Consider the following 71,870-nt stretch of genomic DNA (forward strand, 5'->3'; position numbering starts at 1 on the left):
TCTCCCCTGCTTTTGGTCCCCCTCTTTTTTGCTCCCCCTTTTTCTCTCACCCAGGGGACACTCTCCATTCCCAACAGGAGAAACACTACTGGTGATGTGCGGTTGTCCCATTCCCCTTTCTCCATGAATCACCAGCAGATCAAGGGAGGTGATTCTCCCCCTCTCCTCAGTCCTGGTGAGGCCACATCTAGAGTACTGTGTCCAGTTGTGGGCTCCCCAGTACAAGAGGGATGTGGCACTACTGGAGCAAGTCCAGCGAAGGGCTACAAAGGTGATAGGGGACTGGAGCATCTCTCTTATTAGGAAAGACTAAGAGAGCTGGGCCTCTTTAGCCTGGAGAAGAGAAGGCTGAGAGGGGATCTTATTAATGTGCACAAGCATCTTAAGGGAGGGTGTCAAGAGGATGGGACCAGACTCTTTTCAGTGGTGTCCAGCGACAGGACGCGAGGCAACGGGCCCAAACTGAAACACAGGCAGTTCCATCTGAACGTGAGAAAAAACTTCTTCACCGTGAGGGTGACAGAGCACTGAAACAGGTTTCCCAGAGAGGTTGTGGAGTCTCCTTCTCTGGAGGTGTTCAAAACCTGCCTGGACGCGATCCTGTGCAATGTGCTCTAGGTGACGCTGCTTGAGCAGGGGGCTTGGACTAGATGATCTCCAGAGGTCCCTTCCAACCTCAACCATTCTGTGATCTGTGGTTACAGTTAATGCTGTTTTGCCGGGGGGAGGGGAAATGGGATGAAGTACCATATGTGGGTTGCTTCTTCACTTTACAAAATGATCATGAAGCCAGAAAAAAATGTAAACTGATGGATAATGATTCTAACGGTATATATGTCTTGGCTGATAAGGTGCAGAAGAAACGGAGACCGGAATGTTGTTCTGCATGTGATATTGGGAGAGGTTGTATTAAACAGTTTGAGGAAGCAGAGGAAGTGCAAATGTTAGTAGAAGTTGTATGAAATAAGGCAAGGGGGGGATGAAAACCCCTCACCATTCTATGAAAGATTTTCTGAAAGTGCTAGGAAATGGCCTGATTTGGATCCGGAGGATGAAGCCAACAGGAAAATGTTTAATATGTTGTTTACCGGGCAGTCAGCACCAGACATTAGGCGAAAGCTACAGAAAGTGGATGGCGTAGGAGGTATGTCCATTTCACAATTAATAGAAATAGCTTAACAATAGGGAGGAAGTAGAGAAGAGAGAAAAACTGAAAGAGAAACAGAAGGATCGAAGGTGACAAGCTTCTCTGCTAGCAGCTGCTATTGCAGGAAATATGTTGTTTTGTAGAGGGCTGGGAAAATGGGGTGAAGTAATGTATGTAGATTTGTTTTTTGCATTAAGGGACCACCGTGAGTGGCAGAAAGATTGTGGGATGATTCCAAGGGATCCAATGGTACTAGCACTAGAGAAAGAGGGAACGGGTCAAAATTTGAAAAGGCGTTGTTGCGCTTGGAGTATTGGGAAAAGGTGTTTGAAGTGTGGACGGGAGGAGGAAGAAGATTTGGAATTGATGGTCGCTCCCCGACAGAGGTCTTTCAAAAAATATATGAAACTTCTCTGAGCTGCAGCTTTCTGCTTTTTACTGTCATCTTTACAATAATAGTTGTTTCATCTGCCAGGTTATGTTTTTTATATGACATTTGACAGCTATATATGCTGTTACATGTTAATGTATAACACTGGATAGTCACTAAATACAGAACTTTCCATATAACTTGTATCTAGTTCTTCTTCAATGATAAGTTTTGACCAAGGTAGATATTAAAAGGGTCCTTTACAACTTTTTTTCATGTAGTGACAATACAGAATTATACATGAATTATATCTGTGTTTGTCCTCATGTAGTGCATATTTGTTCTATCAAACATTTAGTTAAAAATCTTTCAAGGAGCCACTCAGGGAAACAAAGTCAAATACTGCTGAGTTGGCTAACACATTTAGAAGTACTTCTAGTGTTTTCATGCCTTTGGAAATACTCTGCAGGGAATAGAGACTTCAGGAAAATAAAAGGCTGTTGACTTTGGGAAGTCTGTTAGCAAAACTTGGCATGCATGCCCACGTATGAAAAATGTGGGACTAAAACATTACTGTTTGAGATTTGCATGTTTGTGTATACCTGTTATACAGAAATATATCTTGTGTGCGTTACTAGGTGTTATGTGAAATGCGTAACTAAGAGTGTGAGAAATGAGAAACAATCATAAAGCACCCTGAAGAAATCTTAATTTCTTGCGTGCAGCTAGGATATATAATGTGTTCCCCTTTTATATGCCTCATGTTTCTATGAAATGTAAAAGGCTGATGCCAGGCCAAAGAGCTTCCCTCCTTTTCCGTTTATTTTGACAGCAAATTTGCCTTTCCACGTCTGGTAGTGATGCAAGACGGCATGTGAGGACATCTTTGGTATCATCGTCTGAGGAAAACGGTCCTTCCTTGCCCGCTTTCACTTTCAAAAATGTCTCCAAGGGTTAATTGTCACATGTGCCTCTTGTGGATGGTAGGACTCAACTGCAGTGTTGATTGTACCCTGCCGTTAATCCTGCAGTTTGATGAATGGACCTTGAATAGGTGAAGAGAGTATATAGTGGGGATGTAACACAGGGTTAACTGTTCTTGCTGCTGTGACTTGCTGGAATAAATCACTGTATCTGTCTGCCGAGAAGTCCTGAGGGCTGACCCACCCTGTCTTTAGCTGGGCTCCTGCTCCTTCTGTCACCGAAATCGGGAGTAAAAGGCTTAAAAATGTAAACTTGCTGTACTTTTTTATGACTATTTAAATTAGCATACAGCGCACTTTTAAATGTGATTTTTTTTTTTTTCTGTGTTTGGCATAGCTGGTGTGTAATGCATTTAGAAAAGGAAGGTTTTTTGGTTTGTTTTTTTTTTTAATACTGCTTGTATTCTAAATATTACAGGATGTGTTGCTATACAGAATCACTTAGCTTTGGTAATTGTTTTTAGTTAGCAGCTGGATTTTGATTTGCCACACCATGTTAAAAACCAAAAATCCCCTCTACTACACCATCAGAGTGAAAGCCTGTATTTATTTTAACAGCATACCTGAGAGAAAATAGGGTGTTTTTTTGTTCCAAAGGTCAGATTTTTTTCAACAGTCCTTTTTCCCAAAAAAGGTTCTGTATATGCACTGACTGGACCCAAATCAGTTAAGTAACTGAGTAATTAATATTTATGTCAGTTGTTCACTACTGCTATTCTTTTCAAAGCTTGGTAATCTCTGAGCAACCATTAACCTTTTTCCATTATTCTTATCTTTTATTCCAAAATTAGAGTTTTTTCAAGTGCTCTCGAAGGCTGTTACTCCAGTTGTTACTTATTTTAGAACAGGTTATTAGGAATAAAACTGAGGATTTTGATCGTATCTGCTGTTTGATGTGAATGCACAGTTTCAGTAGAATCCTGAATTTATCATTGGTCAGATGTCACTAAAAATTACTGAATGTTAATTCTCAAGCAATGCAAAGATTTTATACCTGCAGGATCCGAGAGATTTCTGAACATCTGTAGCTAAATAGGTTATTTATGGGCAATAAGTAAGTTTATCTATTATTACAGCTTCACAGCAGATTTTATAGTGCAGTAATGCAAGTTTGGAAGGTCAAAGAAGTCAGAAAGCCTGTTCCTTCTTCAAAGTGAAATCATAACTGAGTTATTAATGATTTGAGGACTGATCGAGCGTGCCTTGGCAGGAGAGGAAGCTGTTTGCTGTAGTGAGAAGCTTGGGTTCAGATGCTTTTTTCCTGAAAACACTCATCCCAATTTCTCAAAGCATGTGATTGCACTGTTCTCGGTGGGACCTGTTCTGTATGGAAGGGCGTTTTAAAATTTTCTTTGTAGCCCAATCCTATACCTCTAGAAGCTGGCTGAAAAAATTTCTGTGGAGTTCAGTGGAAAAAGGTAGGAAGATTAGTCTCCTAATTAAATGTGCACAAAAAATGCTGGGACATATTAATTCTTTCTGCCCTAGCCAAATACTGTCTCTTTTATGTTATACATACTATTTGAATGTTTTTTGCTAGGAAAAATAAATGTTATTTGGACTTCTTTAATAAGTACATTCTGTAGAAACCTTAACAACAATTTTGTGATAGGAAATTGCTATGCAGGAGAATACTGAAATTTTCTAAGCTTTTAGTTGAATAGCTGCAACAAATTCCACAACGCATTTTTCAATTGTAATGGCTTGTAGCAGTGATCTAGCTCTCATTCTGTTCTCTGATTTATCCGATTATTGTTACTTTTTCCAAGAATGGCTTAATCTGAGAATTGAGTTGAGAGAGTTTTCTCCCCCCCCCCTTTTTTTCCCCAATACAGACCTGCAGGTAGCACAGCCCTTCCTTTTCCCTAACGTGTCCATATAGTAAGTCCATGGGCACTCTCTTGTTGCTGTGCATCCACAGCTGAGGGCCTTACAGTCCTTGTTTTGCAGTGTCAAGGGTGCTGCTCTGGCCTGCTCTTTGGTCGGCAAGCTTCTCATTAGTCCTGCAAAGCAAAGGAGCCCAAGCATGACAAGCTTCTTGGAAGTACCACTGCATGGAAATCCTTTCAGAGAACCATTTGGATATTGCGAGTGTTCCCGGGCGGTGGCGACGGGAGGTGTCGGATAGCTCTACAGGAGTCGTGCGTGCCAGATAGGCAGGGGCTGCATTCAGAGCTGGCGTGATGGGTGCTGGGTCAGCGTTTCTTCTCTGTACAGGCACAGAGGTACCTGCCGTGGCTGTAGCCACCAACTGCAGTGACGCCTGCAGAAAGTATGGTAGTATGTGAGAAAGTTAACTTTGGGATTGCCTCTATCAAAGGGCAATGGATTTACACTTCTAGGACTGGGATATGTATGTCACTAGTTTCTCCTAGAGCCACCAAAATGTCTACATCTCAGCCTCCAAGAGGAGTTTCTGAAACAATGGTACGACAGAAGCTGTCTTGGCATTGTCTATGGCCATGATCTCTGAAGAAGCAGGAAGAAGCAGTGAGTTCATTGGCTTTAACCCTTCACTCTCCCTCATACGCTCTCAAGTTAGTGCTCTGGGCAAAAACTAGGTCTGGAACGTGTGTATACGCTCCAGCTGGAGACCACCCTTGGTTGTGCCTCCTCGCAGCCATGTGCACTTCCCAGGGGCTTCTGCTGGTATGACTTCACATCCATGGTGCTCTGAGACAGAGGAGGGGAGAACATCTCTTCATACTTAACTTCAGAAAAAGTCACCAAGGCCAAAAGTAATGGAAAAATTTAGCCAAGTCTGAACCTACCTAGCAAACCCTCAAGAGACTTGTGTTTAAAGTCAAACACAACTGTACAAACCTTTACCCTAATAAATATCTAAGCTATAAGCAACGCCTAGATAACAGCACAGATGGAGAACGTGGCTGTGCCAGCTGTTTGACTTGGGCTGCAGACTTAGCTCGCGTTTTTGTACCCGCTCTTGTGAGTTCAGGCAACAGCAAATGTGAACTTTGAAAAAATATCTGCCTGGGGTTTCTTGGCACAGAGGTGACGTCCCATCTAGGCTCTGAAAGATGAACATAGTTGGGCATCAGGCATCTGAGGGTGATAATTGAAAAGGAAGGTTCATCTGTATTTCTCTTGTTCAGACTTAGACCTTCTATTTGACTCAGCTCTCTACCTCTCCTGAAATCTTTCTGGCTTGGCTGGGAAAAGTAATAATTGCAGTTGACTCTGGTCAAAAATAACAATTTCACAGGCCGCTGTTCAAGCTTGCAAGCTTCGTTCAGTTATAAGTATGTGGTGGTGTATCGTTGTTCATTTTTTGTTGTTTTTTTTTTAATTGATGTGAACCTACCTATAGACTATAGAAATACATAGCATAGGAATACCTTGACTCATAAAGACTTCCAGCATTTTATTGTTTTCAGAGCGTTTTACTTTATTGTTTTATACACACTGAAACAAATAATTCTAAAAAGATTTTTGTACGCAGTTTTTACAAAATTGGGCTCTTTTTGTGGTATTGGAAAGCAAACTTGAGAAGCTTTTATGGAGCAAATTTAAGTAGCCTGTTCTCAAAAGTTTTACTAGGATTTTTAATCTCTTTAGGGGAGGAAGGCTTATGTGATTTGTGTTATCCTTTCCATCTCTCTACCCATCTCTTCTAGTGAAGATGGCAATCAGACAGAAGAGACACTCCCAAACTAGTGCTGCTGTTGTGCAAGGGTGGCCCACTCGGTTATTAAAAATTGGTGAGCCAGCTGCTGCCAAACAACTGTGCTCTTAGAGCACCTGGGTTAAACACAGGGTGTGATCTTTCCTGCCTGGTGGCAAAGGTCCTGATCAGTGTACTGTGATCGTGTATCAGGTTGTCTATCAGAAAAATGTCTCAGGCTCTCAGAAGAGGTGTCTCCTTTCTGAAGTCTCTAGCTTCCTAGCTGAGACCGGAGAAATCTCACGCTTCGGTCTCTCTGGCTCTTCATTTGTGTAGCGCTCCAACAGAAAGCCCAAAAGGCTTCTGGTTGTCCTGTCCTCCTTTTCTCCCACTCTGCACGTGGGCATGCACATGTTATTTGAAAACTGTCGTCTTCAATCTCTAGGCACTGAGGTGCTGTAGAGTCAAAGAGCAAAGAACAGGCTCCTCACTCTGGAGAGATGAGAACTTTGTGCCAAATTCAGATGAGCAGCAGCTAGGGCTGAACAGGGAGGTTGTGATGTGTCCTGAGTCGCCTGCCCAGCTGCGTCATGGACGGCAGAATCGCTGCTCCTGCCTATACTGAAAGTAGCTCTAAGGATATATGATACTGCAAGAAAGGAGGGGAAAACCCCCTCCAAAACCTCAAACCTACCAACATTAAAGAATATTCAAATTTGTGATTTCTTGTGTACTCATCTGCTGCAAAAAGGCTGATGCTTCTTTCAGTATTAAGCAGTGGAGATGTGCTACCATCCCATTTAATGCAGTGGGTTTTTTTCAGTGTATGGGTGTAACCCAGAGGCTGTTGAAGACAGAAATAAATAAAACTGTGATCAGCTCCCATTTGTATGTTTGAAAGGCTTTTCTGATTCCTAAGCTTTATTTAAATGAAGGCTCTCTCGATTTCTGTGTGTTTAAAATAATAATTTTTTTGTTTTACTGTGCTCAGTAAGACATGCTTGTTTATGGCAACTTCAGTTATCTGTTTTTCCCCCCCAAATTGCACCAGGATGGAAGCTGTCATGAAATGGGGACTCTGCTAGCCAGAATGAAATGGAGTAGCCAAGATTGTTGGAAGCTTGCAGCTAAAACAAGACGTGATCAGGAGCTCTGCATCCCCCCATGGGCTATCAGGAGTATTTTAACTCAGGCCTACAAAATCTGAAGTACCTAAGAACCTGAAGTATTTCAGTGGTCCTCTAAATGCTGAAGCTATTTGTATTGTGGAGCTGTTTCATGTTTTGTCAGCCAAAGTGCCAGCATCTTAGGGGATGAAGCCTGTTAGTTTTAGTGGTACAGGAGGAAACATAAATGGCGTGTTAAACACGATAGTGCAAGGTTGACGATGAGACATGGGCTCACAGAGCAGCTGCAACAGTTTCTAAACACCTGTGGGCACTGCAGCGGAAAAGACCTCTAGGGCAGGATTTGAGAGAATAATATTACAGCTTTCTGGATACTTACAGGGAACTCATTCCTGCCGTTTTCCTGCTAAAGAAGAGAGTTTAATAGTGCTCACACTGAAACAATCAATGTTGATGTGTTTGTGGAATGAAGTTTGGGTAGGTATCCCATTACTGCATAAAAGGTGGTGATAGAGCTGGGCTTGTCGTGAGGAACCCTGAAAGTCAAGTGTTGCAGTTTTGTGTGAAGTGAAACAGATGGAGCAGGAGACACCAAAATTGCTGTAGAGAGTTGTAGAGAAAGTGTGTATGGATGTGAGCATGCATCTATAGCTAGGTTTGAAGTGATGGTCTTAAAGACTCTTTGAATATGTACGAAAGGCAGGATGGGATTTGTTAAGGACCAGTGGGGAGAGGCTGTAGTATGCAAGGTGCATGATGATGAGGGTAAGGACGAGAGATTATCACTGTGAAACCTGCAATTTAGCTAAAGCTAAAAGCTGAGGAAGTTCTGTAATTTGGTTTCAAGTGCCCCTAGGAGTCTCAGGAGTAGTAGGTGTGAATGTAATGTTTCAACTCTGTGCCCCTTGCAGTTCCAGACTGCAGGTGACATAGTCCTTGGGAAATTTTACTCTTTGTCTTGTGCGTCGTGCTTATATGCGTGATGAAGATCTGCTTTAGTCTGTGCTGTCTAGCTAGTGGGAGATCTAGGCAGCTTCGTATTGTTCAGAAATGCGTTTTGTGCATTTTGGCACTACGTTTCCTCTCCTTGTTTATGGAGAATCCTCTTAATTTCTCAAATCGGTATCTTTTCTAGACTGGGTTGAGCAGTGAAATGGAAATTGTCTCTCAGGAATGAAGAGGCATTTTCAGGTCACAAACTTGAGTGGTCATAAACATTTTACATTGCTGATAGGAAATTTAGGATAATTACAGGCTCTCAACACCCATGCATGGGGTGTTTTATTATTGAAACAGCAAGTGAAATGGTGACAAAGATATGACGTATTATTCTTTCTCATGTAACTTTTAAAAGCATAGTATTAATTAGCCTAATGATTGTTAAGTAGGCATTTTGCTTTTTCAGTAAGTGCTGCTCAACTCCTTCTTTGAAAAGTAAGCCATAAAGACTGCAAATAGTTTGCTTGCTGAAGGATTTGTTCAGTTGAGGATATAGCAATTTTAAATATTTTTAATTACTGAATAACAATCTTTGACTTAGCATAGGTGTTAACATCACAAATATACTGTCTGTATATTTTATTGACATTTATTCCCTTTCTCAGTATCTGATACTCCTTTCTGAGTTACAAGTTTGTAAATGTTTGATATGCACATTTAATTTGCATTTTAATCGTATGTGCCAGTGGCTATGGGTTTACAAAACCTGTTTTTCGAAGTGACCATTTCACTGTGCAAGTCATGCACTTATCCTGTCCCAAACTCCTCTCGGGTTGATCAGTGATGACGCTTGGGGGTTTTATCTATAGATCCATGGCTCGACCAACTGTTTGGACTGTAGAGGTGACTAGTGGTGCTTTTGTGGCTGAAATGCTGGAGGAGGACTTGATGTCTCCCATCCCAGCGGGTTATACAGCTGTTGAGCAGTCAGCTGTATTACTTGTTTCAGTATCCCTGCATATTGTATTTCATTCTTGGATGCAAGGTTTTTTTGTTTTCTTTGGTTGTTTTCTTTTTTTAATGTTAGCAAAGTTTTTTTTTTTTTTTCCCCCCTGTAAAATGGTTCAATATATTTGGCATTTAGATCTGGACTCTGGATTTGCTGTGCTCTGCATGACGTGTCTACTAAGATAATAAGTATGAGTGGAATGTCTGGTTACTTCTGGCAATCTTTGACTTAAGAACAACTTGAATGCAAAGTTCTACATTTTTTTTAACTAGCTAAAGCTCAGTACTGTTTTAATGTTAATGTAAAATGGAACTGAAGCTAAATTTTCTCACAGGAAGTGGGAAAAGAACTGGAAAAAAATTCATTGTTATGAAGCAGCCATTTGGTTATATTAAACCACTTTTTTTTTATTTTTACATCATCCTTACCAAGTGACCATACTGATTTATATGGATCCCTCCTCTCAGTAAGTGTTGAATCTGTTGTCTGATTTCCACTAATGTTGACATTGAAGGGAGTATGAATTGCTAAATATTTAATTAAAGTTGACAGCTAGATGGAAGAGAGAGATATAGATGTGTGTCCCCAGTGAGGGAGAGGCTGTAATAAGAGCAAAACAACGTAATCGAGTGAATACTTCAATATAAATTGGGTATTGAACAATACATAAACAGAAAACCCCTGGGGCTGCAGTGAGTGCAGCTGTGCTGTTTGACATCATAGTGCTCACGTTGGAAAGAGGTGTTGTGAAAGTCCTGCTGCAGGGAGAACTTCAGCTGAAGCTGATGCGGCACGAGGCAGTCCTGCCAAGGTGAAGCTGCTGAGATGCGAGGCAATCATGCCAGGAGGGTTGGAGCTGGAGGCAGCCAGGTTTCCTGAGTTCAGCTGCTCGCAGAGCTACTCGTTTGATCAGTGTCTTACCATAACATGCTTTGCTAGGGTCTCCACCTAAGCCGCCTCTTTCTTCTGATGATCTTTGTAATGGGCGCAGTTATCAGTTGTGCCAACCCATACAATGGCATAAAACCAAGCTGTGTCTTTTATGCCACGTGCCTTCCAGTATTCCTCCTTTTTTGGAGGCACAGGCAACCTCTGCTTCCTGACTGTTTCTCGCTGTCCCTTCCAGTTGCAGCCTCAGTCCACGGTTTCACCATGTGTTGTCTTTCCTGGCGGTATGATCTTAAGATATCGCCAGTGTCTCTCCTCTTCCTTGCCCAGGAACCATTTGTTGTAGTGCTGCAGAACTCTCTGGTAGTTTTGCTAGTGCCACCAGTTGTGTATCCATGCTGAGAATCGGCTCCCTGGTCTGATCTGGCACAAGCATTTCTTCGTCCCCTGCACAGCCTGGCTGTGCAATAGCTGTCAACAGAGATGAAGAGAGAACATGCCCTGGTGAAGGAGTGATAAGACCGGTGTCTTAATCCCCACTGAAGACAGCATATGTGACTGCAGCCTTGGTCTGAATTGGTTGTCGCTTGTTCTGCTGAGTCCTGAATATCCTGAACACCTATCCTGAAAGTGTGTCCGTGTAATCATTAATTTTTAGGAAGATATGTACTTTGTAGGTAAAATTTCCATGGGTAATTAGAAATGATGCCCCAGAACTTCAGCATCTGGGTTCATCCAGATCCTAAAATTCTTGCAGCTTCTGAAAATATGACATGTCAAATATTTTTTTGAAGGGAAGAAAAGAACAAGGTTCTTAACGGCCTCAGGATACGTGTTGCAGCACTGGGAATGAGAAAGCTCCAGGAGCTTTAAAGCCCTGTTCCCTCTTTCTGCGTTAAAAGTAAACTAAGTAAAAGGCTGAAACTCTGACAGGAAACAACCGTGTTGTTGGCAATAATAAAAGAGTGCTAAAGTTTGCCTTGTGATTTCTGTGGACTCTTCGTTTTGACGGACCAGATGAAAGATGCCCTTAACAAAAGTGGGTGTTGAATCTTAATTTAATCTGACTGTCAGCAAAAGCAATCAAAGTCATGTTGGCATATTAGCATTTTTGATAGTTACTAAAAGGAAATTTGAAATGTAGTAGAATAATTAATTATGTTAAAGAATAACATGGGATTGCTAGGGATTGATCTTTGTAGGAGAAGCATTACTAAGAATGTATTATTGACTGTTTAGGGAGGGTAATGACAGCAACTGTGGTGCGCTAAGGGAGATCAGAGGTGCAGCATGGTGGGAAACCTGATAATGATGGTAGACTTGCATCCCTCCCATGTAAACTGGATGAATGTCACGTCAGGACTCGTATCAAGACTGGATTTAGAGGTTGCTTTATCATGGAGCAGCTAATAAAGAAGGAGGCAAGAGGGGAAGCAGTTCTCAGCTTGGTCCTGAACAGCTCCAAGAGTCTCCTGCAAAATGTAATGATCAGAGCTGTTGTACAACAGAGATCATAATATAGCTCGAAGCACATCCTTGCAGGAGTGACCAAAGCCCTCCCCAAATCCACTGCAGTAGTGCCTGATTTCAAAGAGAAGAACTACGTAGAAATGGGGAGACTTGCTAAGGGGGTGCTAGGAAAAGTAGGACCTTTGCAGGTGATGTGTAGACTATTTCAGTTTGTGATTTTGGAGATGAGATGAATGCACACTGCCTGTTCAAAAGGCCTCGAGAGAGGGCCGGGGGACCACAGCATGATTAAATAGCAGAATAAGGGGCAGCAACTGGAATTACGTGGTCTCCTTCAAACAGCTGAAGCTGCTGCCAGATAGTGATAGTGTTGCTCATGTTGTGTAATAAAGCTTTGGAACATATTTTATATGTTAATATTTGGTCCTAAAAGCAATGGGAAAATTCAGGGGGACCCTTTCCCTCTGCCCATCTTACGGCATCCATTTTTTTATTCTCCGTTTTTATTAGTGGGAAACAGAAACAGAGAGGCAGAGCGATTTGCCAGCAACATGCCTGTCTGTGATGGGGTGAAGAATTTAGTTTAAATTTGCCTAGAAATTCCTGTTCTTGCAGAAATATCTTTGAAAGACAGGCCTTGACAATTTTCAGAGAATGGCTAGATTATCACAGAACTGTTTTGCATTTGCACAGTACAATTCTCTCTTCAAACGCTTTCCAAACAGTTACGGTAAGGAATCAGCAGAAAATAAATGCATCATAAAAAGAGCAATAACGCAATGCAGAGCATAGAGAGCACAGGATTTAGCTACTAATACTTTAGGAATGCTGAGAGGCAGGCGAACACAAAATTCAACAGATCAGCAAGTACAAAACAAATGAGGGTTTCCCATGGTTTGATCCACTGCAGTTAAGGATGCCAAGAGGTTAATTCTCCGCTTTACTCTCCTCACCGTAACAACAGATCTTTTGGTAGAAGTGTGCATCTCTACGTCTTTCACGTGTGGTTCTGGGTTCAGTGCTCCCTGTTGACTACTGGACTTGTGAGCAATACCTAAAGAGCAGCATGTGTTAGGTACCAAACAGACCTTCATCAGAACGGTGCTGGGTAAATGACTGCATCTTCAGTGTATCGACTGCTTGAACTGTGCTTTCACGTGCAGAGTGGGTTTGACATTGTTTTTACCTTGAGACGTCCTGCTGGTTCACTGCGGGAAGAGCATTTCTTCACTTAACCAGGTCTGAAGTTGCTGTCAAAAACTGCTGACTCTAGAAGTTACCCGCAATAGTTGGTGAAGAAAAGTTGTGTTTGCAGTGAGATGATGGGGTTTATGTATGGTTGTACTTCTGATACGTGTCTATATCTTCAGATTAAAAATGTTGTGGCCTGCCATAGAAAAAGCAAAAATGCTTGCCTAAGTTGCAGAATTGGCAGTTCTGCAGGCTGCCCCTCAGCTGCAGAAATAGGAATGACCGAAAAAGGTTATGCGAAGAATGAGCTGTCCATGATCACTGGGGAAAAGCGTATGGGCAGCCCAGAGCAAAGCCAGTGCCCAGGCCGGCGGATGCTGAAGGAGATGGATCACTTTAGCTTGTATGTTGGCACATTAAAGCTTAAAAACCCCATTCTCTGTTTTCCAGACAGAAGCAGTCTCCGCCAGCCAAGAAACCAGCAAAAATATTTCACAATGGACGTAGACGATGAAGAAAACTTGAGTAAGACGTGTTTATTTACACAGTAATAAATGATGTAATCGCTTCTGAAGGTGACTTTCTCTCCCTAGCACAGCGGGTGACTATGAAGAAATTTTGTAAGCACAAATTAAAACGGTTTCTTTGAATGTTTTAAATATGCTATAGAAGAATGAATCAGAGCTTTTGCACTAAAAGAACTTTTAAATACATATGGCTATATAATAATCTAGTTACCCTATGTGTGTTTCATATTTCTCTTCCAACACTTGGCTAATCATGCAAAATATTTATATTTCAAAATAGTCCGTAGTTTTGTAACATGACTCTTCCTACTTTGAACTGGCAATGAAATAATGATGACAGTTTTCTCACATTGATTAAACAGTTTGGTACACTGCAGCGATATCCCACATATGGGACTGACGCATCCCGCTGTGCTAGCGTAGGTAGCACAGAAAACCCTTTCTGTGCCCTGGCTCTGTACTGTGTGTCCCGGCTTTCCGGCTGCTCTTCTGCAAATTCCTCACCTCCCAAAAGACCCGCAGGTAGGGTTGCAGGTCGCCTTGTCCTTGAGCTAGGTGAGATTAGTTCAAGAGCAGATTTTGTGCGAGGTTTCCAATCCAGGTGAGAGCCTTTTGTGCAGTTTTAGTAGGCAGGTCATTAGGAGGCTTCCTGGAAATAAAGATCGTGATTACATGAGATGGTGAGGGAAGAGTACTGATTTGAAAGGTCAAAGGCCTGCCCCAAGTGTGTACAGTGCCTCAAGCAAAGATGTTGAAGACAGGACCATTTCTGTAGTCCTTAGTGCACAAACCATGCTAATGGTGGCCAGCATCGTTCTGGGCTTCTTGGGCTTTTTCACTTAGAATGACTGCAGTGTTTGTGGTTTGCTTCTTGCCAGGGGTGTTAGTTATGCAATGCAAGATACCTCCGCGTTCTGCCATCACAGCTTTCATGCTGGCAGAGAGGTAAGAAGAGACCACTGGAAGAAGAAAAACAATCTGGAAGAGGGAGAAACGCTGGAAGTGCAGATGATAAGCATTAGGGTGCAGTTAGAGGTCAGGATGGGCAGACTCAGGGGGAGAAGGGAGAAATGAAGGAGGCTGAATCAACATACATAAAGTAAGTGGGGGAGAGCAGAAGCTGGAAGAAGGAAAAGCAAAAGGAGGAGCTGAAAAAAATCACAGTGCTCAGCTCACCACGTATCTTGGATGCCTGATTGTTCTCATTAGACAGCTAATTGTTCCAACCCTGGCCTAGTGAAGTGTTTAAATATATGTTTAAGCACAAAAAGAGTCAAATATAGTGACCATCTTAATGAATACGTTGGTGAAGTGCTGTGAGGCTGCTAATCCTGTGGTAGAATTTAAGATCCAATAACTTATGGAGAAAAGCGTTCTCACTAAAATATTGTTAAAAAATATTTTAAAGATTTTTGGCCTTTCAACTATTGATTTATTTTTGGTGTGTGAATGAGAGAAATGTTTTGTTGCTGCTATGCTTATGTGCCATGCTTGACTGTAATTTATTATAGAAAATGTAATAACAAACATGTGCTTATTCCCTCTGAATGACAGTGGCTAAATGCTACATCTCTCGCAATGTTTTTGAAGCCCAGCACTATAGGAGGCTTTAGAAGAGAACAGGTGAAATTCAGTTTGAAGAAGTTACAACACCTTTTTCTTGGGAAATGTTGGATTATCATGAAAAGAAAACTAAAAACCTTAATTGGTTTCGAATGCGTCATTTTTCTTCAGCTGAAAGAATGAACTTGCCTGGAATGGGTCTGCTACCACTTTCTTTTTGGTATAAAAGAAATTTCTTCAGGTGGACGCTAAGAACACGTTAGCTGTTTGTTTAAGTGGCCTCCCTAAGGAGGACTTTAGAGAGGTAAGAGATGTAATTGGGGAATTCACATAATTTGAAGATAATTGTCAGATAAAACATGCTATATTCCAGTAAGGAGTAAATCTGAGGTTGAACAAAAGGTGCCTTGCTGAGCTGAAGAAAATACAATCTCTTCAACAGTGACATTCTGTAAATGTCTTCTTAAAAAATATTCAGTTTTTGTCTGCTTCTGTGTGTTTTTGTTTTTTTTTAATGTTAGTGCATTCAGATAAGAAACTGTTTGGATTTATTGAGCTTTTTATCTTGTCAGGAGTCTGCCTCCATGGAGTTGGTTGCAGGTTTGGGCCATGCAGTTGTGAAAATTTAGTTGTCTCCCAGAAGCACATTTTCAGATGCCTTTTCTGTACTGTATTTTCTAAGGGAAGCTAAAATAACAACATATACTTGGATGAACCCATATAATAGAAGGTATAAGAAGGCTCTCATGCATCTGTATGTCCACACAAATAACATGAATTTGAAATGTTATCAAATTTATGGGAGAAATCCAAATTCTTAAGTTTGTCACCCTTGATTTTTGCAAAGATTTTTCTACTTTGTATCTTTTTATATTTTTATATCCTTTGAGATTGCAGAGTGTGGTATCAGAAGCTGGCTGTTAAAACTTGTATTGTTTTATGTAGCTCCTTTTTGGGGGAAGTATCATAAGGAAAAGAAGGTAGACATAAGCAATATTTGTAGATTGTAGTTATAAAGTTAGAATTTCTCTGCAGAAGCTAGAATTCAAATTGTATTCATTCTGCAGAAATTTAAGGCAATGACGATGTTACATTAACTCCCTTGAGAAAATACAATTTTTCAGACCACGGGTTTTAAGTACCTTCTCCTTTTCCTGTTGAACACAGAGAAGATGTGGCAAGAGATTTAGGGTTTTCTGTTTATTCCACCTGGGGAGGAATAACCCCATGCAGCAGTACAGGTTGGGGGTTGACCTGCTGGAAAGCAGCTCTGCTGAGAAGGACCTGGGAGTGCTGATGGACACCAAGTTAAGTATGAGGCAGCAATGTGCCCTTGTGGCCAAGAAGGCCAATGGTATCCTGGGCTGCATCAGAAAGAGTGTTGCCAGCAGGTCGAGGGAAGTGATTCTCCCCCTCTACTCAGCCCTGCTGAGGCCACATCTGGAGTCCTGCGTCCAGTTCTGGGCTCCCCAGTACAAGAGGGATGTGGCACTACTGGAGCAAGTGCAGCGAAGGGCCACAAAGATGATTAGGGGACTGGAGCATCTCTCTTATGAGGAAAGGCTGAGAGAGCTTGGCCTGTTTAGCTTGGAGAAGAGAAGGCTGAGAGGAGATCTTATCAATGTGTACAAGTATCTGAAGGGAGGGTGTCGAGAGGATGGGGCCAGACTCTTTTCAGTGGTGCCGAGCGACAGGACGCGAGGCAATGGGCACAAACTGAAACACAGACACTTCCATCTTAACATGAGGAAAAACTTTTTCACTGTGAGGGTGACAGAGCACTGGAACAGGTTGCCCCGAGAGGTGGTGGAGTCTCCTTCTCTGGAGATATTCAAAAGCCGCCTGGATGCAATCCTGTGCAATGTGCTCTAGGTGACCCTGGTGGAGCAGGGGGGTTGGACTAGATGATCTCCAGAGGTCCCTTCCAACCTCAGTGATTCTGTGATTCTGTGATTCTGTTGCTTGGCATTAAAGGTATTTTTGCAGCATTCTGAGTGTCCTAGAATCTTTTTCAAGAGTGTCTCCAGATATTATCTCAGTGTCAAATCAGATACCCCTGCAGTCGCTTCAGTACAACAGAAGTAAGTAATCTGCTTGACATAAATTCACATTTTGGCCTGTTCTTATCCATTACCTTATGGGGAAGGGAGAAGTGGTGGATTTTGCAGAACGCTTGGGATACTAGTGAGTGACTGAATTAACCTTTTTCTTTGATTATGTTTCCCATATTTTTTCTCTAAAAAGATTCTCGCAAGAAATGCCGTGATTTTGCTCTACCTCTGTTTTATCTGGAAAAACTGACTTTTATAGAATTTCCCCAGGCCAGTAAATGAGAGCAGCAGTATACAGGGTGGATAGAAACATCCTTCCCACTGTGGTTCAGCTAAGAGTCATCTAAATTTAATTAAGTGTGCTCCATATCAGACAGACAGAGTGGGGAGAATGTTACCTCTCAGCAAGTAAGGGAAGTTCCCCAGTGGATAAAGCATCTTACTTAAAGGCACTTTTTAATTACAGGGGGGAAAAAAAAAAGACCAAAACCAAAAACCAACACACTCAGCCAGAATGTTTCTTTACTAGCATAAAAGTTTTTATCCATCTTTCCCTTTTAGAAGGTTCTCAGCTTAGTAAATATCTGGAAACAAAATGTTTTCGTGGCAGAATTTATTTTTTCCACTGGAGATGTCGGCATGTGATACTGTCAGAAATGATTTTTGCCAAGGCACCTTCCATAGACATCAGTGAAACCTCTAGTTCAAACTGCCAACTGTTTTTAGTGTCTGGAGAATAAACTAGTCTTATAAAGAATGTCTTATTCTTAAGTTAAAGGTAGTGTTAACGTTTTAAAAAGCTGGATCCTGTTGTCAAGTGCTTATATCTCTATTTAGACCACTTTAAAATGCTGGATACACAACAGCTGTGATGGACCTCAAAGGATTCTCCAAAGTATTCATTACTTTTAAAGATTTGAAAACTTATTTAAAAACTAGTATTGGTCTCTGAAATTCTTGACTTTTGTGTTTGTTTCCCACTGAAAGCTGTATGACCTTACAAGGGCAAGACATATGAAGATAGCATATGGTCACTTGTCAACCACAATAAAAGTTAAAAAAAAAAAGAAAAAAAAGAAAGAAAATGGATAATGAAAAGCATCCATTACTGAATGCAGAGATTTTTTTAATAGTTCAGACTGTAAATTTTTCTCCTGCCAGCTCTCTCCTATGCATTGCTAATAGTGTTTTAGCATTTACAGTTCTAAGTTTCTTGCCTTATTTTACCTGTTATTTTGTTGAAAGCTATGATACCAGCAGCAAAGGCGTTAATACTGGGCTTCGAATCAGATGGACAGAACTTGAAAAGAGCGAAGCTGGCTTTTAGAACGTACATGGAGCAGTCCACATCTTCCATGAGTTCTGCTTTGGAGCAGTGAAATTTTATTCCCTTTGAGTACTGCTGTTCCTAACTAGAGTCACGATGGGATTCTCAATCAGCGAGAGCTTTCAGGGGTCAGGCTGCCCCTTCTCATTTTCTCTGAAGTGAGCAAAAGACTCCTGAAGGCTTCTGGTCTCTAAAACAATGTTACCAAAACCAAAAAAAAAAAAAATTGCAAGGGTACATCCACAGTGCATCTGGTTCTTTACTACTGTCTGTGGGGCTGCTTCTCCCGTGTCCAGAAGTGCACAGTGGAAATAAAGGGATACTGAGAGAAGAACTAAAGGGAGAACAGAATGAATAAGTACAGGTTAGAGTTTTTCAGTATGAGAAGGCCTGACAAGGTTGCAGTATTACAGAGATCTGTAAAATCATGAGCAGCATGGGGTGTTCATCTAGTATTGATGCTGCAGATGGTGGGTTCAAAACAAGCACGGGGAGATGTTTTCATGCAACATGTAATGAACCCAAGGAACTCATTGCCCAAGACTTGGAGGATGCTGAAGTGGTTTACATGGTCTTGAAAAGCGATTAGAAAAATTAATGGAAGAACAACCCATCAGAGGCACACTATCACTCTCTCTCAGGACACCCCAAAGCTGCAGCTCACTGCAGGCTGAGAGGTTGTTCTGGGGAAGTATCGCTATGTCCTTGCTCTGCTTTCATACCCTTCTCTTGGTGTCTGCTTTTGGCCCTTGTCAGACATGGGATATTGGGCTGGGTGAGCGTGAGCTAGCAAGGCCGTTCTTCAGCTCTGCGCTGGGTTGAGAGGCCTTGAAAAGAGCCATTTCTGAATGGTGGGGAAGGGCTGGGTTGGAGGAGTTATTAGACATTGGAATATGGAAGAGGGTTGAACAAGATGACTTCTCTCTGACTTTCTCCCTAACAGGTGGTGGTAGTAAATCTTACTTTTTGACTAGTCTGTCAGCTGTTCTTCAGTTCTAAGATAATCAGGGGAACTCGCAACTGCTGGGCAAGACAGGCTAAGGAGGACTGAAAGCAAATCTTCACCCTCATCCTGGGAAGCAGCTGTCCTTTCTTCCGGTCCCATGATTTTTGGTGACTTTGTGGGTTGAAACAGATCAGAGTCCCTTCTGCTTCTCGAGGGAAGTCTTGTCCTTTCCATCACATCCGAGGCTTGGATTTGGATCTCCTTTGTGTTGTACGAGTTTGCCTACTCTCATAGTCTCCCAGCTTTGCCTCAGGCTGCTAGCTTGCTTTCTCTCCTAGTTTCTTCCATCCTGCAGGTTCTCCAAAGCTAATGTGCCCCATAACTCAAAGGCAAGGAGTAGTTTTCTTCCCTTCCTTTTGTTTTTTTTCCTGAGACAAGGGAAGCATGCAAGTTTCTTTCCTGCTCCCTACAAATCCCACCTCTTTGACAAGACATTGTTTCCCATGTGTAGGTAAAGAAGTGGATTTAATAGTTCCTCCGACTGCTGTACTCTGTACAAATTTCTGTTTTTAATGTTCAGTTGGCATATATTCAATTCATGTTTTCCTCTTCTGTTTTCCACAGATGTTGGTCCTATTGTTAGCAGTCTTAATTAAAAAAAAAGAAAGATACAAATGGAGGCTATGGTGTAATGTTAATTAAATGACTTCCATTTTAGCGTAGAAGTTGCATTGTTTGCTAGCAGACTCCTGATGCTGCTAATAAGAACAATGTTCCAAAATTGTGGGCTTAGATAAGATATAATTTTTAGAGATCACAGCTTCAGGTAAGAAACTCACTCTAAGCCAAATTTTAATGTTTTGTTTTATTTTACTTAAATTCCTTCAACGTAGTACAATGAAGAATATTCATGCATGAACACTCTGTGTTGACTGTTGCGGTCCTATAGTATTCATTTTGCGGACAATATAATTTGCGATTGAACACTACAAATGATTACTAAATTAAGGACATTTCTAGTGATGAAGCACTTAAGAGTATTTAGTGTTTCACTGTTATATTGATTTGAATTTAGCATTCAGTACTGTACAATTCTTTGCTATACCATCGCGACGTAACAAAATGTGTTCCTACTTTGGCTTTTTCTTTTGATCGTCTTTTTTTTTTTTTTTCCTCCCTCCCTCCCTCTCTCTCTCTTTGAGCACCGAAAGGAGTGACCTATCGAGCTTTTGCTGGAGGATGTTATAAATGAAAATTTAGTAACCATTCCATCAGCTTTGTAACCTGGGCGAAGTGGTGTGTGCACTTTAGCTATTCTTAGGGAAAGGTTATAGTGTGTTGGAAATTCATCGCTGTGAAAAAGAATTTCCACCTTGGTTTGCTCTAAGTTTGATTAATATTTATCACCTGTGAACTGTGTGGATGTATTATAGTACTAGATATTTTGAAGTCCTGGAACAGAGAAGTTGGAAACACTTGACCTACTAAATTTGCCTTTTCACTTGTGTATGCCAATATAAAGCACAAATAATTCATTTAAGCAGTTTCTTTACAGGGTAAAACCGAGGTCTTTGCAGTTGTAGCAAAAATAATTCTTAGAATATACGTGTGACATCATTACTCAAGCTTTCTACTTTAGGAAGTAAATCATTAAATTAATATAACGATGTCACATTGCTTTTCCATTAAAGATATCATCATTGTGATTATGCAACATTTGTCACACGTCTTGTGTTCTGTATAGCCTTAATGAAGGATCTTTATCATTATGATCTTTGGTTTTATCACTCTGGAATACCAGTTGATTTTTACTTTGCAAGGAATTGCAAAATTGCATGTAAATAACAAATACAATGTTTCTCAATAGCTGGCTTTGTGCAGACATATAGTCTTGTGGCACAGCTGAACTTAAGCATAGAACTTAAGCATTTTTTACAGCTGTTTTTCTGAGGAAAGATGGAATATATCTGTGGCAAATTTTAGTTCAAAATCTAAGACCATCTATCCAGAGAGAAGCTGAAGCTAAGTTTAGCGTGCTCTACTCTGCATTGCACTGCATCCTTGCAGCCTTATTTAAGAGCCTTTTTGATGCACAGAAAGGATGAGTATGTGTTTGGGTTCAGTGCAGATGAGCTCGGGCTGTTCCAAGGTCAGATTTTCTGGGAGAAGGATTCTGCTCTGTTGGGCATTCTGCCGGAATTAAACTGTTCTTGTTGCTGCCGCGTGGCGGGAAGTCAGCTGCTACTGAGAAAGCGGGCAGCCGTAGCTCCTTAGCAAATTATGGTGCGGTTGAACATTGAGGAAGAATGTCGAAAAGAATTGAATGCAGAATCTGTAGTAGCTAAAGAGAAATATAAGAATATTGGTGCACCTTCTGGTCAAGGTGCCTACAAAAGAGCTTAACTTTTCTTGACTCAGACTTTATTTATGTCATTTCTCAATTTGAGCAAATAAAATCACTGAAGAAAAACTGTAGCCGGAATAAAATAAAAGAATTTAATATCAATTTCCTGATTTTGGCCTTCAGCATCTGTTTTTATTTTACTTGTGGTAGTTTTTTGTTTTATAGGTGTATATTGCAAATAGTATAAACTGTATTTCTGGTCTAAAGCCTTTTTCAGGCCAAATGTAATTTATGAGTAAAAGTTTTGTTCCAGTGTGATTTGAATGCAAAATAAAAGCTTCGGTGTTTTATTGCTGTAGGAAGATACCAAATGCATAGTTCAGAAATCGCTCTTGAATGTTATTCCTTGAATTATTAGGAGATCTAGCTCTCCGTTTGTACTGCAGAAACATTAGCCTGTGAGCACACATCACTTAACCAGTTACAAAGATAGATAAAGGAATCTATAAATTTTGCATTTACAAGATCCTGCAACGAAGGCATTGTAAGTTACTCTTTCTGGGCACCACAGGTTCAAGCAGCACTGATGTTAAAGAAAACCGCAACATGGACAACGTTCCCCCTAAGGATGGCAGTGTGCAAGGCCCCGGGGAGGGGACTCAGCTCTCCAACGGTGGTAGCAGCAGCAGCAGCAGAAAGCGTCCTTTGGAGGAGGGCAACAATGGCCACTCCAAATTTCGCCCGAAGAAGAGGAAGAAAGCACCGGGCCCCGTTTTGCCAAAGAATGCCCTGATGCAGCTTAATGAGATAAAACCTGGTTTACAGTACAAACTTCTGTCCCAGACGGGTCCGGTTCATGCCCCCATGTTTGTGATGGCGGTCGAAGTTAACGGACAGGTCTTTGAGGGGTCCGGCCCTACGAAAAAGAAAGCAAAGCTCCACGCCGCTGAGAAGGCTCTGCGGTCTTTCGTGCAGTTTCCAAACGCCTCTGAAGCACATCTAGCAATGGGGAGGACTCTGTCCGTGAACACAGACTTTACGTCTGACCAAGCAGACTTTCCAGACATGCTTTTCAATGGATTTGAAACTCCAGTTCCTTCCGATGCTTCCTTTTATTTAGGGTCCAATGGCGATGGATCCTTTAGCTCTAGTGGGGACTACGGTTTGTCGACGTCTACTGTAACTAGTAGTCTTATGCAGTCACCTCTCCCTGCACCATCACCGTATCCATCCACAAGTGGAAAGAACCCTGTAATGATCTTGAACGAGCTGCAGCCAGGGCTGAAGTACGAGTTTCTCTCAGAAAGTGGGGAAAGCCATGCTAAAAACTTTGTCATGGCAGTGGCGGTGGATGGTCAGACTTTTGAAGGATCAGGAAGGAATAAAAAGCTCGCAAAAGCTCGGGCTGCTCAGTCAGCTCTGGCATCCTTATTTAACATGCAGCTGGACCAGACTCCATCTCAACAACCCATCCCTAGCGAGGGGCTCCAATTACATTTACCGCAGGTGAGGAGCCCATTTGCTTTTTGTTCATATATTTCGGTGACTGCCAAGAGTATCCGAGTCATTTGTTTTGAATCAGCTTAAAGCGTATTTCTGATGTTTACACCGCTTGCGTGTTTTGTTGGGTGATTTATCCACTTACGGCTTCTGTCAGCGACGTGAAATCATTGTATTCTGAAATCCTTCTGTTCCGTTGGACAGCAAAGAGGTTTTGTTTGTTGATCCTTTCAGCCTTAATCACATCACGTAATAAAATGCAAAGCATAGCTTAGTGCCCGCTTAAATTACAGTTTTTATCAGGGGAAAAATTGAATCATGGCTTTCTCATGTGAGGCAGCTGTGCACAGATGGAGTTCAAGTCAGGATTTTACTGCTTTAAATAATTTGATTATCTGATACAACAGTTTTTACTAGAGAAGAAAATCATTCTCTCCTGCAAACCGAAATTGTTGGCATGAACGGTGCTGAACAGCGAATGTCAAGGACAGGTTAAGTGAGGCCAGCGCAGTGGTCCCTTGTACCCAGTACTTGAATAAAAGCCAGACTTTCAGTGCGTGTATCCAAGAAATGTGTGAAGAGTTTTAAATAACTGTCAGCTAAAGGATGATGCACTAATCAAATCAGTTAATTGAAATTTACAATTATTTTAGTCGACTAATATGTGAAAATTACTTTGGCAAGTAAATCTGGTAAGAAATAGTTTAAATCAAATAATAGATGAATTAGGCAAAGTATTGAACATACCAGACATAGACAAGAAATGTAAAGTAGCTAGAATGGAGTAAATTTTTAATCAAGAAAAATTCCCCCTTATTTATGTACTTTTGTTTTTCCCCAGTCAGACACCAGTAATCATTTTTCAAATGACCTCTTTCTAGTGCATCCATTGGCCTTTTTATATTAACATTACATATGCTTATCTCAATTCCAATACTTGCCTATTATTTTCTTGCACCTTTCTATATGCTTTTTTTAATGAGACTTTCAAGGCTTTGACCTTTGCTATCCCCAAGGATGGTTTTAGAATTTGTTAAAAATATAAAATATTATTGTCTAAATCAATGCATCATTCAAGAAAGTGGGATTAAAGAACATAATTTGAGGTTGTGAATATTTTAGGTACATTTTTCCCTCAAAATGCTTGGACAATTTGCATCATTTGGAAACTCATATATGCTGTCTTTTTATGTTGCACAATTATTGCATTATCGATGAACGTTTCCTGCATTTTCAAATCTAGGACTGTGATATTTCATCTAGTTATTTCTGTTTATGATTTCTCAGTAGTTTCAGTTAATTCAGACCACATTCTTTGTAGAGCTTTTTAAAAAGCCTGTGGCACCAGCCTCTAAAGTAGTTCACTCTAGTGATTTGCACAGTATTAGTTCTTGAATCAGTAAAATGGTCAAAATTGGAACTGCCATAAGAAGTGGGGAAGAATTATTCAGAGTAGCTTCGGATAGGTTTTAATCTTCATTCCTGATGTTGTGAATCACTATCAGCTGTCTTAGCCTACTGCACCGTAAAACCGACTATTGCTATGGGTACGCTTGCCCTTATGCAGGAGATGGCCAGGACATTCGAGCCTTGGGCTGCGTTTTTAAATAACAAAACAGCAACACATACAATCATTTTTTTTGCAGTGCTCCTATGCTGACCTTCATATCTATATTGTATAGAACAAAGGGTCCTTTAGGACCAGATTGCGTTTTACATCTGTTACAGGTGTGCAAAGGAATAGGCTACTCGGCTGTGGAATTACCCTGACACAGAGCATGGCATAAACTCAAGAGCGCCCAGCAGGCTTTAGAAGTAGTTCAGAAGTCTTTTGATCAGCTTGTAGTCAGGAATTTATTGTCCTTTCTTCACTTTGGTGTGTTGTGCTAATGTGCTTTTAATTACAATTGGAATTAGCTGTCAAGTTATTGGAATTGTATCAAGGAAGAATTCAGTCTGTTAGTAGTTAGTAGTTAATAAGGGACTTCAGCATTTGTGGGACTTTTTAAGGGTTTGTATTAGGTCTTGCTTTATTTATCTTCTTTATACTCTTTGTGGGTTGTTCTTTTTTTACACAGTGCTTATTCAGTATGTGTAAAGATGATAAATTTGGAGATAATCCTAAAATGAGCAAAGCTGCAAACACTGGAGAGCACAGAAGTGACGTCAAAGGGATAGGATGTGTTATAACCCTTAGACCAAATAAAATGGTAACTGGGTTGGAAAAATCGGAAGCTCGATGCATGCAAGGGGAGAAAAATCCAAGATACCAAATGTTCAATGGAAAGAGTAAAGGTATGATGTAGTCATGCCAATAAAGATGTTGGAATTTACTGTCTGAGTGGCAGGTTCAAAATGAATTTTCAGTTCAGAGCTGTGCGGTAAAAAGGACAGGACAATTCAAGATGCATAGTCTGAGACAGCATTACATTATGGATCTGAGAGTCAGTGGTCATCCTCTGCACAAGTCTAAGACATCTCTAATACGCTGTAGATTAGCTATATACATAGTTAATACGTTATGGTTAATTTGTGGTGCCTCATGAGAAAAACTGATAGAGTGCAAAGAATTTAGAGGAGAGAAAAGATTATTATTACTCTGGAGCTGATTGTAAATATTAGATGAAATGCATATCAGTTATTACACACCTGATAGCTGCAGACACTGTGGAGGAAGTTAAATTTGGAGATACATGCGTAAGTTATCAAATGAAACAAGGAAAGTTTACATTGGAAATGAGCTTATAAAAAGGACATTGGTATAGTCTTTTGGGCCGTGGAGTGGATTATCAAAGTGCTAATCCAGTGGCTTAATACATTTAAAATCAGTCTGTGCAAAGCAAGCATATCTGCTTATTTCCAGCTTGACCTTTTGTGAGGGATGAAGCAAGGTTGCCAGTGGTGTGGAGAATCTCTTTGCTGAGAAAGTGCCTTAAAACCAGTAAGTCGCTTAATATAATGTGCCTCAGAACAGATGAAGAAGTCCTGACGAAAATCAGGCCTCGTGTATGTATTGCCTTGGCATCCAATGTGTTAACGTGGAAGAGATTTCATCAGTCTTGCATACAGGGCTTTACTTTTCCAAAACAAAGAAATCAATCCGGTGAAACCTTCTGTATTAGCAGTAACAGAAAGCATATACCAAGGACTCCAAAATGTGCGCTCTTCCACTCCTTGCCGTGGAAGAAAATTAAATGTTTCAACACATCTAGGTTAATGTTGTTAAAATGTTTAAGATCCATGTTTAAGGCTTATCATGGATCTATAGAGTCTGTAGGCACTTAAGGTTGATGGGAACTGAATAGAGAAGACAGAGAAAGGTGAACAGTATTTTAAAATCTGCTCTGAAGACAAATGTGTCATGTGTCTATAGATGAAGTGTGGTAGCTATTGCAACCAGGTGTTTGCAAATTGTCCACGTAAAGTCCAAATCAGGTTACTGAAGAAAGGAGTATTTTGGAGGCACTGAACCCCAGGAAGAGCCATAGTGAGCCGGACCAAAGCTTCTTCTCGCCCATCGGCCTATCCCTGGTGCCAAATCGTCCTTTGCTGTCCCAGAGATCACTTGTTTTCTCTACTTTTTTTTTCTTTTCCCTTAGACATTCCCTGCTTCCCAAGAGGGCTGCAAGGGTTTGAAAGAGGTGGGCTGATGCTGTCACTAAAAGCAAAATCAAGCATGGACGGTGGCCAATACCAAATGCCTTGAGAAAACTGAGAACAGGGCATATCTCTAGCAACACTCCCCCAGCATATTCTTCCAAACTCAAGAATTTTCTTAGCCAAAAACGGCATTTTTCCATTTAAGAGCCCTTGATGGATTAGGACACCCTCCCTCCCCCTGCAAGAATTTCAGTTCTTTCTTGAACTTTTGTAAACTTTTAGCTTCCACAGCACCTTGTAGTATTAAGTTCTGCAGTTTAGATGCGGATTATGGGAAGAAGCATCTCAGCTTGTTGGTTTTGAACCTGCTGCAATGCATTCTGGTGTGCCCCAGTAATTCTGCTGCCTCCTAGTAATGCACTTTTCCAGGCGCTTGGTACTTTTTCCTGCAGTGTTTCCAGTGCATATTGTGCACTTTGTGACTTCTAGTAAAGTCTGCTGGTCCAGGCAACACCTGCTGCCAGTGGTTGTGATGGAAACTGTTCTGCCAGGATAGGTATCCTCTCGGGGCCACTGGTGGCTGGGGTTGGGAAAACCTTCATAGAAGCTTATCATGATATTTCCCAGATTTCCTCAAACTGTTGACTTAAAAAGATAGCTAATGAGTTGTGATGCAAAGGGGAAGCACTGCTGGGTCTGGAAACAACTGAAGAGATAGGAATGAGGGAATTGAAATTGTAAATATTGAATCTTACGGAAAGAGTTATTTAGATTAGTGAAAGCTGGAGAAGTTGTGAGAGAAGGCAACAAACTAAATAAATAAGCAGCATAATTGCAGATGAAAATAATTAAAACATCCACTAGAGGGAATACTTTTAATTATTCACCTCATTTATTGCAAATTCAACTTAGGGCAAAAAGAGCTTGTGTATCATTATGGACATACGTGCAAACAAAATGTTACACGGAAAAAATTGAGTGAGATCCAATAGTGTGATGGGTATTTTCACTTGAGGTACAATATTTAATCCTGGTCTAATTTGGGGCAGGCAGGGAATAAAAAAGAAGTATTAAAAAACAGAAACGATGTACAAGTAAGTGATGCAAGGGATCAAAGGTCTGGGAAGACTTCCTCTGGAGAGATGCTGAAGACACCTAGAGTGTTTAGTGAAATATGTTCAATGTATAAAGTTGAATAAGAATGTAAGAAATTCAGACCTGGTAGAAAGATCATACTGAATATGTTCATAGGAATTAGTGAGTAATGTCTTGAATTAATTGTGGTGGAATTAAAAGAGATAAAAAGATACATTTGTGTAAGTAATGAGAGAATTTACTGCCTGATTGGAGTTTCTTTAAATAAATATAAGAAACTTTTTTGTCATGGAGAACTAGAAAATAACTACCGTGTTTTATTAGCATAGATATGTTTGCACCTTCTCTGAGTTGTGTATGCTGATCACTGTCAGAGGAGAGAGAATGTGCCAGGCTGACCCCGATTTTGCCTACTGTGGACACTGCCAGTGCTCATCAGCTTGTGAGAAAGTTCACATGAGCCCTAAACTGTAAAGGTAAGAAGAAATAAACCTGAGGGAGAACATTTGTGCTTGAGAGGAAGAGGAAAGATCCCTAGTGCTCCAAAGAGTGCCCAGAAGTTTGGGAAGTTTTGGGTCAGTTCCCCGCTCAGATCCAAGAGTGCTGTCAACCCCTGAAGCGCCCTTGGTCTACCACCGCTTCAGTACTTACCAGCATTTATCTAGATGGAACAGCTGTTTTTGGTAGGAGTGATCTCCTGCTGAGATCTTCCTTCAGATCCAGACAGACCTGAACATTTTAAGGTTCAGAATATTTTAAAACATAGATTTTCAGGTTTTTTTTTCTTTTTCTGAAACATTGCTGTAAAATATTTATTAACTGAAATTGTTTTGTATATGTGGAAAAGAACTGGTTTCACTGTAACTTCCACCAGAGAAAGGAACGATGCACCCAAAATAGCTTTGAGCTCACATGCCTCAATGAGCAAACTGTCATCTATTTTGGGTCTTTCCTTGTTTGAATTGTCCAACTTTGAATAAATGAGTTAATACAGGAGAGGGTGGTAGAGAAACTGTATGTGTCTCATGTTAGGGCACTTCCTGAGAATGGGAGAGAAAAGTTCAAATTCTGCTTCAATTAATGTTTATTTATATGAGATGGAATAGATCCCGAAAGAGATATGACAGATCCACCCCCCAGACAGGTCAGTGGTCTGGGCTTGATGGGGAGGCAGAGCTTCAAGTCCTTGGATTTTTTTCTTCCAGAACCTGACATTTTTATCAGCCCCAAAACAAATTTGAGGTCTGCAAACTATTAAGTTTAAGTATGAAGGCAACTCTGAAGTTGTCTGGTCAGTTAGAGAAGTTCAGAGATTTCTAACGCAGTGTATTTATGGGTGCATTGGGAATGCCCGCATAACTACTTATTAAGCAGTTATTGTTAAGCAGCTGTTTTGTATCTCATTTTTACTTCTTCCTTAGGCTTATCAAGAATAACAGGCGTTGAGGATTACAGCCTTTAAAGTATATTTCATTTAATGAAGTGATTTTCATCTGGTGTCCTTGTCTTTAAACTGACCTGTTAAACGAGGTAATAAAACAAGAGGGAATATCTCTTTGGAAAGAGAAAAATCTTCATGGTTGTTTCTGGAGGCGATCCAAAGCGGTCGGAGGAGGAAAAGTTGAGCGTTGTGGCCTCTTTGCTTCCAGCGGCCGGGCTCCTTGGCAGGCTTCCGCTGCACCTTTCCTCACCCACCTCCAGCCTTCATTTCAGAGACATCCTGCACCATTTTCTTCAGTTTGCGCCCCTTGTTACCTTTGATAATTCCTTTGCAATAGTAAGGTTCAGCTCTGTCAGGCTCCTTCCCTTCTGCTCTCTTCTGTCTCTCCTTCCACCTCCTTTCTCAGAATCCCTTTTATAAAATTGAATTCAGAGTATATCCTTATTAATTGTAGAAGCCATAAAAAGGGTCACTGAGGAAAGAGTTTCCTTTTCTTCTTCTTCTTTTTTCTTTTTTTTAATTCAGGAGACTAGCAGTTTAAAAATATTACTATGGATTTGAGAAAATGGAACAGTTAACCTCAGTAAGCTCATATGTTACATATAGACTTCAACTGTTACTGTTTTTACTCTGCTTTTGTGAGACTATTTTAGAGTGTGCACCCAATATAATAAGTGTATTCAGGTTCTAGGAAACATACGAAAAACCATAAAATTGATTGGCTAGTACAAGCTTGCTTTCTTCAAAACTTTTAAGAATCGCTGAAAAGATTTTCTGTCCCTAAGTCTGCAAATATATATGCAAAAAGCTTCTCTAGTGTTTGCCCAGAGATCAGCTTCGAGGCTATAGTAGCCTTAAATTAAGGAGAACAGAAAATGTTTTCCCACATGTAGCGTTGTCTCTTCTGTCTCTGCTGTACTGCCATAGCATCTGTCCGAAACTGGTTTTGCCCAGGTTGAAACTGCTAGCGATAAATGGTGATGGCCTGAGGATTTTCCATGCTTGTTTGAGCTGAAAATAAGATAACAAAAAATTATTGTCTAATCTGGATCTATTCCCTGATCATAATGTAGCTCATAGGGTAAACACTCGTGCTGGTATCACCTAGAAAGTTTATTCCCCAAAACCCAGGAGCTGAAGTGGACTGTAAGAAGGTAGGAAGAGCTTAACCCAGTGTTGTTCCCAAAGAAGGTACCTTTTGAAACGACAGCTTTAAACTGTTGTACCTGAATCTGTCAATCTTGATTGCCATGGAGGAGAGCCCAACTGTCTGCACAGTGTTTTTAGGGGAGCAGCTATCTCACCATTTTGAAATACAGAGGTTGGTCAAAGTTTTTTCATCACAAAACTATCCTGTTGGGGTATCTCAGGTTACCCCCAACCAAGTGTACCAGGAAATACTGCAGCTTGGAGTAGAGCGTTCTTGGATACCTGACAGTAAAGGCAGACTTTTTTCCAGCTATCTTTGTTAGATGAATGAATTTGCAAGTATTAAAGGTTGATTCTTCCCTTCCCTCCACGCCTTATGATCCACAGAGGCAAACATCTTTATCTAAAATATTTTCCAAAAGCAGCATCGACCTTTAATCGAAATCAAACCACTAGACTTGTAGTTTCCCTTTCCAGGACATTGTTTCACTATGGGAACACTACTTGCATATCTTAGGTGCCGTGATGTTTTTGTGGTTCAGTTGGATGTGGGGGCATGGGATGTAGAAGACTATGGGGGGAATGTCTAGGCTTTGATAATTAGTCCAGAGGAGTTCCATTTCCTGTGGTGTGTGTCCATGAGGGTTGCATTTTGTATCCAGGCAGATTTTTATTTTATTTATTTATTTATTTATTTATTTATTTATTTATTTTTGCGGAGAAGCTTGAGGGAAACTATGGGTGGTCCCATTCCACAATTGCATATTTACAAAGCACTCTTTCTTCAATGTGACATTTTGCTGGGGACAGTTGAGCAATGTCGTTTAGTAAAAATCACACTTTCCTGAAAGTTTACCAGTCTCTTGCAAGCATTAATATGCAGCAAAGATATTCTGAAGTAATAATACTTACTGATTAAAAAAAAGAATCTTCTTTTATTGGGAGCTCGTGATTAGAAGTATATGACTATGGCAACTAATCCTTCAAGTTCCCTATCACATCAGCTCATATTTACACACAGTCCCATAAATGAGCTTCTCCTTTCTAATCTCTTCTGTGACAGAAGTGAGTTTGAAGTATCTCTAGTAGGGTACTCCACTCTTGACAACATGGCCCCTATGACAGATAGATAAACAGAAAGAAAACACCGTTGATTCTTTTTCTTTATTCTTTAGGAGCCCTCCTCCCCTGCCCCAGCATCAGCAAAAGTGCCTGCAGAGAAAAAGCGAGCGATAGGCAATAAAAACACGACATCTGGTTTTTATCTTGTGTTTAGCATGAAGGAAGTGCTTGTCCTGGATTACTTCCTCCTTGATTTCAAGGTCACTGGAGCATCTCTCTTATGAGGAAAGGCTGAGAGAGCTGGGCCTGTTTAGCCTGGAGAAGAGAAGACTGAGAGGAGATCTTATCAATGTGTACAAGTATCTGAAGGGAGGGTGTCAAGAGGACGGAGCCAGACTCTTTTCAGTGGTGCCCAGCGACAGGACGCGAGGCAACGGGCCCAAACTGAAACACAGGCAGGTCCATCTGAACATGAGAAAAAACTTCTTCACCGTGAGGGTGACAGAGCACTGGCACAGGTTGCCCAGAGAGGTTGTGGAGTCTCCTTCTCTGGAGATATTCAGAACCTGCCTGGACGCAATCCTGGGCAACGTGCTCTAGGTGACCCTGCTTGAGCAGGGGGCTTGGACTAGATGATCTCCAGAGGTCCCTTCCAACCTCAACCATTCTGTGATTCTGTGATGATCTATCGCTATTCCTTGACTCTGCAGAGCTAGTGAGGCAGCACATTTCTAAGCTCTTCTGAGGAAAGTTACTGCTCATCAGTAGCAGAGGCTGTCTCCTTGAGCTGCTCAGCCAGCTGTGTCCCTGTAGTTTACATGTTTTTGAGACATGAAGATGATGGTAAGAAAACAGGCAGCAAAAGTTCCAGATGAATCAGATTGGTTGTGTCATAAATAAAGAGTTTTTGACTTACAGTGTTATGAGAAACGGTGAGATTTTTGTTGCCGTGACCATTATAGTTTCAGTAAAATCTCAGTCAGTGGACTTTTATTACTATTTTTAATATTTTGAAGGGCAGACAAATAGGCAAGTCCCAGCAGTTATTGCCAGACTTGAGTCCTCATCTAATGAGAAGATAATTTATTGATAAAAGCATGTCTATTCAGGCTAAAAAGTCTGATTCTCTAATTGTCAAATGTAACCTAAAGCAGATAAACACTCCATCTTTTCCGGTGGAAGTCAGGTGGGAAAAGGCTTTGCGGTGCTGTGAGGAAGTGGCGTGTCTAGAGTGGTGAGACAAATCTGAAATACAAAGTACTGCAACTTTGCAGGACTTGTTCTTTGTCGTCCTGCTGCTCTTCTGCCCACCTGAGGTATGTCCAGGAGATCTAGGGGAAACATGTTTGTAGGTGAGGTGGTATCTTTGTTGAGGTGATTGGAAAAAATGCATGAATTTTGTGCACCGATTCCCTTTATTGACTTACTGAGCCATAGCAAGCCACATGAAATGCATAAATAGACACAAGTGCTCTTAAAGAATCTACTATTTTAATGGAATAGACTGCTTGAGAGAAAAAGATAGTTCATATCTAGTTTAGTGGGTAAGTATTCCGCAGTTTCAAACCTATACAAGACCAAAATCTTGACAACTTAATCTGTAGACATTTAATAGTGCTTATTTCTCACCATGCACCTGTTTTTATGCAACTTGGATATCAGATCAATAACATCTTTTATATATTAACCTGTTTCTATCAGTAAAATTCTTTTCTTTTTTCCCTCCCTCACAGTTTCTTCTGTGTTGTTCACATCTCTAGTGGACATTTTTGTCTAGCTTGACTTCTGCTTAGTTCTTCTTATCAACGCTCTCCAGGGTCTTATTTTATAATTCATTCAAGCGTTTTTAGGTTTCTTTGCCAGCAGCTTAGTTCCACGTTGTTTGAGATGCAGCCCCATCCTTCTGCATAAGCTTACATTTTCCCAGAAAGACTCACTGTGTTCTCATTTGTATACTAACACTGTGGTTATATCTACTTCACCAATTATGTAAGAAATAATCTTGTCAGAAAAAGCTATATATACATATATATGTATATATACACATACATACACACACACATATATATATATAAACCCTATATATGAGCATTCCACTCAATTACTTGTCAAGTAGCTATCGGAGCCTGTAATACCCTTTTATCAGCAGTACTGGCAGATAACTTGTCCATGGGTATATTCCCAGAAATGCCTAGAAGTTTGAGTTCCTGCCCCATGACAAAAAGCCTCATCAAGCGGTGCTGGTTCCCTATGAAATGGGGAGATTACAGGCCTCTGCAGATCAGCCTCCATTTAGCCATCTGGACTGAGGAGCTACATAAGGAAGCAATGTTCAGAGATCCTGAAAGAAGCATTTCTGTACCTTTCCCTTTTACTACCGGTGGTTTTTGGCTCAAGGTTTTGTGAGCACCATTTCTGATACGCGGCATTTTTATGTAGGCAAGTGTTTGAGAAGACTCTTTCAGACCACGCTTAATTTTTACAAAGAAGGAATAATCCATATTTTTTGTTACCTGAACAGCAAGCCTTTCTGGCATGCTGATGCTTTGGTTCAACATGCTGCCCCTGAAGCATCTGTTCTGTTTGTGGTTAGGGTACATCAGTATTCGGAGAAGTTTTTCACTACTTCTGCAATAATATGTTCTCTCGTAACATTGATCTGCATGGTTATGCGTTGCTTGATAGCTGGTCAGCTACCAGCCATATTCTCCTGGAAGCTCAGTATGTCTGATGTAAAGCACAGTAGAAAATTAGGTATGATTTTTTAGAAATGAGAGCATGAAACTTGCAACTAGGAAGCATTATCAGCAAGCTACGCAGCGGGTTTGTGGCTAAAGTGTTGGAATGGGACTCTGATCTTTGTTCAGTTCTTTTCCCCGCGGTGGTCTGCCATGTAGCTGTAGGCAGGTTAATTATTTAAGCTACGTGTGTCTTAATTTTCCATTTCTAATACCAAGATGAGTATAGAACTGTTGGCATTTACTGTTTTGCTTCTTGTATATTTATTTACCTTATAGTCTTTCATCCTGCAAAGTTTCACTCTTATTTACTGCATTATATAAGTGCCGGGACTGGCACAATTAAATTTTGTGTCATTTGATCATGATGCTATCGTAGCACAGATTATGACAGAATTTGGGGTCCAGCGTCAGAAATACTTTTTTTGCATTAGTGAGATAAGAGTTTCTGAGTTGTAGTCTATTCAAATGCATCATGAAAATTCGTAGTTGGAGTGTTGGGGCTCTTAAAACCTGCAAACTGTGCAATGCAAAACATTGACTGAAGCTTAAGATAAATGCGACCTCTGTCACCGCTGACTACTAGTCTTTGTTTCCAGTAGGCTTCTGGAAAAAGCCGTAGAGCTCGGAAATTATGACACACAGGCTGTAGCTATTTCTTCCTTGGCTGCTAAAGCTCTCCCAGAAGGGAGTTAACATTGAGAATTCCTTCACGTTGTTTCTGGGCTGTCAGCTCTTACGGGCTTTGCAAAGATGATGGTGGAGAATCGAGCTGACAGTCTTGCAGCCCTCTGGTTTTTTTGACCCTGGCAATGTGTTTTTAGATACGATTATGTTTAAGTTTTTGTTTAGATTCAACTGGATCCCTCCACACAGATCTGTGTACTGTTGCCCATCAGCACTGTTGGTTTGCCTTGGACCCTATCTAGGAGGAAGGAGAACGGTGATTTTCTTCCATTACTGAAGGGGCCCAAAGGTAGTTAGTAAGCAGAATCTTCTCAGTCTCAAGAGTCCTTTTGGGCTTGATTTACTTGCCCACGCATGTGTTTAGCACCACATTCGATGCTCTTGGATACCAAAGACATCTGCATAGCACTGGCAGATAAGACACAGGACCTGTGTTCTTCTAGAGCATCGTGGGCCAGGTGGTTACCGCACAGCATCTCGGGTACCGCTGGGGGCAACACATGGACAACCGAACTGAGCTCTTTATACCTGGGACTCCAGCGATGGGATTTGGCTCCAAACTATAGACTGCTACACGTAGTCAAAAATATTAAGCCTAGGTGTTTCTGTGTTCATGAGTGTCCGAGCTGCCGTTATAGTCAATGGAGAGCTGATCAGTGAAGTCTGGAGGGTGGCTCAGCTGATCAAATACAGGCAGTCTGTTGAGGGAGAGCTGAATGGTCCACCATGGTGACTGCATCTCTGTTGACTGTAACAAGAGCTTAGCTAGCAGCTTACAGCTGGACACCCATCTGCAGGGGTCCGTGGTCTGGACTGGGTTCCTTCCCCAGCTCTCAGTTCTCCCTCTCTCTTTGGATCCTGATGCTGATCCTGGTGGGAGACAGGTGAGAATGAGCTGCCACATCTCCCGTACTAGCTTTGGGCTTCTTTCTTCGTGCCTGGGTGGTGTGATGGTGTCTGAAACAGCCCAATCAGCCTTAAAGAGCCTGTTTTAATGGGCATTCCTACTTCCTCTAAATAAGAGGAAGACGCCTAAGAAGGTTTTTCTCTTTCTTTATGTATCTAGATTACAGCTGTTTCTTTTTGAACATGTAACTTGCCATACTCAGCCATTTCTTTTGGAATAAATAACTGTGCTGCCATGCACACTGCTGGGGTATTGCGCTTCATGGAGTGCATGTGAAAACCACTTAGCCAGTACCAAGTACAGTCATTAACCAGTGTTTTTCCTCAAAGGCAATGTTGTTGCATGGTTTGCCCTGGTTTTCAGTTTCTTTTCAGGTGAAAATTCAAGATTTTGATTTTGACTCATTTCCTCTAGCTGTTATGGTTCCAACCGCCTTAAGAACATCAGGTGAGATTAGCTGCAGTGTTGAACTGAACCATCGGCAGAGTTCAACAAAAGCAGGACTGGTATTTTGAAGTTTCCCTTAATATTAGAAATTATTCACCCTTACAGTATGACCTATGTTGCTTGCCAACCCTGTTGGCAAATTATAAGGATGTATCTATTATTCAAGTTTTCCCGAAGGTGAGAGAGATGAATCTTCCTAATTTTTGATGGCTTGTTTTGGGTTATATGTTGACATTTTCCATTCCTAAATTTGCATATGTCTTGTAAAAATAAAAATATAAAATTTAACTACTGTTGAAAATGGATTCATTCTTATTTATGTAATAACTGCATAATTAATTCCATGGTTATAAAAGGTTTATATGATGGTTTGAAGAGGCTGGTTTTTGCACTTCAATCCTCTTGTCAGGTCCAATGTTTAGGATACTGAACTGATGTGTTTTGAGGTTTGAGCATGAAAATATTGACTCAACTGTCTATTCAGTTGTTCTCATAAGCCTCAAATGTTCATAACAATCATGAACATTAGCTGTTTTGATTCTTGGCTTAAGGCTGTGTGACCCTGTTTTTATAGATGCAGACACACAGAGCTCCAGTTTAGCCTACAGAGAGCTATGAGAGTTCAGTATAACTGAAAATTGGACCCTAGATAGCTCCTGGACGCACTGCAGAACTTGAAAATCTTTGTCCCATCAATCTTCTAAAAATGAACGATGCAAACTCTTCTAATCTATTATGTCAAATCAGTACAAGTGCAGATCTTTATAACCTAATGGTTTTATTATTTGTTTAATTTCCTAACGTGCATTTCTGTGATTTTACAGGTTTTAGCTGATGCTGTTGCACGCTTGGTTGTAGATAAATTCAGTGATTTGACAGAAAATTTCACATCTCCACGTGCACGGAGGAAAGTCCTTGCTGGAATTGTGATGACAACAGGCAAAAAAAAAAAACCCACACACCCACCCACACCATTTTAACTGCTTAAATACCAGAACTCTGGATGTATTCTAAGAAACCGTATCTTTTCTTCACTCAACCAGTATTGAAATATATTACTATTTAATCTTCAAACTGTTGTATTTAAGGCACTTGGATCTTGGTTAAATGTGATTACAAGAAAATTCTACCTGCGAATACTTCTATTTCAACAAAGTTCCTATATTCTGTACAGGTAGAGATGTCTGAGACTTCTGAGATATTTGAGACTTCTAATTGAGACTTCTGAGATAAATCGTATTCTATAAAACACATGTATCTTTTGAAATGAATTATGCACCTTTTTGGAAATAAATGTAAACATAACAATCACCACATTAGTCACATAGACAGTATCTTCTGTTTTGGCATATAATGTTATAAATTATGCTTGCTTTCCAAGTCCTTAGGACTTTGCGCTTTATTTAGTTATTCTTGCAATATTTCTTTCTTGGTGCTTAGTGTCTCGGTCATTTTAGTAAAAATACTTGCTGAAAGCAGCTTCTGTTTCAGCAGCTGACACTAGTGTGCACGTACAACCAGCAGCAAGGTTATGCTTTTGTGATTGCTCACATGAGATCTGTGCTCTGCCAGATCACTTGGATCAAAAGTGAAATTCCACCATAAGCTGATCTGCATCCGTGCTGCTGCTGAATTTTCCTTATGTTAAGATTTATCCTTGCCTTTAGTCCAGTTGGTCACTTGATTGGACTCAAGTTCATTTTGGACCTGTCATGAAATACCCTATTAGCTGCACAAGTCAGAGCAAGATCTCCTCTCCCACCATGTTTGAATTGTCATTTTTATTCTTCTCCTCCTTCTTGGAAGAAATGAGATTGCTTTATAACAAAGGATAGTCCCACAGACTGCTTCACAGAATTTTTGAGGTATCCGGGAGCTTTGGCCGCATCCCCATTTAGGATGCACTAAGACTTCTTGCAGTTGGGGCAGTTCATTCGTGGTTATTCTTGTCCTCTTTGTAGGCTCATCATAGTCTTTTTCAGGCCTCTGGGATTCACACTTGTGTGCATTCAGGAGGCTGCTGCTGTGAAGGCAGTGCTCCTTGGGCTCTCAGTGCTGACCCCTCTTATCTGGGTTTCCCCAGGACCTGAGCAGGTCCAGTACTCCTGCTGGCATCTCAATGGGCTGCATTTGTGAATCCACCTGACAAGCACGTGGAACCGGCAGAAGGGCTGATGGCTTCACTGTGCAGAACCTAATGGAGAGCGGTGCGCGTGTGTTAGCAAATTGGGCATTGCTTCTGTCAGAGTGAAGGTTTTGTACAGATTGCTGCCAGTAAAGTTATTTTGTACTGGTTCAGCTGCTTTGCCTCACGTGGCTATGACGTTTTCGGTCTGGTATTCTGCATCCTAACCATAAGCCTCGGAGACTACACTGGTAAATGCAAGAAACTGCTTGAAAGCCTGGCAAGTCTAAGAGAAGGAAACATGATGGGTTTGACCATTTCTAAAATTAATTTAAAAAACACTGAATTATCTTTAGTGCCAGAAGAGATCATTCTGCCCTAACCTTTATGATGTCCCAAATTCTCATGAAGTATTATGTGATCCAGAAAGTAAGGGGTTCGGTTTTAGTACAGGTGCTTAAACATAAGCTCATCAAAGATCCCTTCTACGCACATACTTTGTGCTCCAAGTAAATACAAAGTATAAGTGGGGTAAAACTGTTCCCCAAAGTCTGTCCAGTGAGACATTGCTAGTCCCTCATCCTGATGATCTATCTGTGAAGAACATGCTGTAGTTTTATTTTAGATTATTGTATAATGTTGAAAAAGTTGTTACTGTAATTACAGCCCTGTGTCCAAGATTCCCAGAGGAGCCATGTGCCCAAAGAATCAAAAGCCTTAATTAACATGTGACTACATTTTGATTAACTGAAGAAATAGCTTTGCACATTATTAGAAAACGGCTTTGTATGGATGTGTTAAGTGTCTGGGGAATCCCTAGAATTAGGTGACCCTGATGCCCAGCCTTAGAGAACAGCTTCCCCTGACATGAGACACTGAATATCCCGAACAGGAATGCCGTTGGCCATGATGGCTCGTAGCAGGGGAGCCTGTACCAGCTTGTGCTGCCGAGGGCCAGCAGGGCAACTGCTGAAGTTCTCGTAATGTCACTGTTCCCTTCATAAATCTCCACCTGGATTTGTTCTGTTCCCTGTGTTAGACCTCAGAAAAACGCTAGGAAATTTCTGCACGAGTTCAAGGTTTTCAGATTAAAAATAGCCTCTGCAAAGCCACAGTGAACACACAGAGAAGAGAGGTACCTGTCGCTACACGGGGGCATCAGGATGACTTGGGCTGAAGACTTTGTCCGATACTTTCATTTCGCTCGGCCCCTTTCTTTTCATTTGAAAGTGCCAAGTTTTTGATCTGCTGCGTGTTTTATTTGAACATTTCTTCTCTTGGCTGTTTGGTAAATAACAAAAAAGTAAATTCTATCAAAATGCCAGCTGACTAAAATGAACCTTGAGCTAACTAAGCTACGTTTCTCTAGATAGTGACTCTAGTAAGTATTTGGCAGAAATATATGCTTAGAAAATACAAAGGCTGTATGTTTCGCTACAATATCTGGGACCAGACTCTCCCCTGGAGCTGGTACATATCACGGACGAGTCCCACCAGGGAGCTGGTTATGGCTTCTTGATTCTCAAGTGACTAACCATGGCCCCTTCCACACGTTAAGCTTTATTTCTACTGATTTTGAGGTGGTGAAGCACCTCCCCATCTCTCCTCCTTGGTTTTATCTCAGCCCCATAGGAGGGCAAGCTGGGCTCGTATTCATTTTTGTGAAGGCTGTACTTCGGTTAGGATTTATTTCATCAACAGTGACAGCTCAAACAACCCGTCCTGTTCCGTGCCACTCATCCCCTTACTAATTACTTGTTCTGCCCCGTATATTGGCACTGCCATAGGGCAATCAGGTGGTGAACAGTACTAGGGCCCTGAATTGCATTCAAAACAACGGCTATCTTCCCCATCCAGCTCACCGCATGTTTGCCCAGAGGTGTGCCAGCAGTACAGGAGTGCGAACAAGCCGCTCCAGAGCCAGAGCTGGCACAGCTGTGGATGGGACGTGCATCACATCTGGCTCTACACTGTAGCAGGCTCCCTCTGTATAGGCACCCCTAGGAACTGAGCTCATATTAAGGGGAGGATCCTAAGCCTTAGGTGCCTAAAGTCCGGTTAAATCTGTTTTGGGGTCGGTCTGTAGAATGTGGTTTCTCGGCTTTTACTTACTCTAATAACTATTCTGCGGCAGGAAGATAGCAGAGGGCATTTGGCAGGGCTGGCCGCTTTCTGCCTCTGCTGATCAAGCATTGTGAACTTCGAAGGAATTAGCGTGTGGCTTGTTGGGGCTTTTTGCTCTGTTTTGCTAGAGGGATGTAACATTTTGGACCTGCCTTTCTGAATTCTTCATACAGCTGACCTCTATTTTTTGTGACAGAGACAGTTTTCTGACTATAAAACACAAAATATTTTTAAAGATTTCACATCTAGTTGTTCTGTGCAGAATTATTTAACATCAAGGACTATATCTCTAGAAATATTATACTGCTGATAAGCTTTGCAGCGGTTTAAGCATTTAATCTTTCTTCCTACTGTAGTTCTACCTTTCCTGTTCTTGGCTTAATACCCAATCAAAATGTGTTGTTTTTTAATAAATCAGTGCCTTTTAATAAGACAAATTTCTAAAATCACAGTGGATATCTGCATATGTAGCCAAGAGGTATGTGCTGCAAGCTAGCGGGCCAACCGTGTCTCAGAAAAAAGCAGTGTCTTTGGAGTTCAGACTTTAATATCTCTTCCTGAAGCAGCAATGTTTTCCTTGCAAGTTTTCAATTTCTAACTAGTCTGAACTCCGAAATGAAGAACTCACGTGAACCATAGACCATGCTGGTATAGGCGCAGGGAGGATAGGTCTGACTGAAGCTTTTGCTATAAAGAAAGTATTGGAAAAAGAACCAATTTTTTTGAAAGGAAAACGCAGAAAGAAGCATTGTTTGAATTTTGCGGGAAGAAATCTCTTGCTAGAATGACTGTGATTTTTAATTGCCGAAATTAAAATTTTGAAATTTTGTTTTGCAGGTACAGATGTGAAAGACGCTCTGGTAATAAGTGTTTCTACAGGAACAAAATGCATCAATGGTGAATATATGAGCGATCGTGGTCTTGCATTAAATGATTGCCATGCAGAAATTGTATCTCGCCGGTGCCTGCTTAAATTTCTATATACTCAACTTGAGCTTTATCTAAGGTAAGCTTAACAAAACGTGTATTCAACTAGGTGTGAACCTGGGGAGGGAAGCGTGGAAAAAAGTATTTGGGAATCTTTTTGTAAGCTATAAACATGTAAATCAAAATAATCTGGGCTAGCAAATATGTGATGTTTCATTTCCTGATAAGTCTCTAAAAGTTCACTGGGAACGTCGAGGGCTCTCTCTTTCTTGTCTCTAGTGTCTCTTCATTTTGTTATTTCTAATAACTGTTAGAGTTATAACCATGTCTAGACATACTGTAATCATTTTAATGTCTATTGAGACTGAGCAGTTTACATTACTTATGTGTTTATTTCAGTTTTGACTATAGCTTTCTTCTCTATTTCAGCAATAAAGAAGATCAGCAAAAATCCATTTTTATCAAATCTGAACGCGGCGGGTTTAAACTGAAGGAGAATGTGCAGTTTCATCTCTATATCAGTACGTCTCCTTGTGGCGATGCTAGGATTTTCTCACCCCATGAAGCAGCACAAGAGGGTATGACAGCAATCATATTAAAGCTGTGGAGTCTAAAGCATATTTGATCACATACAAGTGGCACAGTTAGAGCTTAGGTGTCTTCTTTCCTTTTTGTGTAGATGTGTGTTAGAAAAAGGTCTCTCCAGAAAATCCGAGTAATTCTTCCTGTATCACAGAAGTTAAGTATAGGCAGATCAACCACCTGGGCTTGAAGAGGCTGAAAATTAGTAAAGATAAGCCAGCGTGTCAGCAAGTATCCTTACAGAACTAACCAGGCCATTTTAATATTGCTGTCTCTTAATGGTTGTTGTCTGCCTGCTCATTTCTTGATCTGCTGCTTGACTTCATTCTAATACTATAATGTGCAGAACAGAATTTAAGAACTACCTGCTACATATTAATTGTTCCTTCATGGAAAGCTGGTTTAATTGCGAATGCATTTTAGGAGACACGGTGTACAAGAGAGATGTTTGATGCTGTAGCTAAATTGAAAGGAGCAATAGAAATTGTTACGCAAGTTAACAATTATGCAGGCAAGTGTCTTTAATTGACTGTTCTTATTTTAATGCCATATATAAAGTATGTTGAGAGTATTTCTGAGTTGATGGTGAGCACTTTTTGTCATATAGATCAAGGGGACAGACATCCAAACCGCAAAGCAAGAGGACAGCTACGGACAAAAATCGAATCTGGGGAAGGGACAATTCCTGTGAGATCTACTACCACTATCCAGACGTGGGATGGAGTATTGCAAGGAGAAAGGCTACTTACCATGTCATGCAGCGACAAGATAGCTAGGTGAGATATTAGTAATTGGTCTCTGTAGTATTGTTTTTTTTATTGCTGAATAAAAAAGGCAGGTGTGCATGACATGTGCAATGAATGTGCAGGTTATCAATGGGTTTCACTGCTTAAGTGTAGTGCGAGGGGGGCTATAACCATTAATAAAGCTCTGATTCTTCACCTGCGATTGGTGTCAGACCTTCTGCTGGCTTCATAGGTGGGGCGGAAAAATTATCTGTCATTCCAGCCACTTAAAGTCAGGACAGCTTTGTTTTGTGTTTATATCACTGGAAAATATCAGAGGAATGTTTTTGGGTTTTTTTTGGCCTAACATAATACGGCATTAGCAAAACAGTGCAATAAGTACATTACACAAGTCATATTGGATAACTGCCTCTGATGTATTTACATCTTTGTATATTAGAGATACATGTGTGTTCCATGGATGGATTTAGAATTGTATTGTTTCATACAAGGAAGAAATGTTTCAGTTAAAAACATGTTAATTGATGGGCACTTTTAAATTGTAACTTGAAAATGATTTAAATTTTATTTGAAATGTTTTTACTTAAATGGTTGAACTGTAATTAAAATAATATGTTTTCTAACATTAGTTCTTTTATGTACATTTATCTGATTTATTCTTTTTTCTTTTATTATTTAATTTTTCAGTTTTCTTTTTAATTGGGCATAGACAAAAGATTCACCTACAATTTAGCAAGTGTCCTTTAAATAGTATCAGAAGCATGGGAGACTTTCTAGAAAATTGTAGCATGATTTTTCAAAATGAGTCTGTATGTTTTCAGCCTCTCTATGCTTTCATAAAATGTGTAAGAGAAATGCCAAGTTTTTCAGCTGATGTTTTTAGCTTAATTTTTAATAAAAATAGCTATGCATTTTTGTCAAGTCACGGTTAGTTTGATTCAAAATTTATTGAGCATATTTTAACACAGAAAATAAGTCAGAACTTATTTGTTGTACACTGTGTATACCAAATTAACGATACAGGGTGAAGGTTATGTAATTGTTTTTTTCCTCTAGTCTTGTCTCAAGCAATCAACATCTCTACTGAATAAAGACATTTTTCTTTGTTATTTTTAAATCCCTCTGACATAAATGGCCAGGGCCTTTTTGAAGTGAGGACAGTGGGTTGTTGAAAAATAATTCTATAAAAATGGCATTTAAGTTTCTTTTAGAATTTTATCAATAACTCACCAAGCAGGTTTGCCAGCTTCACATCAGTGACTTCTTTCAGCCGTCCAATATGGTAATCATGCTGCATTCATTTGACTTCTTTTATCACGTCATCATTGCTATTAGTGAAAATAAAAAATGAAGCGAGTTCTTGAGCTAGAACACATTTGACTATTTTGTTGATTTTGTGTGATGCAGAACAGAATCCATCTCACGCTTGCCTAGCTAGCTGTCACCTCTCCTTGGGGCTAATGGGAATAATTTTGTTTGTGCCAGTGAAGGAAGCAAATAGAATCCTTTGACACAGAGCAAAGACTATATGACAGGTAAGGAGGCCCAAATTTTCATATTCTTTTTTCTTTTTTTTTTCCATCTCCTCCTTCTTCATCTTCTTCTGCTTTTTTTTTTTTTAATTTCCCTGACACTTATGATCATGTTTTGTCCATTTAAATTTGAAAGAATGCATTGCTATGTAGTTTCCAATATTCAGTACTGCAGAACAATTTAGCCCTTTCAGGTGTCACTAAATTTTCAATCAGGCTAAGTTGCTCCTATGGCACAGAAATAATTTCTTTAATAAAAACCTACTAAGTACCTCTTAAGTCAAACTCACGGTCAAACCAAAGCTTTATTTTGCTAAAGATTGCATTTCTTTGCACAATAAATCTTCCAGCCTAGACAATATAGGGGTAAATTCTCTTTGTGCAGGATTACGTGGGGAATCCAGTGTATTAAAATTATTGATTTCTGAACAGCTCCCTTGTATAATCCAACCTATTACTTCAAGCCTCTGAGTGCTTTGTTGCAGCCTGTTGTCTACCCCATCCTGAGCCGGTTAGGAGTATCTAAGGAACTTGCAACCTTTCTGTTATACTTCTCCGTTCCAGTGAAGAGTTGCTGACAAGTACAGGCTCTCCAGCGGCTGCTTTCCACTGCGGTGGAGTGCCAAGCCCACCGGTAGTAAGGGGATGAGCTTTGATACTCATCTGTGGGCTCCCTCTGGTTTCTCTTTACGTTCTGACTGCATGTTGGCAAACTTAAATTCACGAAGCTCTGGGTTGGATTCTGCCATGGCCTGGGATAGGACTCATGAAATGGGCTTTGGGTGTAGAATGATGTTGGTCTGCTGTTTTCCCCGAGAGCTCAGCTCGCCTTTTCTTCCCTGGCTTCTCCAGTGGCGGATACTCAGCACTCCTTACGCCACCAAAACATCCTCCTGAAGGGACAGTCCTGCTGTTCTCTGCCAGTCTTCTCTCATTATCGCAGTGGTAAAGGCAAGGTGGTGGTTTAGCTCCCTTCCCAGTCACCTGGGAAGTGAGAGAGCAAGAAGTTGTGGAACAGCCCTGTAGATTTTGCCTCAGAAAGTCCTTGCTTTACTCTGACTGCTCATCTCCTTCTGTTCTTGCTTTTGTAACCTTCTTTCACCTCGTGCTTGTGTTGGGAGAATGCTGGAGAGGTAGGGGAGAAAAGACAAAAACGATCAAGAAATCTGAAAGTTCTGCTTTAGGGAGGAAGGAGTGGTGGGGGGTCCCTGCCAGGGCACCAAACTCTAACCTGTAGTGATATCATGTGGTGTAAACCTGGAGAACAGCAAAAGGTCTGTATATGTAACAGTAGATGTAAGCCCACCTTGGATCAGAAGCATTCGAACTGGATTATTCCTAATGTGTTTAGCACGTGATGTCATTCGAGGGCAGTGTTACGGTGATTTCTATGACCAGAATAATTGGTTTGGAACATTAGTATTCATAGATTTGTTTTAAATGTATCCTGAATTTGTTCCATATATGTGTATTTTGGCTTCAGATAATTGCTTGAAGTTCTCATAAAACATTCCAGTCATAGATGGAGTATGTTTTATTGTCTTGCTGAGAAGAACAGAATGTTTTTCTCCGTGTTTTATTCCTAGGAATGATCCAGGAATTGAGAAGTGGTTTAACGTTAGATCCAGTTACTAAGGGGGAAGTCGTTTGTTCCCTTTTTGTCCAAAAGGGGAAAAATAATTATTTCTGATAATCTGTTGAGTGAAAGAACACCGCCTGCCTACACATTGGCCTTTTCTTGTCTTGTGTTTATTCAGAGTAGAAGATCCGAATGGAAGTTCCTAACTCAGTCTTTATGTCCATCTCTTGAATGGCTTTGCTCACCAAAGGCTGTGTATTCTGCAGTTATATTCATTCTCGTCCAGTATTTTTCTGGTTCGAAAGTGATTTCCAAAAGGAGAGCTTCACAGCTGAGTTAGTATGATCTCTGAATAGCAGTAGAAAGAACAATCTTCTCATCAATTCTCAATCAAAATAACAGTGGTCTATTTGAATGTATTAATTTTGATATGTGGTGACTGTGTGGCACCTAGATTAAAAAAAAAAAAAAAAAAAAAAAAACCACCTCAGGGAAAGTGGAAGGAAACAACTACCCAAGATGAGGTATCTAAGTCCTAACCAGTAAGACCAGTGACCTGAGTCCTGGCTCAGGCTTGGCAGCATGCAGCAAACCCAGGCAACAGCAGAAAAGATGGGACAAGTCAGAGCATTGTGGTTGCCAGCCTAGATTCAGCTGCAGCTTTCCGATTTAGCTAACTGAAAATGTGACCGCAGCATGAATAAAAAGATCTTTGCAAGGAATCCTACCGTCAAAGAACATGGACTTCTGGCATTAGTTGATTTATAGTGTGGGCTGCTACCTGACCCACTTGAACTGGAAAAGAAAAGAAACTCTGACTGCACTCCACATGCAGATGTTGCTGCCTGTTTGTGCTGCGGCTCATGGAAGGAAAGCACTGATCGTAGAGATTCAAATAATCTCTTAGACAAGGAAGCAAAGAGAAATCAGGAGTTTAGATTTGACCGAAAGAGAAATGAAAAGGTGATTCGATCAGTGAAGTCTGCTACAGTCCGCTCTGGCTGTTCCTTCTGCCAGGTAATGAAAGCGAAGTCCAGCTAGACAGGTGCCCACAGCAAGCAGATCATGACCTATGCAGCGTGAGTCTGGATTTGACTTGAAGAGCAGGAGTGTCCCTGTGCGTGAATGATGAACCACAGTGAATGGTGAACACGTCCGTTATGATGAGGCAACAAATGAGCGCACTAAGAGCCAAATGCTGGGATATTCAGTCAGATCCACTTCGGAGACACAGAGGTGAAGACTAACACAGAGGGTTCTGCAAGCATCTCTGGGGATGATGCCCGCCTTAAACTTGGCAGGCTGATCGTAGCAGTCACAGAAAGTAGAAATAAGCAGAAAAACCATGAACATAGCTAGTGCAAACACGAGCACCTTCTGTTCAGAGATAGCTAGAAACACAATCTTTAGGTTCCTAAGTTTGCAAGGTAGGAAGCAAGTCCTCTCACACCTTGGATGCACGATCATCAGGAGGGGCTCCTGGTTCACAGGGCAATTCAGAAGGCCTCAAAATCTTGTTGGTATCACAGTAGGCAAAGCCTACCTTTGAGATTATGGCCTGAGAGAGCTGCCATCTGGGCTGCAAGCCTTTGTCGTGGAGGAGGGCAGAAGATTCATATGACAAGGGAAAACACTTTCCAGGGATGGTCTGACATCTTCTCACATCTTGCAGCTTGCCCCAACCCCTCCCAGAGAGGAGTGCCCCAGAAGATACAACATGCCTCTTACTTGTCCTTTCATTTTGCTTTTTGTCTTTTTTTGAAGAAAGGAGATTTGACTGAGGCCTGTGAAAACAGAAATTAAATTGCATGAAAATATAGTTGTTACTTTGCATTATATAAAATTTCCATCCTTAGTCCCTTGCCTTTGGGTGCAAGTAAAAGCTTGACATAAACAAAATGTCTACTAAATCATTTTCCTTTTCCCATATTTATTGCTGTTTATAAATGATATTAATAAGAGTAGCTCTTTGAACTGTAACTTGTTTTTTCTCAGGATTTGCAGTCTATCATAAATATAGTTTCATTTTTCAACAGACAATTCATTTTGGTAGTTGCAGAGGATTCAGTATTCATTTTTCTGTGATAAGTTCTGACACCAATTCCATATGCACTGTTTAAAATGCAATGAGTAATGACTCAGCTCTTGCATACTTCCGTTTGCATAAAAATAAATGAGTGGTGCTGAGACACTGGTATCAACGTCATGCTTTATCGCTTACTGCTGTTAGGCTCCCTTCACTTCTGTGATCTCTCTAAAACAGTATAAATAATGAAATTTATATGCAATTTGGGTTTGGAAAGTTCAGAGGTGAGTTTTTAACTGCAGCCTGTATTTTCAGCAAGAAGTGCACTAGCAAAGTCTGTGCTAAGGTATTGCTGCAGAGTTAAATTTTATGTTTTTTTTTCCCCATGTATTCAGAGTTGTAAAATGAGCTGTACATCATGAAGACATTAACAGACCAATAGGCATCCTTATAGGTGTTCACCATAGATGTCCTTGCCTCTGAGCACGTATTAGTCCAAAGCAGAAGTCTGACAACATAGAAAGGAAAACAGGACTCCTCTTGATTTAAAGTCAGTGTTGAGTTTCTTTGTCCTCTTTTTTAATGTAGCATAACTGAAAACTGCAAAAAGCTTAAAAGGTGTGCATTAGCCTCCAGCTTGTTAGCATCTAAGCAGTGAATATAGATTAAGGAAACCAGTAGGTATGATAATTCTGGAAAAATCAGATTTCCCTGACGTGGTGCTCATCTGTAAAATTGTAGCTCTCAGGTGAGCCCGCTGCACAGAGAATGTTCTCTCTATAAATTTCAGATTTTGAACACAATTCACGTGCAACTTCATTGCCAAACCAAAAGCTGTATGTGAATTTATGGATACTTAAGTGCAGGTGTGGCAGAACCTGAAACTGGTTACATCTGTAGGAACTGTTGCCGTGCTCTCGCCCGGACCCACGGTGCCACCAGGGGAGCGCTGCAGCCTCCTCTACTGCAGGGTCACAAAGCACAGGCCTCAATGTGAGAGATGCTAAAATGGCATTTATTCTGGGCTGCGTGCAAGCTTACATACAGGTGCACTTCGTTTCCACCCCTAGGCTGCGCGTCACACCACGTGATCTTCCGCTATGCCTAGTCTACCACTTCTCATGCAAATATCTTGTCTATGCAGTTTCCCAAGATCCACCACATCTCCCCCCCTTTCTAGAACCTCTTTTTCCTGTACTATTAATTGATATACTCTACACTCATGTCTATCAAGCAGTTAAGCCGTACATGCCGTAAGCAATAATTCAGAATTAGCAAGCCGCAGCATATCACTATTACTACTGTGAGTGCTATCAAGCCTAGTGTTATAAGCCATTTCTAATCAAACCATGACAAGATCCACGCCCCTGTGTTGACTTGTTCCCTGTCAGGAAAGTCTCTGTCGGCCCCGCCTCGGGGTTGAACGGGATGCAGTAGTGAGCTGCTCCGTGCGCCTGTGCTCATCTCCTCCAGTATGACTCTGTGGTCCCCGGAATCATGAAGCCGGCGATAAACATCAATGCAGCCATGCAGCAGCATCCCGTCTGGCGTTGCCCTGTTCAGGATGGAATCTCACCAAGAATGATTAGTTACACCCCAGACCCTTTCGTACGTGCATTTAAGTCAGGTTTTATGCATTTCATTGGAACCCACCTTATCTGCTCCTCCCGTTTTATCGCGGCATACCCTCTTCCCTGTGATATCAGTTCCCATCCTGTCTCCCACTCCCCTTCCCCTGGGAAGCGGACCTTCACACCTGGACCCGTCGAGGGCGGTAGGTGCCCCCAATGTCTCCTCACTGGCTCCATGTGGCAATCCCCTCTGCTGTGATGGTTCAGCACATAGAGCGCGCGATGCAGTAGCATCGCCTGTTTCTCAGGAGGGATGCCTCCCCCACAGCCTTCCGCCTCAGCTAGGGATTTTATTTTACTTTTCAGTGTTTGATTGGGCCGTTCTACGATTGCCTGGCCTGTGGAGTTATAGGGCAGGCCTCTGAGTAGAACAATTCCCCATAGCTGTGCCCATTCGGCTGTGCTCTGAGAGATAAAACAGGGCCCGTTGTCCGTCTTTATCTTCGCTGGCACCCCTAGCCACGCAATGGCTAGGTTCCAGTGGCTCTGTGCCGCTCGGGCCGTCTGCTTCTGATGCTGTGTTGCGATGATCACAGTGCTACAGGTGTCTATTGTTACCGCCAGCCAAGGCTGTGGCTTGAACTCCGGGAAGTAGGTAAAGTCCGTCTGCCATATCTCATTCCCTTTTAGACCCCGGGGGTTCACCCCCGCCTCCCACAGCGGTGTTTTCTGACAATATGGGCATGCCGCGACAATTTCGCGTGCTCTGGCCAGAGGAATGCCTGAGTGCTTTGCCAGCGCGCGAGGCCCCAAATGAAGGAAGTCGTGCACCTCCTTCGCCTCGGTCATCGTCCATATTCCCTTGGCGGCCCCGTCGGCAAGGCTGTTTCCTTCGTAGAAGAACCCAGGTAGCGATTGATGGCTGTTGACATGCATTATAGTGCAGGGCGCAGTCCGGCTCTGCAGCGCCTCTTCTAACATCATGCGGATATCGCTTCCTACGAATCCAGGCTGGGCCATCCTGTTTACCAGATTGTGAACGAAGACGGAATCCGTGGTGATGTTTGCATGGCTATTTGGTCCTAGCGCCAGGGCCATGCAGACCGCTTTCGCTTCCAGCCACTGAACGCTGGCTTCCTGCTGCCACGTAGCCTTGTGCCACTGCTCATCCTTATACCAAACTACTGCTGCTGTAGAGGTTCGCGACGAGGCATCCGTGAAGAACGTCGGACCCGGCTGGGGCTGTGGAAGTACCCTCGGCTTAATCTCTGGAAAGCAATGCTGAAGGCTCTCTAACAGCGCAGGGGTTTTTCCATGCTGAAGCACTCCTCCGAAGGTATGTAGTGCCAAGACAACCTCCTCGTCTTGGGCAAAATAAGCATTCCAGGTTGCCTTAGGTATAGATGTCGCGATGACGTCCGGGTCCTTACCGAAATGCCGACAGCAAGCCTTCCGTGCTTTGGTGATTACCTTAGCGGTTGCCGCAGTGATGGGTAAGAACGCTGTACCGACTTGGTTGGAGAATAGCCACAGTAGTATCCTCACTTTAGCTGCTTCGTTCTGCGCAAGGGCCCCTATAAGGCCTGCCTTGGTTACCTTCAGCATAGCGGTGATAGGGGCCTGCGGATCCCACCTTCCCAATCCAGCTGTGGCCATTCGTTGCTCTATGTTGCGAAGACTCTTCTGGGCCTCTGGCGTAAGGTGTCTGGGCTCCCAGGGTGCCTTCCCCTTTAACAGATCGTGGAGGGGGCTCATCTCCTGCGGCATTATGCCAATGATAGGCCTCAGCCACTGCAACGCACCTACTAATTTTTGTACATCGTGTAGGGTAGTCACCTTCGGGTTCAATTCTATTCTCAGGGGCCGCACCTCCGTGGGGCTGATGCAGCACCCCAAGTACTTGATGTCGCTTCCTCGTTGGAGCTTCGCTTCTGACAGTTGCAGTCCTGCCTCCTCCAAATTCTGTTTGACCTCTTGGAGGGCTTGTTCTAAATGCTTGTCCTCTTCTGCCGCCAGGAGTATATCATCCATGTAGTGAATAATTTTCATGTCCGGCCAGTGGTCACGCACCGGCTGCAGGGCTCTGGCAACATAAGTTTGGCATAAGGCGGGCGAGTTCTTCATGCCCTGCGGTAAGACCGTCCATTGGTACCGCTTTGCAGGGGCATCCAGATTGGTATGTGGTACGGTGAACGCAAATCTACGGCAATCGTCCGGGTGCAGAGGAATCGAGAAAAAACAGTCCTTAATGTCCAATGCCACTGCTGGCCATCCTCTCGGAATCGTGGAGATCAGTGGAAGTCCGGGCTGGAATGATCCCATGCCCATCATTTGGCTATTAGCGGCTCTGAGATCATGAAGAAGTCGAAACTTCCCAGACGCCTTCTTCTTAATCACGAATATGGGAGTGTTCCAGGGGCTATAGCTCTCTTGTAAGTGTCCTGCTTGTAGCTCATGGTCTACTATTTCTCTGGCGGCTTTCAATTTTTCTTCCGTAAGGGGCCACTGCTCTATCCACACAGGTTCTTCCGTTTTCCAAGTGATCTTCACGCCGCCTCCAGCAGTGGCCCTCATACTAAATTTGTGAGCTTGAGCCTCATTTGCGCCATGGCATCTCGGCCTAACAGTGAGTCAGGGATGTGCGTGACGTACGGCCAGACCCGAGCTATCAGCTCGTCGCCATCGTCGTCCTGCACGCGGATCTCCACCGGCATCATACTCCTGTACGTACTAGCCATTCCTCCAACTCCGGTTATGTAACCAGCATCCATCAAGGGCCAGCTCTCAGGCCACTGGGCGTGTGCTATGCACGTCACGTCCGCTCCGGAGTCCGCCAGCATGGTTATTATCCTCCTCCCCTCGTCACTACATCCTCCCAAGCTCAGCGTCGCCCGCACCACCGGGCGGTCACCTAATTTTACTGCCAGAGCCACGTTGGGACGTCTTCCTCTTGGACCTCTGCCACTGTCGGGCCAACTCCGGTCACACTCCTGTGCAGGGCCAAGATCTACGGGAGGGACGCCCCTTTGCGATGCCCCCCCCGCCCCCCGTTTCCCGGCAGTTTCCGCTGTTGATTTTGGGGACACTCTCGGGCTACATGCCCGTACTGCCCACAAGCCCAGCATGACCCTCGGCCTTGCCACGAGATCGGCCGGCCCTGCCACTGACAGTGTGCGCTAATATGCCCTAATCTGCCACAAGAGAAGCATCGCTGTGGTCCCTTTCTCATCTGGTCCACCGCCGAGACAAGAGCCTGTGCTGCCGCTGTTCCCTGGTTCTGTTTTTGCAGTACTGTGCGGATGACAACCGAAAGTGGTGCTCCTTTAGGGATCGTTTTCATGATGTCCTGCGTCATGGCGTTACTCTGCTGCCAGAGGCACTCCATCATGACCGGACCCTGGGCCTCAGGGGGCAAGTCTGACTCTGCAATGGCCCGTTGGAGCCTGTCACAGAATTCAGTGAAGCTCTCTGCGTGTGTCTGTTTTATCTTTGTCCAGGGTGGCTCTACCTTTACTAGCTTCCCGAGTTCTTCATACGCGGCCCGCGAAGCCTCTGTTGTGGCCATGACCTCCCGGCCTCTGAGAGCTGTCGCTTGCTGGTTCGGGGATGCGAGGTTTGCACCTCGCCCCACCAAGCGATCCAGTGTGGTACCTGCTAGGTGGTGGTTCGGGTTCCCGGCGGCAGCTGCAGCTAGGGCGGCACAACGGCCTTGCCATGCCTCCTTCCACAGCATCCAATGCGTGGGTGACAGTACCGCCCTCGCCAGCTGCCGTAGGTCGTAAGGCGTACACGCCTGGGCATGCTCACTATCCAACAACATCTGAGTTTGCTGATGTTTCAGCCCGTTCTCTTTCACCAAGGTCATCAGCCCCTGTACTATCTTGGGCTCGAGCACCACCCACTGGACCCCTTCCCCCGGTACTGCCCTTACGGGGCAGACTTGCGGCACTTGCTCGAACCGTAAGCCCTGAAGGGCACACGAATCGGCTATTAGCTGCCAGTCAGTGAGTGGTATGGACTTGGCAGGGGCCGCTCCCCTTTTTGCTCCGCTGAGCAGGTCCCTCTGTTTTTCGACCTCCCGCCTTATTTCCTCTAATGCACGCAATAGGGTGTCGACCGGGGATGTTGTTACTTCTTCTCCGCCCTTCGGCTTCCCTTTCGGCTGTGTCTCTCCTATTGCACACCCCCGCAGCCTGCGCGTAACTTCTCGCAAGCCCCCGCCTTCCTCGTCGCTGCTATCTTCTCCGCTCTCCTCCTCAACCGGCAATCTCACCCGAACCTTCCTCCCTCCTTTCAAGGTCGAACTCTGGTCTCTCCGCTCTGATGGGCCGTTACCCTTCCTCCCTCGCTGCAGGGTCCTATCTTCCTCACTAAGCGTCTTCCTCAAAACTGCGCCAGGCACGCAATCCTCGGGTTCGGTCCCGTCGACCCCCCATCCCTCTCTGTCTTGTGCGAGATCTTGCCAGGGATACACCGGAGGCGGCTCCTGGGATTCCACCGGTAGGATCACTGGAACCTCCCCGCCCCCGCTCTCCCGTTCTTTCGCCGGGGCCTCCCCGCCCCCGCTCTCCTGTTCTTTCACCGGGGCCTCCCCGCCCCCATCACTAGGCTTCTCCTCCGTTTCCGTCTCAGCCTTCTCCTGATGAAGCAACGCGTCGCGGGCGGCCTTCCAAGTCTGTAATTCCTCCCGCGACCGCTTCAAAAGACGGAGTATAACTCCCCACGTCTTGAGATCTTTAGCCTTGTTTGTGGACATAGCTCGCTCCGCCAGCACCGTAGTGCATCGCGGCCAGAATTCCGGCTGCAAGCAGTCCCCCGGCTTATTTATGACTCCTTCTTTCTGGAGCCGCTCTACACATAGTGTAATATCTTTTGGCTTCACAGAAGCTCCCCATGTCTTAGCTAGGAACACAACTACCTTTATCAACGCCTCCATATCGTCCGGACTCTCAGCTATCGCCCGCTGCTCGCCGTCGCAGCCGCCGCTCTCCCTCTGGAGACGGCCCGCACCCCCTGGGTCTCACGGCGAGACGTGTCGGTCCTGCCGAATCACGTTGGGGTCACCATTTGTTGCCGTGCTCTCGCCCGGACCCACGGTGCCACCAGGGGAGCGCTGCAGCCTCCTCTACTGCAGGGTCACAAAGCACAGGCCTCAATGTGAGAGATGCTAAAATGGCATTTATTCTGGGCTGCGTGCAAGCTTACATACAGGTGCACTTCGTTTCCACCCCTAGGCTGCGCGTCACACCACGTGATCTTCCGCTACGCCTAGTCTACCGCTTCTCATGCAAATATCTTGTCTATGCAGTTTCCCAAGATCCACCACAAGGAACAGGCAGTTGTGTAGCAAATATTAAGTGAAGTGATGCTGAGACTTAAATTGGAAATGTGCAGATGGACAGTGGCTCTCATTGGTGTCTAAAGGGTGTCCTTAAAGGCGGTGAGATGTAGCAGCGGAAAGGAAAGTTTCTCCGGACCCTTGAACACAAGATTACTTTTCAGAGGAGGTGGCAGATATGGCAGAGTCTTGGTGACAGGGAAAATATTTGGTCTGACTGTAGCTAAGTCTGCTAAGTAAGCAGGGACACAAGGCACTCTGAGCCTCACCCCTAGTGAGACATCTCAGCAGCATTTCTGAATCAGAGTAGTTTTGGGATTGCACCTGCATTTTTTTCAAGTGCTTGAGTTTTTCATGAAAAACACTCCATGGAAAGCAGAATTTTATGCAAAAAATACTTCATCAGAAAAGAAGATCTGTTGGTACAGTTTTGATGGAAAATCTTCAAAAAAAAAATTATAAACCTGATACCCAGTGAGAGACTGTATGTAATCATACATGATTTCTTCTTCATAGCAAACAATGAATATATGAATTTATAAAATAATCAAGAGTCTAGAGATAAATAATAACGGGGTTAATGAAAAGGATGCATTTTATACATGATCAGATCAGATCAGATCTAATTTGTTGCTCCTCTTACAGTTTGCTCCATCCTACATCATTTTGCTCAGCAGGGTGGTCCCACTGAACTCAGTGAAATTATCCACAGGAAAAAGTATCGTTTTTTCACTGCTTACTTCATTTCTAAAAGCAAGCTAACCTTAAGCTGGGCTGGCAAATGTGCTTCCAGTAGTTTATTCTCTGATGGCAAAACTGTTTTAGGAGACTGCTGTCGCCCGTGCCCAGCTGCTGCCTGCACACTGCAGTTCCCTGCCTCTCAGCTGTGACGATGCAGCTGGTTGGGGAGCTCTGAGCCAGTGTGGACCAGCAAAACTGCCATTTTAAAACACAAAACCTTGATGATTTCACTGACGTGATTTGCAGCACAGCTGGGGCAAGCCAGCATGCAGGGGCAGGACCTGATGGTGCTTTTTGTATCACGGTATTTCCAGCGGCGAGCATCTCCTCCTCCTTGCCCCTTTTTCAATTTTTTATTATTTTTTAATTTGGATCATTTCACTGATCTGACTTTACAGAGAGCCATACAAGCAATTGAATTAGTGGACTGAGGAGGATCAAGGCGGTGAGCTGCAGTAGATGCGTCCTCTTATGTCAGGCTTCGTCTTGAGGAAATGACAGGGTGCAACTTCACACTGAGTAACAGCAGCAGGTTACAGTATCCTTTGCCTGGAGCCCTCCTAGTGTTTGTTAACTGTTGCAACAGTAGCCAGATAGTGGCTAAATTTATCATTTCTAGTTCCTTGTCCAAGAAAAGCAGCAGTAGCTAATACAGGTAATAATAATAATAACACTGAAAACCTTAACACAGTTGCTAGTAAGGGCCATTGTGGTATGTCTGCTGCCTTGAGAAAAAAGGAGGGCTGTAGTTTTGATTTAGTAGCTGCTTCTGTTTCCCTTCCCTTGCTTAAGTACTTTTCTAATGGCTACTAAAGAGCTTTAGAAATTCTGTCGCCTCCTCGGAGTTGTGCTTAAACATAACCTTGATGAGCCCCAGGAAGAACCTGCTCGAGGACTCCTGGCTGACTGAGCTTCTGTACCATGAAAGGCTGCTCTGAGGTTAAGAAAATTGGTTCTGAATCCTTTCAGGGCAAGTCAATAAGCCACTGTCTGAAGGCAGAGCTTTCTAGCATCGCTTTGGAGCACCTTTCCTTGCTGGCACGTGGCTCGCAGAGCTGCGAAGTTGAAGCCACGGGAGGAGAGCTCGCCGGCAGGGACTCGGCTGCAGGTATTCCCACCCGCACGAGGAGTCGAAGCTTCCGTTACGTTAGACGGTCGTCTCGTTGATGAGAGCTCTTCAGCTGAAAAAACATGGTCATCTTCAGACTAGGCATCCTGAGTAAATCACCGTTAACTGGAATTGGGCCTGGACACACAACTCAAATGCAGGGACATGTATTTAAGGGTCAGCAGTCTGGAACTAGGTCCTGCGCCTGGTGCTTAGTATCACCATGAAAGGTCATATTTAAAATGGCAGCTTTAGTTTGAAGTTTTACAAGTGGTTGTGAAAGGAAATCGCTTGATTCTTGCAGTAACTTAAAACCCGAACGCTGAGGATAAGTAAAACAGTGATAAGAGGCATCGGTTTTATGCTCTGCTAGACTAGTGTGTCATTTTTTTCCGGTGAAAAGTTTCACGTTGGAGGATTTCTCCCTACCTGTGGAAGCTCTTCTCCTCTGCAGCAAAGCTCTTGACTATGCGTCTTCCTTGAGGCATTTGAATATTCCCATTGGCATGAATGCACCGGTCCTGTGTTCTGCTTAAGCTTGTGGTATAGCGCTTTTCTCCGATGCAAACTCAATGCCGTTTTCCTGTTTTGACAGTGAGAAAAGGTGTTGCATGGGTCCAGTCTGTTCCGTGCTTTGGTGGGCTGCCCATTATGGTCGGACCTGCCACGAGGTCGTACATGGGAGTTCTGGATTTTTGCCTATGGCTGGGGTGTGTTACCGTTCTCGTTCTTACCGAGGAGGCACGGGGCCTTCTCCCCAGGCCCCGGACCATCACCACACAGACACCAATATGAGGAGTGGCAAAATGGCGTTTAATGAAGCGTGTCCTGCTCTTTTATAATGCTGTAAAGCCCTGCCTTCTTCTCCGGCAGCAGTGCTCCGCCCGTTACGACCTTCCCATGTTCCGCCCCGCAGTGCCTCCCTGCTCATCCTTTTTCCTCCACATCTCCCCCTCTCCCATCAATGTTGTTTCGTTATATCGAGCGGGACGCAACAAAACACGCGGAAGTGCAGTGTGTCTCGACGGGACCGCCATCGGGTGGTTCCTTGCATTAGTAGCTTCGTGAGCGGAGCTGTGTGCTGCCTCCCCTTCTTCCGCTTCTTAACGCAGGCGGTGTCCTTGTCTTCATCGGTTCAGCGGCCATAGGCGGGATTGCTCAGTTCCAACAGACTATAGCCCCCCCCCAAAGCCCAGCCATTCCTCCAGAAGTTCTCCTTCTTGTTTTCGAGCAATCCAGACTTGGCCCGCTACTTTCAGCAAGGCTTTCTTAACGCAGCTCAGTATTACACACAAGCATAAGCCTATAATTATGAGGATTAGCACAATGCGCAAGCCTTCAGCGAGCAGTCCTGTTAGCCACTGTGGTAGATTGCCAAACAGGTTAGTTAGCCATTCGTCTAATGGCGTTTATTGTGGGCTGCGTGCAAGCTTACATACAGGTGCACTTCGTTTCCACCCCTAGGCTGCGCGTCACACCGCGTGATCTTCCGCTACGCCTAGTCTACTGCTTCTCATGCAAATATCTTGTCTAGAACCTCTTTTTCCTGTACTATTAATTGATATACTCTATGCTCATGTCTATCAAGCAGTTAAGCCGTACATGCCGTAAGCAATAGTTCAGAATTAGCAAGCCGCAGCATATCGCTATTACTACTGTGAGTGCTATCAAGCCTAGTGTTATAAGCCATTTCTAGGGATGCAGTAGTGAGCTGCTCTGTGCTCATCTCCTCCAGTATAACTCTGCGGTCCCCGGAATCATGAAGCCGGCGATAAACATCAATGCAGCCATGCAGCAGCATCCCGTCTGGCGTCGCCCTGTTCAGGATGGAATCTCACCAAGAATGATTAGTTACACCCCAGACCCTCCCGTACGTGCATTTAGGTCAGGTTTTATGCATTTCATTGGAACCCATCTTATCTGCTCCTCCCGTTTTTCCGCAGCATACCCTCTTCCCTGTGATATCCACAAGAGAAGCAACGCTGTGGTCCCTTTCTCATCTGGTCGGCTATTAGCTGCCAGTCAGTGAGTGGTATGGACTTGGCAGGGGCCGCTCCCCTTTTTGCTCCGCTGAGCAGGTCCCTCTGTTTTTCGACCTCCCGCCTTATTTCCTCTAATGCACGCAATAGGGTGTCGACCGGGGATGTTGTTACTTCTTCTCCGCCCTTCGGCTTCCCTTTCGGCTGTGTCTCTCCTATTGCACACCCCCGCAGCCTGCGCGTAACTTCTCGCAAGCCCCCGCCTTCCTCGTCGCTGCTATCTTCTCCGCTCTCCTCCTCAACCGGCAATCTCACCCGAACCTTCCTCCCTCCTTTCAAGGTCGAACTCTGGTCTCTCCGCTCTGACTGGCCGTTACCCTTCCTCCCTCGCTGCAGTGCCTGACTCTCCCCGCCTACAGCACCCTCCTCTGCCGGGGCCCACGGCAGCAGGGTCCTATCTTCCGCACTAAGCGTCTTCCTCAAAACTGCGCCAGGCACGCAATCCTCGGGTTCGGTCCTGTCGACCCCCCATCCCTCTCTGTCTTCTGCGAGATCTTGCCAGGGATACACCGGAGGCGGCTCCTGGGATTCCACTGGTAGGATCACTGGAACCTCCCCGCCCCCACTCTCCCGTTCTTTCGCCGGGGCCTCCCTCGTGCTCCGCAGGAGCATTCTTATCAGCCCCCACACCTTTAACTCCCTCGCGGATCCCCCGTCCATCGGGAACTCCGCCAGCGCTGCTGTGCATTGCAGCCACAGTTCCTCCCGCAGAATCTCCATAGGAGAAGTAATCGCTCCCTCCTTTACGAGCCTCTCTACACACGCTCGTATCGCGCTCGCCTTCAGCGGCGCCCGCCATTCCTTGGCGCAGGCCATCACTACCTTACATATGGCCTCCATGGTTCCGGATCCGGATCCCTTCCTCACGCTCCCAGCGCCTGCGCCGGCCGAGCCGCCTCCTCGGTATCACGTCGGGGTCACCACTTGTTACCGTTCTCGTTCTTACTGAGGAGGCACGGGGCCTTCTCCCCAGACCCCGGACCATCACCACACAGACACCAATATGAGGAGTGGCAAAATGGCGTTTAATGAAGCGTGTCCTGCTCTTTTATAATGCTGTAAAGCCCCGCCTTCTTCTCCGGCAGCAGTGCTCCGCCCGTTACGACCTTCCCATGTTCCGCCCCGCAGTGCCTCCCTGCTCATCCTTTTTCCTCCACAGGGGTGAAAGGTTTTAATTGCTGAATTGGAGATGACAGAGTTGTCTTCCATTATCGCTTTCTTGGGACATCAAGTGCTCCGAAATAAGTGTTACACCTTGGCCGGAGTCTGCATGCTCTGCTACAGCGTGGCATTGCAGTGGAAAGGTTCATTTCTGTGTTATAAACTCAGTCTGAGAACTGGGAGATTGGAATTTGTACTAGACTTAAGTCACTTCAGTTACTTAACCCTTTCTGCTATTACTTTATGTATTAATGTGAAGAAAAAAGCTTTTACTCAGTTTTTTTCACTGGCTTGACTCAAAAGGCAGCACAGACTTTATTAAAATTTTCTGGAATAAATTTTGCTCCCTGCTGTGCACCTCAGTTTGTAGTGAACCTATACAGAACTTGGCCCGCTAACTTCAAAATAGGTTGTGATTTCACTAAACAATGTTTTTGGCCTTTTGAAAATTGATACATGGTGTTGATATAGTTTCTTTTCAGTTCATATCCATCAGCCTGATTTCTAGTACTTGTGCTAATGGAGGTGAGAAACTGTCGTTTAGCCAGGAGGAAGTATAGTGTAGAAAGGAACAACAAGAAAAGTCTCTGTGTAATCCTGCCTCTCTGACTCAGTTACAATCTACAGATCTTCACTGGGTTTTATGTTTCTCTCTGAGTTACTGCAAAACATTATGATACAAAACTAACTTAACTTTGCAGTACGTCTGCAGGTGATTTCTGATATAGGTATATTTTCCTGTGGATAACTGTATGTAATCTTATTGTAGCATTTGAAATTTAAACCTGATTTTAAAAGCCTAACAACCATCCGACCCTGCCTAAGCAATTTTAAGAGCGTGAGGTTTTGGTCATGTAAATGGATTCTGCAAACCCTGTGCTTGCAGAGAGCCAGCTGCTCCGAACCCAGTGCCCACGAGCATGTCCTTCAAATGGTGAATGCGACACAAGTGACCTTGGCAAAACCAGCACGTGTTGGGCAGTTACTGCAGAGTGGTGATGTTGTAATGCAAGCTCCTACAGTTTGTCCTGCAGATGCTTATTCAGCTGTCCAAGCTCTTCTTTTTGAGTTAATCAATATAATTTTACCAGGACAAGCTTCATCTTTCATTTTCTGTGCCAGGGAAGGGTACCAAGTTTGGGAGGTGTGTGTGGGAAAACCAGCAAAACACAAGCTCTAGAAATATTGCAATTGGTATCAATAAAAAGGCCCTGCAAAGCTTACAAAGGTTTTCTTTGGGGAACTAGGGGTTGCCGGAGGAGCACTTTGGCCTTCTGTAAAATATCTGTCCATCGCTCAAGTACTGTTCCTGAAAAGTAAAATGAAATAGGCTTAACTTGAGGAAGCTTAATTTGTGTGTCTGCAAGTTTCAGATACGGTTGTAAGACCACAATTTGCAATGCTTAGACTTGAATTCTTTCCAGATGTTTCTTCCGTAATATTATCTGTAACTGTAGTAGTCCATATGCTTCTCTATTCTTGATGTAGGTAATACTGCAAATAACAAGAAAATACCATTGAGATTTATTTGGCACTTGAAATACGTGACTGTGCTTACAAAATTCTAGTCATGATAAAGTCCTTAGAAAGGCATCTAGGCCCTGGTAAGCAATAATTTTTCACCTGATACCTTTAATCTGATGGTTTCTTATTGTTTGGCTGTTGATTGCATTTTCAGTGTTATACAAAATATGCCTTTATTCAATGTAAACTATGCCTTAAATTTTATTAGTACAGAATTTCTACTCGTTCATTAAACCCAACTTTTTTAATGACAGGTGAGTAAGCTAATGCACATTGCCTCCATTTTCATACTCAGTAAAGGTTTGCAAATAAGTTGTTTACTTGGGCTGCAATTTTTTTTTAAACCTTTTTCAAATCTTGTAGCCGGTCAAAATATGTAGTCCAGTTTCTAGCAGTAGCTAAGCAGTTGTGCTACACAGTTTCTAGCCTGAGCTGATGGTGAGGTGGAGCTGTGTCATCCCTGCCCAAGCTCCGAGAAACACTGTTAGCAAGGGTCGGATTTCCCTCTCTTTTTGTAGGGGAACTTTGCATCCGTATTAGGATGGGGCTTTTGCTAATGATGACCATTTCGTATGAGTACAAGATCTTCCATTGTGCTAATTTTTCTTTTTTTCAAGCACCAAAAGACATTTTCCTGCTGCTTGTGCACCCAGTTGTCTAGGTGTTGCAGTTATACTCAGATATGCTGTGTTAATTGTGCAAAACTGTTTGCAAGTATACCTCAAAAAAGAGGACAGTGGAAATACCCTGCAGTAGGCTTTGAGGTTCAACAAAGTGTTTCATGATCGTCACGTACAGATTAAGAGTTGAAACTCGATCAAATGAGCAGAGCTACTAAACCCATTCATCATTTTGCTCCTGTACAGGCTAGGTGCCTACACTGAACCTGTACCAGTGTAGGCTGTAACGGTGCAGGCAGGGATTTATGGTTGGAATCTATGAAATGGCTAAAGTGAGCAAAGAATATATGCACCTGGATTTCTGGAGATTCAGTTTTCTCTCTGCCTGTGGATATTGCAAGCAATGACAAATATCTTTTTTGGCGGCAGCAGCATGTGGACCGCTTGGCTAGGATGTAAAGGAAAAACATTCTCTTGTGATGATGAGGCCTTGCAGACCCAATCCTTCTTGTATTCTGGGAAAGACAGTTTGCCCACTGCCAGGTGTGTTTTGGAGGCATTAGCTGCTGTTTCTGGCTGAGGATCTTGCAGTTTGGCTCTTTCTCTGACTGAGTGATCCCGTCCATGTCTGACCCTAGGAGGCTTCGAAAAATGCATCACCAGATACATTAGTGGGGAGGTGAAGTTATGGAATCTGCTCCTGATATTGATGCTGACTGTAGACCTGTTGGTAAGGGTCATCTTACTCAGGATACCATTGAGCATCCCATAAGCTGATCTCTAAAATTCTCTCAGGTGTCACAGCTATGCTACCATAGTCACACTCTAGGCATGAGGAAGAGTTTGAAGTCTAGTCCATTGTGATTGACTGCTATTATGTCTGGCAGATGTTACTTGTTCCATTAAAAAGAAAGTGGTTTTTTTGTTTTTTTGTTTTGTTTTTCCCTCCCTCTTAGGTGGAACGTATTGGGTATTCAAGGAGCCTTACTTAGCCTCTTTGTGGAGCCAATTTACTTCTCTAGCATCATCTTGGGGAGTTTATATCATGGGGATCATCTATCCAGAGCCGTATACCAGAGGGTAGCAGAGATAGAAGATCTGCCACCTCTTTATACACTCAACAGACCTTTACTTAGTGGCAAGTATCTAATGGAGAAGGCTGTACCGGTAACTAAGTCTGTTCCAGTAGCATTGTGATTTTGCAATTCTCAAAAACCTTGTGAATTATGTACTGTGAGTAAATTGCTTTGTGGTTACAACACAGAAGTTCCAGTCTAAACCTAAATCAGATATTCAGTCAGAAATACCAGAGCAAGGAGCCTTCATGAGTTAAAAGGTCCCAGTAAGAACTGGGGTGTGATCCTTTTAATGTGGTTTCACGCAATTGCTGTCTGGAATGTGCCCTAGCGATACGTGAGGCAAGTTGAAAGCCTGGGCTTGGTAAAATCTCTTCCCATCCTTACAATAGCGTTAGATCTCACTGTTACTTCTCTTGCCATTGCAGATATGTGTTGAACGGCTGCATCTTTTAGCAGTGTGCCAAGATACACACATTTGGGTCACAATTTCTAGATCAATAACCACCTAAAAATGGATGGAGAGAACTTCTCAGCTGCCATTGGTTGTATTTTCTTTCTGTCATCAATCTCTGTTGGATGCAGCATTGGCTTTAATTAGCATGGCACCCAACTTGTTTGCATGATCCGATTATCATAATACTTTCATTTCCACTTTGTAGTTTAATGCTGCATTCAGAGCCTGGTGGCACGTCCTTTAGGAATGTTCTTGTAGAGTATTAGATACCTCTGACAGACAGCAATACAGCAATCCCCAGCAGGCGCAGTGAGCGGTTGTCTTCTGCAGCTGCTATTGAACCTTTAAGTCCTGTTCTTTAGTTTTGTGTTGATCTTAGAATCTAGTGGTGCTAAGAGGAATGGCAGCGTTTGAATTAACAGGTCTTAACTTCTGATTGAGCCGTGACTTAAAGGAAAGTTCTAAAATACTAAAAAAACCAAAAAACAAACACCCCCCCCCCCAAAAAACTTAAACTGCTAGTTACGGTAATGTGGTGAAAGTTTTAAAAGTGAAATCTCTTATCCTCCCTATCATTGTGTGCACTGCTTTGTTCTGTAGAGCTTGGCTTCTGGCATGTGTCTGTTTATTTTCCAGGAAAGAAAGATCAGTATTTTAAAGCATGTTTAAAGTATGACATGAATTTTACAAATAGATGTAGGGAATGGGGAGAAGGTGTATCAAACAACCAGCAATTCTTTAGAAAAGAAAGCTAATTAGTAAGGATTCCCTGAACCAGGACATACTAAAATGTTAAGTGATGGATTTGTCCATGTATTAGCATGTAAGTAAGAGTTATAGCACTCATAATTCCAAATATATAACTGGTTTATGAGCATAGTAGCAGATGCATGGACTGTTGCTGCCTGATTTCTGGGGATTTTTATCAATTCTTCAAAACAGCAGGTTGCGGGGGGGACAGTTTTTGTGTTGTTATTTTCAGAACGTGTGACAGCACCTTGGCTTCTTAAAAGCCAAAAGCTGAAATATTGTGTTCATCTATTTGGTAGGAAATAGCACCATCTGTTTTACGAGTTCAGCCAGAACTCACTGAGCAGTAGAGAGAATTCAGAAATGTTCTCAACTGTTAAGTTTTTGTGAAAATACACACATCTCAGAATGTACAAGAAGCTTGTTTGGGAGGGAGAAAGGAGGAAAATTCTTCTTCTTATTATTATTTTTTTTAACTGAGAGGATTAGTCTTCAAAGCCTGTGTTTTGATCCATGCTATTGGATTCAGCTGGGGCACTTTTGTAGCTACAGATTTATTCTTTGATTCACGCCTTTTACAGTGGATTCCTATTTGGAAATACTGCTGAAGCACGACAGAAATAACTGTCCCCAATTCTATGTTCCTCCTGATCCTGCATATGCAATTCTATAATGATTGCTCATTTCTAACCGGGATATGAAATAAAATAACATCTGTTGAGTTATGGCATTCCGTATTTCCCCACTGTCTCACCTATTTATCTGAGAAAGCACTAAACACTGAGGTTTTTTTCCTCTTATAAGATGATTTTTTTTGTCTGCAGGGACAGTTGCATTAAGTTGAAGTCAGACTGAGTTATTGTTATCTACTGTACCGTTCAAAACTGTCTTTGCATCAAATGTTCTTTCTTTCTCCATAAAAGATTTTCTGCTTATACTTCCTTTTTTTTTTAAGCTAGTTAAATGCAAACATGCATATCAGAGCAGCTGCTTTGCAGTCAGTGAGTGCAAGAAACCCATATGTTGGTAGAATACTCCCACCCAATATCAGCTCCCGGGATTCTTGATTCAAGGAGCCAACCTTTCAGCATGCCGTTAGCGCCATGGCACGGAGGGACCATGAGCTCTCACAAAAAAATTGGGCTTTTCAGTTTGAGAGAAGAGAGGTTGTGAATTTCTAGAGTAATCTGAAAAGGGACCAATTTCTCGATCAAGCTTTGAGAGTGGGAGCAGATAACAGACTGCCAGTGTGCAAGGGAATCTGCACAGATTCTTTCTGGAGTCATTGATGGAGATTAGCATGAAGGAGTTACCGAGTGCAAAAAGCAGAGTAACAAAAACTCAGCAAATATGCCATTTAGAAAAACAGTCCTTGAAAATCCTTGTTAGAAGAAGTCATTAAATATAAAAGAGAAGGCATTACATATAAAAGGCAAGCTCTTCTTTAGCAGAGGCAATTAGTATGAAGAGAAGTTCATTAAACATCTGTCTTTATGGTTCCCATTGCTGGTGTCCGTCATTCCCTTCTTTCTGTGAGGGCTACTAAGCCAAACCCTGCAGTAGTCTCTGCTTTTCTGGACAGTGCATTTTTTCTTAACTTTGAATAAAACATTTAACACAGCCTACCTTCTCCCTGTTTTGACGTCTAGTGTTACGCTTTAGTTTGTGTATGGTCTCCTGTTTTTTACCAGCGTATTGTCAGAAATGAAGTTGTTGGGGGTTTTGACCAATTCCTCATGGTACTGACATGGTCTTCCTCTGTTTTGTTTCTTGGATAAAACATCCTGGAGCAGTGTCACATCTTCCAATTACCTGTCACCAGCATAAAAACGGTTTTAAATAAGACTGAGGTCTTAGGGTAAGGTCCGTCTAGCCTAGTACTATTCTCCCACTGGTAATTACGCAGCGAAAAGTAGGAGTAAATGGTAAGCCCGTAGAGATGCTTCCAGAGAACAGCAGTAGTAATCTGTGGCTCAGGGACTTTCCGAGTCAGGGGTGAAGAGTCTTTGTATTTAAAAATTCTTAATGGATCTTTCACTCATCGACTCCTGTATTTGCTTGTTGGATTAGTGTAAACTTTTTAGCATCCAAGCATCTTCAGTAAGGCAGTCCATAGGATGTGTAAAGATTTGTGCAATGGAATTTACTTTCTGCTAATATAATTAGATGCTTCTTAGTTCTTTGCTCAAAATAGGCAATAAGCAGTTTTTCCATATCACTTTCATCATGCCACTCAGTTTTCTAGACCTCTATGATGTTCCAACTTAGTCATCTTTTTTCCCAGATAGAGTCTTCTTGCACTTTTTTGTTCCTTGTATGGAAACCATTCCACATAAGGATCATCCTTTCCATTTCTCTGTAGTCTTTTTGAGCTAGAGAGCACCTGATAATCGAGATAAGGCAGCAGTACTGATTTCTATGGTGACATCGTGATGTTCTGTTCCGTTCTGTATTCCTTTAATAATTATTCCTAACATTTTCTTTGCCTTTTTTGATTGCTGTTGATTTTTGACCTGACATTTTGATAGAACTGAGTATTAGAAACCAAAGCCTGGTTCCTGAATGCTAATAACCAGCTCCAAGTCCAGCACTTTTTATGTAAAATTGATTGTTTTTTACCTTGTGTATTACCTTATATTTATCTAGAATGAATTTCATCTTCCGTTTTATTGCCCAGTCACTCAGTGTTGCAGGTTTTTTCTGCTACTTTTTGCAATTGCTTCTCATCTATACTATCTTGAATAATTTAGTGTCTTCAACAATCTTTCCCCAGTTTTTCCCCCACCACTCCATTTCAGGTCTTCAAGGTGCCAGCACAGACCTTGAGGCTCTCCAGTAGTGACCTGCCTCCACTGCGAGAATGAGCTGTTCAGTCCTGTCTTTCAGTCCCTGTCTTCTGACCAGCTCAGTGACCTTCCTCCCACTCAGTGACCTTCCCTCTTGTCTCAGGATTGTGTAGTTTCTTTAGAAACCTTTCATGAGAAATCCTGATAAATGATCTCTAGAAATCTGTGTAAAACCTTGTAAGTCAAATAGCCACTGTCCCCATTTGTTGACTACTTCAGAAGGCTCCAGTGCACTTGTGAGGCTGGGCTTCCTTTTTCCAGAGCTGGGTTGGCTCTTTCCAAGGAGACTGTATTCATCCAGATGTCCATTAATCCTGTTCTTTAAGGCAGACATCAGGCAAACAGGCCTTCTGCTTCCCTAGATCTCCCCTGGCTCTCTAAGAATTAGTGTTACACTGGCCATCCTCCATCTTCAAATACTAAGGCAGTTTTTTGTTGACTCCTTCCCAATATTGTCATATCTCCACATGTGCCTGTTAGTTCCTACCAATCTGCCTGGTAAAGATGTTAGGTTTATTGAGTGATAGTTCTCTGGCACGCCTCTGAACTCCTTTTTAAAAACTGGAGTCACCAGCTACCTTCTGGCCTGGGAAGACTACTGTTTCTGCTGTCACATCTTTGATTTCCTCCAACGCAGCTGAATACTATCTGGGTGCTGTAACTGGTGTTTGTTCACTTTGTAGGTTTATCCTAGAACTATTTTTACTGGCACCTCAATTTGAGATGTGTCCTCTGACATATTGCCGGTAAAAGGGGCTCAGGCCTTGGAACCTATCCCGGCTCCTTAACAGGGAAACTGGATGCAAAAATTCATTCAGTTTTTCACAATATCATCTTCTTTCTTCTCTGAATGCTCCTTCTATAGCTTGGCCAGCTGTTGGCAAAACTGATTTCCTGTTGCTGCAATGTTCAATGGATTTATTGTTAATTTTTATGCCTTTTGCAAGCTGTTTCTCAGACTCTCTTTTTGGGCTGACTTACCATGTGTTTACATTAAACTTGTCATTTTACAGTCCTTCCCATGTACGTCCTTTGAAGCTAGCTTCAGCTTTTTGGAATATGCCATTTTGCATTTTATAGCCTTCCTTACCCTGCTGTTTAGACACACGGGCTTTATTTTGGTCTTTCTAAAGTGTTTCTGGCTGGGTGGCGTGCATTTGCTCTGAGCTTCCGGTTTGCCTTCAGATATTCTCCGTGCTGCCTGCCAGGTTTTTACTATTAGCTGCCCTTGTCCTGACCTCCTCTGTAACGAGATTGGGAGTAGGAGAAAGAACTCCCTCGCTGAACGCTTTTGTACAGACTGGCTAGGTTGAAAGGAGTGGTTCTTGCTGCAGGCCGCAACTCTTGGCCACGGCTTGTCTCCGTGTTAGAGTAGCTAATCACCATACCTTCTCCTGGTTTAAACTGGGTCAGGTTGTGTCAATTGGTAGAGAAGCTCTCCCAGCAAACCCTGACCACACGGCATGCGCAGTAGCCAATGCTGGAAGTCTCAGAGGGAGTAACACAGCTCCAGCCCTTTGGTTTCTCTAAATGGAGCTGAGCACAACAATCATGGAGCTCACCTTTGAAACTGGTAAGCTTCTCTACTGTTTTTTGCTGTGCGACTGTGTCCGCACTCCAGTCCCCCTGGAGTGCATGATCGTTGGACTGTTGACTGCTTGTAGTCAGGAATGGCCAACTTCCAAGTTGTCGGGGAAGATGCACATGCCATCGCAAGTTGCCTTTCACTGTTAGGTTTGATTGATAGAAAATTTGAAAGCCTAGTAGAATCCGTTGGGAATTTTCCTATACTAGTCCTTTCTTCGCTTTTTTTTTTTTTTTTTTTTTTTAATTTTTGGAAACCTGAATTGCAGTTACATGGGTTTGGTCAGTCCTGAACTTAAGTAAAGATTCCTTCTGTTGTCCAAGTCTTTGAAAAATGCCTCTTCTGTCCTGTGGAAGCACGTGTGTCTTCCACTGATTCCTGTGATACAAGGAATGGATTCAAGTTGCAGAACTGAAAGCAATATCTGAACTATTGTATCCTCAGCAGACCTTCTCTACCAAGATCTTATGAATATTTCAGTGCATCTTCTCCTGTCACCTGCTTTGCCACACAGGATCCCAGAAGAATGCATAGAGGCTAACCCAGGCCTGCCTTATTTTTATTTAACAGTCTGGATGCCAGTCAGATCATGTCCAACAGACAAAAGGGACTGGTTGAAAGCAAGAATATGCTGCTCAAATATATTGTAGGAACACTTTATTATACCCCCAAAGTATTTATGGGCTCTGATTGGACAATCAGGCTGTATTCTCACATTGGATCCCAAAGTGTGTAGGTACATCTTAGAAGTTTGACAGGATCTTATTTCACTAATATTCAGGGAAACTGAGCAGCTTCTTTGAGGAATGACCCTGTTCTGAATTTTGTACGCTGGCTTCACAGAGGAAGGAGCCCTGCTGCCTCTTTGCTGAAATCACTGTCACTCTTTGTATCTCATATTTTGTTAGGAAGATGCGCAGAAGAAGCATTTGTCATGGTAAGTGACTGAAGTGCTTATAAATTATAAGGGAAGAGGATTCTCAGCCTGCAGACCTGGCCATGCAAACTTCAGAAGCCGCCTCCATTAGGTGGGGCAGGGTGGCACTACAGGGGATGGGGAGTGATTCGGGACAGGGTTGTACACAAGATGTCAGTCACCAACATAGGACTTGATAAAGATTTTTCAATGAACATGCATCAGCACTCTTCTGAAGAACTGCTGTCTGCATAATCTTTTTCCTTTTTTTTTTTTTTAATATATCCTTCAACATGATTTTGGCAGTTTCCTTGGTACCTAATCCTTCCATTCATATTTGTGTTTTTCAGCCCTCTGTGTCCTTTCTAATGAAACTTGTCTGTGGGTTCTGTCCCCAGAGAACTGGCAGGCTTGATTATTTATGTAAGCACTGGAACGAGGATGCTGTGACCTTTGCTTTCATGTGTTAGACCTGCTTATAGTAATGTCCACAAATAAATTCTGAGCGGTGTCCTTGAAATAGCTTACTTACACCAGTTTTCAAAGGAGGATAAAACATCTTCCTTTCTACCCTAGTTTTCTCTCCCATTACTAGTTCCAGCTTATTGTGCCCTGATCACATCTAGATTTTGAGGGAGAAGATATGATCCACCTTAAGTGTTATCAGATGCTTTTCTTTTGAGATGACCTTTATTCCCTGTTTGGGCTGCCTGTGATTCGCCTTCAGGGACTCCTGTGGCATCTCTGCAAGGTTTATGCAGATAACAAAGCAGCTGAACAAGGTGTTGTCATTTAAGTATATCTGAAATTCTGAGTCCATATATGTACTTTTTTTTTTAAGTTAATACAGCAAAGTAACCTAAGGAGTGTGACTGTACAAGTGCCATGGAAATGTAATGTGTACTTGAGTGTGCAGCTTCCTCGTCCTTCTTTGCAAATCCCCTCTGTAGCATTACAGTGTTCACCACATCGGTATGGAAGGAGCATGAGCAAGCCCTATGGGGAAGCGTAAGCTATTATTTGCTGAAAGAGATGCATGCAGCCTAAATATCTTGGTCTTGGAGGGAATCATTCACTGAAGGAAAACTTAAGGCAACATTTTTCTTTCTGGAATGGAGAGAGTGGCCTTAAATAATAAAGGGAAAAAAGGTCTTTTGCAGTATTTCATGAACGATATCTGATCACTGTACTTCTTCAGTAGTGTACGAAACAAAAGCCAAGGTAATCATAGCGATATTTTTAAGTTAAATAAAAAGTACAACTGACCCACTTGTAATATGGTGGCATTTTTTTAACCCCCTTGCCTCAGTAGTTTTGATAAATGGGTTTTGAATTAAGAGTATCATCAGTATGCCGTCTTAAACAGATGGGTCTGTTCCATGCAAGCTTCATGGAAAGAGCCTAGATCTCTGTGCTTTTTGAGAATCACTTAAAGAGCTTGGATTCCTTTTGGGCACACCAGCAATTTGTAATTTGTTAGGTTTTCAGGCGCAGGCCTTCTGTTGTGTGACTCACAGAGTAACAGGGTTTATTTGCTCTGCAGCATTTGGACTTTAATGGCACAGGAAGGGTTTTGTTTTGCATGATCAGCTCCAGTTTTCGTGGCTTAATGAGTTTTGCATCACTGCAAACTGAGACTTACGATGCTCGTGTTCATTGCCGACCACTAAGAACGACAGCAGAAGTTGTGCTGAGGTGCTTCCTGCTTTCCTCTTGTCAGAAAATCCTGTTCTTATTGGGTCTTCCTCAAGTATTACTTGTGTGATATTCTTGATGGTACCTGTGTTTTTAGTATTCAAGATTAAAATTTGAACGTTGTGAATCACAGAATCACAGAATCACAGAATCACTGAGGTTGGAAGGGACCTCTGGAGATCATCTAGTCCAACCCCCCTGCTCCACCAGGGTCACCTAGAGCACATTGCACAGGATTGCATCCAGGCGCGTTTTGAATATCTCCAGAGAAGGAGACTCCACCACCTCTCTGGGCAACCTGTTCCAGTGCTCTGTCACCCTCACAGTGAAAAAGTTTTTCCTCATGTTAAGATGGAAGTGTCTGTGTTTCAGTTTGTGCCCATTGCCTCGCGTCCTGTCGCTGGGCACCACTGAAAAGAGTCTGGCTCCATCCTCTCGACACCCTCCCTTCAGATACTTGTACACATTGATAAGATCTCCTCTCAGCCTTCTCTTCTCCAAGCTAAACAGGCCAAGCTCTCTCAGCCTTTCCTCATAAGAGAGATGCTCCAGTCCCCTAATCATCTTTGTGGCCCTTCGCTGCACTTGCTCCAGTAGTGCCACATCCCTCTTGTACTGGGGAGCCCAGAACTGGACGCAGTACTCCAGATGTGGCCTCAGCAGGGCTGAGTA

The 71,870-nt window shown here is 42.7% G+C and overlaps 1 protein-coding gene across 1 annotated transcript; it reads left to right on the forward strand.

The window, feature by feature from the left end:
* Positions 1 to 21,994: 21,994 nt before the first annotated feature.
* LOC136994051 (double-stranded RNA-specific editase 1-like) lies at positions 21,995 to 42,668 on the forward strand. The gene is made up of 5 exons (XM_067310256.1): positions 21,995 to 23,010; positions 36,955 to 37,069; positions 41,217 to 41,385; positions 41,736 to 41,884; positions 42,496 to 42,668. The coding sequence occupies exons 1-5, from the start codon at positions 22,111 to 22,113 to the stop codon at positions 42,666 to 42,668; spliced, it is 1,506 nt and encodes a 501-aa protein (XP_067166357.1). The 5' UTR covers positions 21,995 to 22,110.
* The last annotated feature ends 29,202 nt before the right edge of the window (positions 42,669 to 71,870 follow it).

Source organism: Apteryx mantelli, chromosome 23, assembly GCF_036417845.1.
Source record: "Apteryx mantelli isolate bAptMan1 chromosome 23, bAptMan1.hap1, whole genome shotgun sequence".
NCBI classification, from domain to species: domain Eukaryota; kingdom Metazoa; phylum Chordata; class Aves; order Apterygiformes; family Apterygidae; genus Apteryx; species Apteryx mantelli.

What these genes read in the sequence shown, in the direction of transcription:
- LOC136994051 (XM_067310256.1), top strand. Translation starts at nt 22,111, where the DNA reads ATGGACAACGTTCCCCCTAAGGATGGCAGTGTGCAAGGCCCCGGGGAG. An exon ending in CAACTTGAGCTTTATCTAAG is followed by an intron (nt 41,386 to 41,735) that starts GTAAGCTTAACA and finishes TCTCTATTTCAG; the next exon opens with CAATAAAGAAGATCAGCAAA. An exon ending in CCATGAAGCAGCACAAGAGG is followed by an intron (nt 41,885 to 42,495) that starts GTATGACAGCAA and finishes TTTGTCATATAG; the next exon opens with ATCAAGGGGACAGACATCCA.